General features: G+C 38.7%; 1 protein-coding gene across 2 annotated transcripts; it reads left to right on the top strand.

Moving 5' to 3' along the window:
* The first annotated feature begins 12,757 nt into the window (after positions 1–12,757).
* Positions 12,758–57,554, top strand: tp53i11b (tumor protein p53 inducible protein 11b). 2 transcript variants are annotated; one of them, XR_006106317.1, is made up of 9 exons: positions 12,758–12,857; positions 16,549–16,658; positions 41,957–42,096; positions 49,374–49,432; positions 49,604–49,652; positions 50,530–50,626; positions 53,606–53,707; positions 54,967–56,956; positions 57,044–57,554. XR_006106317.1 is itself a non-coding variant. In XM_042496307.1 (8 exons), exons 3-8 carry the CDS (start codon positions 41,968–41,970, stop codon positions 55,098–55,100), a joined length of 570 nt encoding a protein of 189 aa, XP_042352241.1. In that variant the 5' UTR covers positions 12,758–12,857; positions 16,549–16,658; positions 41,957–41,967; the 3' UTR covers positions 55,101–57,554. The 2 variants fall into 2 exon arrangements, 1 of the variants encoding a protein (XP_042352241.1); XM_042496307.1 differs by having other exon boundaries at positions 54,967–57,554.
* The last annotated feature ends 2,892 nt before the right edge of the window (positions 57,555–60,446 follow it).

The raw sequence follows: 60,446 nt of genomic DNA on the forward strand, positions 1-60,446 counted from the left end.
ATTGCAGGCACACATCTCTTTCACAATGTAAGTCAATGGGGAAAAGTCTTTTTGGGCCCCATGACATCATGTCATGAAGTCAGACGTTGGAATTACATGGTTTGGCCTCTACATCAACACAGTGTCTTGTGTGAAGTGGACAGACGCGTGCGGTTGGAAACATCCACCGAGTGGCGGCACATTAGTTAGTCTTACGTGATGTGGTAGATAGGAGTCAATACTTTGTTGCTTGCTATGATCAGGTAGCTGATTATTTTGGCTATCCAGTCTTTAACACAATTTAAATTTTCTTTAAATTTCATTTTTTAAACTTTGTTTAAAAAAATGACCAATAAATCTACATTACTTCACCTTACTTTACCTTTAAGTCTGGCATAATGCCCTTTCAAAATACTATTACTGGGTCCATCCTCCTATTGTTTACAATGCCAAAGTGCTGTGTTTCCCAGAACTGAGTCAAAGATCACAGATCTGAGTCCAAAAAAAAAGGCAAAAATGTCATTTTATCACTCTATCAAAAGGGACTAGAAGAGAAAACAGCTGCTGCTGATAATGATGCTTCAATAAATTAAGAAAAAAAAGTTTTAGCACTCTCCTATGGTGGCTTGCCTTTAACAGACACACACACAAAAATACAGGGCTTTTGCAGAGCTTCAGACGGTGACTATTTAGTTGCATTTTGCAACCATGGAGCACCACTGTGACTTGCAAAAACTCTTCATATATGAACTGGAGAGCTGTTTGTTTCCAGCTTATAGAGAATAGATCATCATGTTTAACGGCACTGCGGTTAGAGTCTAACGTAATGAGAGGTAGTGGCAGTAGTGTGAGCAGGTGAAGCTTTGTGTTTTCCATCTGCACAGCTCTGATCATGACTAACATTTTGTGATCACGGAGCACCAGTCTGACTTGAAAATCCTTGCAATTTATGAACTGGAGAGTTATTAGTTTGTTTCCAGCTCACAATAGATGAATCTTCATTCCACGGATACAGTTTAACTTTCTGCTAATGCTAGCATCCATATGTTGACCGGAAGCTTCAAGTCCACAGCACACACTTTCAAGAGAAAGAGAAAAATCCCTAAGCCAGAGAAAAGCCAGGTCCTTCGAAATAAAAGCACCATGGGTTCCGCTTTAACTTATTTAATTATAACAGTGCTTTATTTAACTTTACTATAGCAGTACTTTATTTAATTTTACACTTTACTTTATTTAACATTATAACAGCATTTTATTAAACTTTATTGTAACAGTCATTTATGTAACTTAACTTTATGTAGGCAGCTACATTATTTGTAACTGTTGTTCATTTAATACTTTTGTATTTTAGTAGTTTACAGTAGTTTAGATGAGATTTCAAAATATCGAGATATATATTGTGCATTGCAATATATCCTAAAAATATCATGATTAAAGCCATATCACCCATCCCGATTACAAACCTGTTAATCTTTTTACAAACATGTCTTTCTTCAGTGAAACACTTTGGAGAGTTAGCGGTTCTGCCATGGGATACAATAAAGGATAGATTCATAGAAAAAGAAAGTTTACAAGGGTGGGGTGAGTTAGAAGTTAGAAGTCTGTGGCTTTGAGGGCAAAGCAAATCTCTCACAGATGTTCACTGACGGTCTGACACTGGTGTGTCAGGGCTTTAATATGTGTGTAGAAACAACTCCACCACCTTCTCTGTAATTCACTTCCAGGAAAACATTTTCCTTGTATAGATAAATGGGGGCATGGCAGTATGCTGATTGCAAATAGCAGGCACACGCCTGTCAATGCAGAATGATTCCGACTGGCCTGTGCGCACATGTCATGAATCCAACAGTAATTTTGCATGCTCACTTACTTTATGCACAAAGTGAAAACATTTCTATGCACATATTAGTGAGGGAGGCTAATGTGAGGACAAGCTGTTCTATAAAAAGTTGCGATTTTCCAAGCTACTTCACATTAAACATCTCATTAAACACTCCAAGTCTACCAGCAAAACAAAACTGTCCTTATAAAATGTTAAATAGTGCTCATGTCTGTGCATTCTGAGGTGTGTTAGATTGCCTGTCTGCATTGCTCATGAATGGAGGGGAAGAAGCTAGTCAATATCAGCTATGAAATTATTCACCTCTTACACTAAGGGATTTTATTCCTCAACATTAATGATGAAATGTGATAAAAATATTATATGCAGCCATGTGCAGGAAATCAAATATTCATCCTGAAGGGTGAAGAGTGCTGATCTGGAGAGAAATACTGTACAGCCCTGGCTGGATGTAAACCATCTCTGGTATGTATCACATAGATGTGGGTGTTATACGCCCTGATCAATTACACTTACATTTATTGGTTTAAACAGTTTAAATACACTTGGTGTTTACCAAGCGTGGTCCTGTTTTTGCATCCAGTCAGCAGAAGCCACAGTCAACACCTCCTCTAATTCAAACCTGAATTATTTAGAATTAATCTTTTTTTAATGAAGTCATTAGCATTTTGTCTAGCTGAGACCTTTTTGCACCTTATATTAAAGCTTGCATTTTCATATATATATTTGTTTAGTTCTTTTCTAACACCTCTGGCACATCAGTCAGCGTGTGAAACATTCATACATCATATAAAATCTGATTTGGCCCCTTCTGACTCAAGTACTCTGCCTCTGTTGTCAAAACTGTGCAGTAAAATGCCTTCAAATCTGAATTAAGCCTGTGTTTGGGTTAATGATTTTCTCTGGCTTAGAATAAAAAAGAGCCAGATTCTCAAAATAGCTCTTGGCTGAGGCAAAGAGGAAATTTAATTATACTAGAAAGAAAAAAGAGCCATTGTTTCCATTGGAAGAACAGCTTAGGTGCTAAATATTTAGTTGGATCCCACGTAGAGGCACAAAGGGGCCAAAGCCTCGGAGCGCTCCTTTATGTCAAAAGACTATTTCCATTTGCTTAATCTTTATGAATAAACCCATTTATGCAATCTGTATGCAGCCTGGAATTCCAAAGCGTGTTTGCAATGGACAACATCTCGATTGTGTACAACAAAGACAATGCCGTTCTCATCTCTTATTATTTATTTTTGGTGGAAGTTATTCAGTGGAAAGGTAATTCATTTTGCGTACCGATTATTATTGGATTAGTGGGTTCTCTAATTCTCTCCAGGATCAGATAGAGAAAAATAAAGATTAATCTCAAAGTAAAGGCAGAGCCAAGGAAATGATTAACTGGCTGTGCATTTGTCCGGTCTGGTAGAGATCAGGTCAATGAGCCCGCCTGCAGACAGAGTGGAAAGGAGGGAGGGCATGCATTTAAAGAATACTTGACCTTTGCCTCCTTCCACTTTCAAGCAACTGTTGGGCTATAGCTGAGCCTCATGGGAGATTCTCGCTGTTAAATAAACAGCCAAACCACAGCTGACCACTGCTCATCATGCACAATCCACCCTGCTCCAACCTCTCCAACACCCATTTTTGTGCTTCCACATGACAGCAGGGGCGTCCACCAGGACAGTTGTACTCTTGATACAGTAAACGTCATGGATAACAGCTATTTTGGACAATGGGCCTCATTCATCAACCGTTCAAATGAACGATTCAATTGATTTGCTCTTAAGAGCAGAATCTGAGCACGCTCAGTAACACTTTTACACATTTGATTGCTGACATGTTTGTGCAAAGTAAATGGTTATTTTGTCTGCTTAATACTTAATATTCTAGGATATAAAGTACAAGGTTTTCTCATTATTTTACCAAATACTATGGTCTTTTAAAAGAAATAAAAACCAATCTAATAATTGGTAAGTGATCACACTATTTATAGTCCCTAAATTGGCCTATTTCTGCACCCTGTCATTTTTAATGCTGATGCAAGATGTTGCATATCATGCCCCATTGGCTTCCAGCGCCGTGTGGATCTATTTGACGAGGGAAAGCCTGTGCCCCTCCAGTGGTCAGCGTGTCTCTTCTCTGTTTGGTAATATTCTTTTGGCCTCTGGTTTGAAATTGTATCGTTTTTTTCTCTCACTTTAATGAGTTCTTCTCTGGATACAACGTTCACTGAACAAGTGATCCCATGCATCTCTTTTGTGTGTTATTTTATATCGGCTACTGACGCTACTAAATATGACAACTCCTTTGGCGTTTACTTCCTGCAGAAATACCACTCCACTCCAGAACTATTAAAGTTTTTTTGTATGTCTGGCGCAAATACTCTATAAATCAGAATCAGAATCAGAATACTTTATTCATCCCAAGGGAAATTCTGTTCGTAACAGTGCTCCGCTCAACAACAACAAACAGGTAAGAAAAACAAGACAATGCACATAGTGCACATAATGACAGAATAAACTATATACATAGTGCAAAGAGCAGTGCGCAAGAAATAAATAAGACTGTACAATAAGTGGGTCATTTATGAAATAACCTGCCACTGTGCAGTGAGTGTGGAAGGATGACAGTGAATTTACAGAGATGAGTTGTACAGTTTTATTGCCACTGGGAGAAAGGACCTTCTGTGACGCTCAGTTTTTGAGGTGGGTGGTCTGAGTCTGTTGGTCCGTGTGCTCCTGTGCTGGACCAGGAGCTGATGGAGGGGGTGGGTGTTGTTGTCCAGGATGCTCCGTAGTTTGAGAAGCATCCTTCTCTCCATCACTGTCTCCAAGGAGTCCAGTTTCACCCCCACCACATCACCAGCTTTGCTGATGAGTCTGTTGAGTCTGTTTGCATCTGCAGCCCTCAGTCTGCTGCCCCAGCACACCACAGCAAACAGAATCGCACTAGAAATGATGGATGTAGGTACAATAACGTCACCCACTGGTTTGTGGATTCCCATTCTGAAGCCTCTAGCTCAGCATTTCAGATGTCACTATCTTGTTTTTTTTCGAGCCAGAAGTGACTTTATTTTGGGCAAAAGGTTGGCACAGTGGACTAGTGAAAAGGGTGGATCTCACTTGGCTGAGGACATCGGAAGACAGCCTGTCATTCAGAGTGGCCTGCCTTTAATTATGCATAACTTTAGGTTTTAATAAAATGTAAATGCGTGAGTTATACAAAAATTTACCCCCGTACAGTTGAATGAATGTTGAAATTAGCTCTATAGACAAGACCGTTTTTGTACCAGGCTGTAAACATGTTCATTTCTGCTGTACAGTTAGGGATTTTAACATGGGATTCCAAAGGGATCAACTGGCATCTGAGGTTGCTGCTTGGTTTGGAGTTCGGCGCTCCACCCTCTTTACACATTTTTTTTCCTTCTTGACTTAAAGGTCAAACATGTTGGATTCAGTGGCATCTAGCAGTGAAGCTGCAATCTGAAAGTTCTCCCATATGCCAAGCACGTCAAGGAACTACGGTGGCTGACGCAAAAACTCAGCTTGCCCTTTCTAGAGCCAGTGCCTGGTTTGTTCCTCCTAGGCTACTGTAGAACAACAAGGCCAACGCTGTGAAAGGACCTGCTCAGTATGTATCTGATATAAAAGGCTCATTTTAAGGTAGCAAAAACACAACAGTTTTTAGTTTCAGGTGATTATACACTACTGGAAACTTAGTTATGAGTATTATATTCCTTTTCTGTCGCTATATCCCCCTAAATCCTACTCACTGGACTTTTAATTCTCTAAACTGATCATTTCAGTTTCTGTGTGTGCACACAGCCCTACAATCTCATGCTCTTTTATGGGAATTGGTGGGCATTCACCTATGCCACTTAAGATTTGGAGAACTGACATGCACTTTTTTAATTTACAAGGACAATGGGAATCATCTTTATAAGAATACAGGTGTGAGCAACTCTGCATGTTAAGGACACATCATGAGTCTGATGTAGAATTTTCCTCTACCAAATAAAAAAAGAATGTAAAAAATATTATTGTGAATGAGGCCCAATGCTTTATCCCTGTGGTAAAATGCACTCAACCTCTCCTTCATCGGCTCTCTCCATAAACCACCTCTCGTCGTACAGCTGTATATATCAACACACTCTTTCACCTGGCATTACTGGCTGATTATTTCTCTTTACCAGGAAGTCACTGTCCTCTTCGATTTCCTGCAGTCTTCCTGTTGTGATCACTGGTATTGGTTTTCTCAGCCCACTGGCAACAAGCCTAAATAAACCATCCCTTCAAATGAAACAAATGTCACTATCTTTATCCTAAACAGCATATCACTCTTTCTCGAGGCAAGCCGGGATTAACAGGATAAGGTCATATGATTGCCATACATGCCAAGGATATCTAACGCTTTTAAAGCATCCTGGAATCTTAGGACGTGAAGTGAGACAAGGCTCAGCAAGAGAATTTAAGCTGTCTAACATTTTTAGTGGAAGAGGTGGGACGTCAGTAAGCAAGCTGATAATGAGACCTTGGTGTTGCCAAGGTCCTCTGAGATGTTCAGTATGTGGAGTTGATCTGCGGCTTCTCTGGAAGGAAGAGCAATTTGTATTCATTTGGAAAAGGGCGACAAGACAAAAATCATTTGGATCTCATAGTCCGCCTGTCGTTGGTGATGAAAGTGAGTGGCCTTGACCAAGAACACTGATTTTCTTGCATTACAGGAATCTTTTTTACTTTCACTGCAGTAGAGAGAATTGTTGCACTTTGGCATTGCCTAATTGACTTGACATTTTGCACAACAAACCTATGAGAGTACGCAAAATAGGTTTTAATAGTCCTCTCTCTTTATGTGCAATAATCAAACACCCAATTGGCGGCTGCTGGTTGGGGGTGGAAGAAGAGTGTTGTTTGTTTGCTTGACAGGTTTGAGTGTGGGTGAAGACAAAGCACATATGCCTCCCACATACCAGCCCCTTTCTTGGAGCCCACATTTCCTCGTTCATTGCTGAAATCACAGGCAGCACATGTGCATGTTTCTGTGTCTGCAGGCTAAAAATGGGATGTGTTGAAAAATATTATGATAAAAGTGAAAACATCACTGCCTCAACCCCTCATATTTCCACCCAAACCATAATTCATTCCACGAGCTTGTCAGTGCAGGACGTTGATGATATGATTTACATGCGCTCCTACATCTTGACTCTTCAGAACATCACAGCGCTCTGAAATTCAGGGGAAGAACTCATCGCTTGTGACTTGTAGAGGAATGTAGGTTGGCCCCTCTCTGTCAGATAGATGAGACCTGCAGTCCTCAGTATACATTTATAAAGCACTCCCAGGAAACAGGCCATTCATCTTACCTCTTCTCCACAGCACAGGAGTTCCTCATTCTATAGGTTCCCACACAGGACACGTGCTCTCATAGTATAAATAAAGGTTGACTGAATGTCTTCTCCCTCACACGTCTCAGCTTTTCTCACACCAGTCTACCTAACCTCCTACATTCCCTCCCTCTCACCTAATTGCCGGCGCCTGCCACTCACCTCCAACATCCACCCACAGCGATCATGGCTCCCTCTCAAATGTCACTATTTCCCTTGAATGTCTGACATCCTGATAAACCACTTGAGGGTGGGCGTCTTAATCATGCCGGTGGGCAAAAATGCCACTGAATCATGACCATGGGCCAGATTTTATGTGCTGCAATATCCTTTGACAGGTTATTCCAATAACTGACATTATTAATTTATTAAAAGACCCATATGTTGTGCAAAAAAGGTTTAAGCTGTAGTTTTTTTACACAGAGATCCTGCGATATTGCCACAATAAAGACTATTCTGTACGCCTGCTTTGCTCTTTAGACAAACACAAAGAGTGTATGATTTTAGATTATGGATGTATGTAGAGAGCTCAATACAGAGTTGGAAGCGGAGCTACGTTTATTCCTAATTTAATTTTATTTTTTAAGCGTAGTTTAAAAAACGTAGTTTACAAGGTAGATGTATAAGTCGTATTTTAACGTAGTTTTACAAGAATGACTAATAAATCTACCTTGTACCTTGAAAGTTGCTCCGTAGCGCATGAAGCCAAAAACGTTAAACTACCATGAAAAACATTACCCGTATTGGGACGCCATATAGCTCAACTTGTCGATCGGGCACTTCATGTACAGAGGCTGAATCCTCAACGCAGCAGCCGCAGGTTTGACTCCGACCTGTGGCCCTTTGCTGCATGTCATCCCCTCTCTCCCTCCCCCTTTCACACTTAAAAGCATAAACCAAAAAATAATCTTTAGAAAAAAAATTACAGGTATTATCTGCACTGCGTCTGCATTATTGGACCCACTGAGTAAGCAAACTAGACACTTCCGTCGGCCGAGACAGGGACTGCCACTCTATAGCACTAGACTAACTTAAATGGGGATAAAAGGATTTGATGGACTTTACGACACTGAACAGGTAGTCTAAAAGGCTTATGTGTGAATTACTGGATTTCCTTGGTAATGCTTTTTTGTTGTTTTTTGGGGGGCTTTTATTGCCTTTAATGGACAGGACAGTTTAAGCGTGAAAGGGGGAGAGAGAGAAGGGGTGACATGCAAAGGGTCAAGGCCGGAATCGAACCCACCTACGCTGCAGCGAGGATACAACCTCTGTATATGGGGCACCGTTTTATCCACTGAGAGACCCGGCGCCCCGGTAATGCTTGTTTAGCTGTGTTATTAATACTCAAAGTTACTACTGTAACATTGCATTTGCTCAGTGTTCACTTTGTTGAGTCTATTTTGTGTCAGTTGATTATTTCTCCCAAAGCTCCTTGACTTAGGAATATTGATTTACAGCAAATAAAGGTATGTTCTCGTTTTCTGCCCAAATTCTTTTTTTTATTAGTCTTTACATTATGGTTTTCAATGATTGGTTTTCAAAAGCCGAATCAGCTTTTTACTGACCTACATGTGCAGAATAACAATACCAAAGACACAAAGCCAGTAATGCGGAAATGAAATGTTCCTCGGCAGGCTCACAACTGGGTTTGTTGTCTAAAACATTGTCTACTCCTTTATAAAAATCATATTTCATCCAACCACTTCCTTTGTTTATGTCTTTAACCACAGCCACATTCACCAGCCATATGTTTTTGCAGGTTGAAAACATGCATCGGCTAGTCATGCCTGCACTAATGCAACAGTCCTAATAATTATACAACACATCACTGTCTCTCCACTGAACAACTTGATCACAGTCCCCCTCAGTATTCACTCAAGCGAAGAGTCACATCAAAATTCTGACATGCAAACATGATGCTGTCGCTGATGGTCTCAATATGTACATGAAAGAAGCCTCAATCAGAATACAAAATTACGTATTCAGGTAGTTTGTTCTGGTCATGTGTCAGACTAAATCAGAGTCACATAGTGGGGGGGGCGGACATGGTTTGAACCTGTTGTTTGAAGCCTGTGTGATGTTTATCAGAGAAGTGTCTGTGCGTAGATTAAGATACTGTAAGGCTGTTTTCTTTAATGTGTGCTACTATGAGATGTTTATCAGAGAAGTCTCTCTACAGTAAGCTGCCACAAAGCTGTTTTATTCAAAGTGTGCAACTCCATCCTGCATGCTGCCAACCTCCATGTACCTTTCTCCTCCCACACCTTTCATTCTGCTTCTGCCAGTGAATCCTCAGAGGTCCTTCCTCCAACACTAATTCAGCACCTCTGTTCAAAGCTGGGGAGCTTGTTTTATTAGCACCTACAAGAGCATCCCTGATGCTGTTTCAAAGGCAATTAAAGACAAATAACCCTGCCGTTTTCCCACGTGGACTCTGAAGACAAAGTGTAGAAATAGATGGCTGTTAAACTGCAACTGTTGTGCAATATTAAGAAAGGCTTGATGTTGAAATACCGGCAGATATTAGGGAAGCAGGACCAGTGCAAGTGCTCAGAGCAGATAGAGAGATAGAAAGAAAGGCTCACATGCTTGCTGAAAGTGCCTGGTAATATCCTGTAAATGCTGTAAAGGTGCATCATTGGAATGACTTAAATGAGGATCACGAATAACTCCAGGAATCTAAATATACAGGTATGTACAGGAATTAGCCCAGCTACAGCATGTGCAGAACGTTTTGCACCCCAGGGCCATTGTAAGTTTTTGAAAAACACATTCAAGCCATTACCTTTGTGTAGAAGCAACTTGCTCGGTGACTGAATTAAAAAAAGTGCAGAGAATCTCACCGTTTTTCTCAGTTGCTTTGGCACAGTTGTCAAATGAAGATTATGAATCACACACCACTGTGTTAAATTACGAAATCCACAGCTGATTTTCTCACAATGGTATGTGCATTTTTCATTGCTTTCAGACTTTTTCCATCATGGTCACCGTGTAAATCTTTAGAGAAATATTTTTATGTTTCAGAGGTTTCAGTGATGTAGTGTTGATTGATTTATTCAGTCAAATTTTACTGCAAACTGTGCTTGTTGTTGATTTTAGTTTTCAGGTGCAACTCATGAAGAGTCAGTTCTGAAAGGCATTTACACCACAGAAGGTGATGCTACGTTTGTTTTAAGAATATTTTTTTTTACTTTTTGGCCTTTATTTGATGGAAAAGCTGGCGTGTGAAAGGGCAAGAGAGAGGGGATGACATGCAGCAAATGAAGGTGGGCTGGAATTGAACCCGTGGCTGCTGAGGCACAGACAGGTGAGCTGCTGACATATTGTTATACTAAGTTTAACTTTTTTCTGTTTTTTTTTCTGAATTTGAAATAGACATCAGAGAGAAACAACTCAGACAATAACAGACAAACTGCAGTATGTCATGATTTGGTCAGTGAATAAGGTGGACACTAGAGGAGAGGAAAGAGACAACGTACAGTCTAGGAAGATATAAATACAGAGACATTAAGGGGGTTGCATTATGCCAAAATACTCTTTGTAGAGTAAGAAAGAATATAAGTGAGGTAAAAGTATATGTATCACCAAGAAAATATATACCAAAAGTACGTACAAAAATTTTTTAAAAATTCTGCAGAAATATGTGCCCTTTGACTGATTCGTTACTAGATATTTCAATATTAGTTTGTTTATTGTTGAGTCAGTGAGCAGTATTTTGGTTAGCCTTATTATGTTAGTCTTTTTCTGATAGTTTGGTTATTCATTTCAGTGGTTTCCAGCCTGGGGGATTTGTAAAACGAATAATGGGATATGAACAAAGGAATATTTCCTCTTTGTGGGTCTCCAACAATTATTTAAAAATGAGACAATCTAAAAAAGTTTAGAGGGGAAATCACTCATCAGACTGCTCATCTGAGATGTGACAAGGGACACCGAATAGCTCCAGCTTTTTAAAAAATCTGGTTTTAACTGGTTTAACCTTTAGCAATGCATTGTATTTTACAAGTCTTCCACATCAGATAAATGTAGTAAGGTAAAAACGGCACAAAGGAGGGATTCAAAGAGTATAATGTTGTAACAATAAAATTACTGATAGTTTAAAAACATTTTTCTAAAGTCAGAGAAAAATGACTTCTGTACAAAGGAATGTATAATGGTAACAATGTATATGATATAACTACCATATTAAAAAAACAGCTTCAGGGTATAAAATAAAGTGCATTAACATGCGAGGTGCAGAACATCACGACATGGTGGTGTTGATCACACCAACCCTTTGTCCAAACAATAACAACCAACAATGCATTGCTTCTCTGTTCACAGCCTGTGCATACAACTGATTAGCAATTATGAATAACTGCACACTTCCTCAGTGCAGCCTGGCAACCATTAACCACGCGTAACCACAAAACCTAGACAGTAAGCCTACACAGAAAATAAACAAAAAAGCGGGTGCAATAAATAAATAACCTGTGTATTTAACAGCAGAACAAAGAATCATCATAGCAGCCAACACAGAGATGCAAAGCAGCAGCGACAGCCCGCAAACACTGAAGCCAAAACAGACCCTGCGCGAGTTTTGAGCGTTTTGGGCAAACAAAGTTGTACTCACCCCTCTTGGTGTCTTCATGTCCTGGCAGGTGAAGTTCCTCAAAATCTGCGAGTTCATTGCCTGTTCTTAAAGCAGTCCAATCAGCCTCACTGTCCTCCTGAGCGCCTCAAATCCAAAAAGTCCTGATTTGATGAGGGCCAGCAGAGAAGTTCCTAAGCTAATGTAGCAGTATCAGCGGCAAATGCGCCATGTTGTTCTTCTTTTGGCGGGCTACAAACAATGTTGTTGTTGTTATTTTAGCATTTAGTATTGTGGCTAGACCCAGCATGCATCTGTTCACCTGAGCATCATGGGTGTGTTTGATTTGGGTCACCTAGTATGCCCTCCGGATGGTGCTTACAATCCAAGGATGAAAGATACTGTACTTAAAAACAATTTTGAGGTACCTTTACTTTACTTTAGTATTTCCATTTGCTTCTATTTTATAGTCTACATCTACACCACTACACTTCAGGGGAACATAGGCTATTGCACTTTGGATTTTGCTATTTAAATCCTTAAATATGTGGAAAAACACCGTTTTTCTTCAAGTGTAATGTAGGCTCAATTTGAAAGGTGGTGTGGATTTTAGGTACTTCTTCCACCACTGTCAAGTGATAATACACATTATTCTGAAATGGGCCATTCTACATGAGTAGCCTACTCTTACTTCAGCTCCTTGTACTTTGACTTAAGTAAGATTGTGAATGCGAAACATTAACTTGTAACAGAGTATGTCTACACGGGGGTATAGTTACGTTTCCTTAAGTAAAATATTTGAGCACTTCTTCCCTCACCGCCTGTGAATATGGATTTTTTGTTTTGAAACTAGTTTTCACTGTCAACCACATTTACGGTCCACTAATCTATGTATTACGGCATGGAGAATTCAATGTGCGCTTTGGTGTGAGCGCGGGTTATTACGGTAGAGTCCAGCTCTGTTGCACTGTTTGCTGCTCTGTTGAAAGCAGGGAGCGCTGCGATGAGCCTCCATACTATCCAGCCCGCTCAATCACTGTGATAACGGCTAACGATATACTCTGAAGCAAACTCTGGACACCACTCCACTTCCTGCTGTAAGTTGCACATTACCTGTGCTTTTAAACGTGTTTAGTATCGTCCGTCCCGCGAACTACAGTGTTACTTTTAAAATGCTTTAAGCTATGCTTTTGTCTGTCTACGTCTTCTTGGGAGAGTTCACATTAACTGCTAGCGTAAATATAAGTCATTTCGTGCTCGTGAGCGGACAGCCTATCGACTATTTCTTTGAGCGATATCTCTTTTCATCCGGCTGATAAGTTGTTTTGTTGTAGTCAGTGTGAATTTTCTTGAAAGTGTTGGTAACATTTCAAAAGCTGAAGCGAAGTTGAGCGTGGTGGACATTTGTGTCAAATAAAACAAGTTATTTCCCTTCGTGTTAATGGCATGTAATGTTAACGTGAAGTGAACCACTTATTTTCTGTAAAAAATTGACCTCTTCATATACATATACAAATAGACAAATATAAATATATATAAATATATATATATATATATTTAGATAGCTCCATGAACGTACTAACGGCTGAGTTGCTGCTGTACCCCACCCAGTAACTGTGAAGTTATTTAGCAGCCAGGGGTTAATGTCAGCGACTAACCAGTTAAAAGCCTGATTCATTATTCAAAATGACAGAGCTGAGCTTTTTATTTAATTTTTTTTTTTTTTAAAAGCATTTTAGTCACCACGTTCAAAAAACACTTTGAATAAATGTCAAGATTTCAAACGGAGGTAGCAGAGTTGACTGTCTAATAGGTGAAAGTGGATTAACCGGTGTGGTAGGGGAGTGAGTGCCAGAATGTCTGTGTGTTTTAGTGACAGAAATTGCCCAATTATGGCAGCACTTAGCATTATTCCAAGAAAAAAGTCAATGTACCAGCTGTGTTTATCACAAGGAAGAGGGGAAACATACAAGATAGTGTGCTTTAATACTTATATAAAAAATGAAAGGAGTTTGTCAAATGTATGCTTGAAGTTGTAAGGGAGATTAAGTGCAATGATCAGATGAGACTGACTGAAATGGTAATGATATGTGTTGAACTAAGCGGCTGCTCATTCTTGGGAGAGACGGATCAACTCAGTGTGAAAGCTTGCTGAACAACTAACAGTTGAGGTTAGTGTTTGGTGTGTCGAGACTTGTCCCAAGTGCAGTTCAGCAATGCTGCAGCCCTGTCATGTTGTCAGTGTTGTGAACCGAGCTAGAGCTTTGTGTTAAGCAGTCTGCAAAACAGTAAAACACAGCTGAAAAACACTGTCTGCAACACAATACGCTGTCTACAAAACACTATTCAATAGTAAGCTATGGCTATGCTTTTTCTCCTTATTCTTCATTGGATGACTGAAATATAAAACTTATATGGGAGCCTACCTTCCTCTCCAACCTCAACAACTAATTTGTTGAATGTTTAAGAAGGAGTGAAAGACAAAGCACAGTTGTGTTTTTCCTTTAAATTGACTCCCCAGCTGAAGGCTTGCTTTGTGCATTGACATGCCCACGTTTGTATAGCTTCAAACATTTTAACATACAACAAACGCAAACTGAAATGCTGGCTTGAGTCAAACAGAAGCGCGGTGACATGAGGGAAGTGACATGGTGGTTATTACATTCCTTAGCCTATATCTTAAAATGGGAAAAAAAAGTTATGTCAAATAAGGAGACGGATGAGGAATATTATTACCCCTCAGCATGAAGCCTTTTAAATTGCTTACTTGGTTTGTGTTTTTGATGAATCAAGACTTATTCCCATGGCAGCAGTCGCACAGTTTTCTTCTCTAATCGCTTTGTGATTAGGAATCAACATGTCATCCAGGCTCTGTGGGCGGGCGGGGGATTCTAATTGGCCGAGGAAATAGGAAAGATGAAACAGGGCTCCCTTCTCTGTTCTTTATGCCCATGGTGACAAAGTTTTCAGCTTGGTGGAAAATGACTAAAATGAACGTGGAGTGGGCAGCAGTGGATGTCTGTTGAAGATGAATGTGGCTGTGCTGATACAGCCATCAGAAATTTTTCTGGCTGTTCAACAGCGTCTCTGTTCTTTTTAGCCAAAGCAATCAAACCATTAGATATTCTCACTGTGTTAACATAGTGGCACTCTACTTTCTGCATGCAGAAGTGGCTCTGGTAAATGGGTCAGTTATGGCCTGATAATGACCTTTACGACTGTTTTCCTTCTCCATGAATGTGTGTGACTGCAGGATATTGTCACCTCAGCCAACCCTGAAAGACCCTTCCAGTTTGTGGTGCAATTTTTTCTCACTAATGGCTCTCATGTAGAACAACAGTAACGCTCTCTGTGTCACTAAGAGGTGGTACACCTTGTCTAACAACTGTACTCAATACCTGTCTGACCAATGGAAATATGACATTATATTATGACCATCCGACTCAAGTACACACATTCACTGCAAAGTTACTGTTGGTGGAATAGTGCTTTATTTGCCACAAAAACAAGTGAAAAATAATAATTTCTCTTTGCAAGCTTTGAATGCATCCATGTCAGACATAGATAAAGGGTTAACTTGATCTCAGTGGAGCTGGGCTATGAGTTATCCTGAGAGAGTTTAGCAGAAGCACATGTAGATGCGTGTGTAGTTTTTGTGTAGAGGCATTGGGGCAGGCAGCGTCACCGTGTACAGCCCTAGGCAATCCCACAGGTCCTTCACACACTCTTGACATGCTGCATGCTGAATAGCCAAAGCAGATGGTGACCCCTTTTTTGTTTTAACCCCTGAGTGATTAATTACCACCTCTGTTTAAAATACAGTCCACTAATTACACAACAAGCTATAAGTATTATCATTTTAATGGTTATTTCTAGTGTACACGTACAAACATAGCGGCCATTGAAAGTGTGAGGGCAGTATTTAGGCAGCCTGAGGCATTTGTCCCTGACAGATCAGATACAGTAACACAAAGTGATTGCTCTCTAAACAGACACTGTAAATGGAATTTTTTGGAAGAGTTGTGCTTTTTCTACAATCACAGCGCTCAGCATGAAACTCATCTACCGCCATTGTTTTGGTAATTACCGCTTTGGATGCATTCTTAAAATAGCAACCAATATGATTTACCTCAGCATAATGGTGGTTAGCTATATTTAGTTTCATCTCACTGACTTCTGGTTTGTCTCAGGGGACTTCTGCTGTGTGCTATATATTTCTGCCAATGAGGATAGCTTTCTTCCTGGCATCTTTGCTTTTAATTTCCTAATGCCTGGTGTGACAGTGGGTTTGCCATAGGCTTTAATAATGAGACGACAGCAGCTGTGCTCCTGTTTATTTCCAGTGGACAAGATTAGAGAAGCTAAGACCATATGTTGCTTCTCAGATTGTACCATTTTATGGCAGTGGAAGGCTGCTCAACTCGTTGATTACATCTGGGGAGGACCGAAAAGCAATTCCATCGTTGAATGGTGTCAAAACACTGCAAGCAATTTTTGTGTGTATTTCTTGGCAACTCATTTCCCCCAGGCGTTTCCAGCTGTCTGCATAAACTCAGAAAAATCTCATTTTGGATTCATTATCTTTGATAATCGCCTTACTTGATATTGTAATGTTGTATAACATGTGGGGCAATCTTTTGTTTGACTTGCTTGCATCATCTTTTGTTTGCTCAAAAATGTTTCTGTGGCTTTTGTGTGACTACTCTGGTCTTTTAAATCCGTCAAAGGCATTTTATAGAAAAAAGAGACATGTTTTATTTCAAAATGTTATATCTTTTAAATTGACAGGTAAACTTTAGTGGACCCTGCAGGACGTTCTGAAGAGCGGAGTAGTGGAGAAGCAGCAACTGGATTTAGAAGGAAGCTACAAACTCCACATCTAATCGTATCTGTATCCAGTAAGTAAAAGTGTTGTGTCACTTCTCTGATTTAAAATTGTTTAGCGATTGATATGTCTGTGGTAAAAGGCCTGCATTACCCAAAATGAGGACTATACCAGGCTGTGCTGGTCAGCTGCTGTGGAGACGAGTTGTTTGGAGTTTGTATGTATGTATTCATGCTCACAGCGGAGCATTGTGATTGTTTTGGCTGTTTGTGTGTGTGTGTGCTGTGATGGGGATTTTTTTTGTAAATGGTTTCACATTTCCCCCTTGCCATTTGAACAAAGTCACCTTTCAGTTCTCCTCAGCAGTACTCGTACATCAAGTCTAACGTTTTCAACACTTGCATAGTATGTCTAGTAAGCTGACCTCCTGGCAACCTTTTACTGGAAGGGCTCAGCTCTTACAGTATGATGAAAGAAATGGAAATATTTCAGCTGCATGTTAAGAGCTGAGGCAGCTGCTTAATTTCTCCATAGGTTTACCTTATCACCTCGGAGCCGTACCTATGCAAGTTGCTTACCATAATCCTTATCCTACAGGCGTTGCGCCTTTCTCACTTCTCCCACTGATTCTGTTTAAACAGCAGCACTTCATCACTGAACATGTGGTTTCCACTATACCAACAACTGTTGCTAGTGTACTGCATTATTGATTACTCAACACAGAGGGTTCATCTAGAGGCTGCTTCACTGAAGTATTTTCTCTGTGGTTGTTATAGAAAACCATAGATTTTTATAGGTGTAAATCACTAGTTTTATCAGGATAAAATATTATATTTATAATTTGGACAACAATACAATATATGCTGACATCAAAGTCTGCCATAATACGCTTTAGATTTGATTCAGTTTAGGGGCCTGTGATCGATATGTATTGATATCATATGCCCATTCAATACAATCTGTTACAAAAGATCATGATGATCAACAATCTAATTTTATTGATGCAAAGTGTAAACATTGATACACATCATCATATTTAAGATTCAACTTTACTTTGAAATCCATCGCACATCTGGGCCAGCTCTGTTCAAGCACACCACCTTCCTAAACATTCAAACAGTGCAAGCAGTTTAGCACCAGGGGGACAATGGCAAGCGTCCAGGAAAAAGACCATGAAGATATTTACTGACATCATCTCATGTTAATCACAAGCCCCTGAATTGAATCAAATCAAAACTGTATCTAGGCAAATTTTGTGATATTAGCAAATATCTTATCATCCTCCAAAGAACGGATTTAATATTGTATCATGTAGAAACTGGTGATTTACACCCACTGTGACCAGTTAGGTGCAATAAAGTTGACTCCACTGTAATAAATAAAACAACACAAGTTAGCTTTCTGGCATTAATCTTTTAATTTTAGCCTAAAGCATGATCTTATTACCAAAACTTTAGGGCTGTCTGACTTAAAGCCCTTAAGGCCAACTTCTCCCAACAGCTATGAAACATGGATTAACAGCAAGATCATTCAACATAAATATGAAATTCGGCTCAATAATCGCTGTTAAGGTTCACAGACAATACAATTGCTTTTTGTTTTTGTTTTTTGTTTTGTTTTTTTTTTCCTGCTTGCCACCCATTATTAGCTTGAGCATTTTGACATTAAATAAGTTGGTATGCAATTGTAACTGCAAGCTGTGATTATTTTAATTTTCTATTAATATGTTGACCATATTATTTGGTCTAGAAAATGTCACAAAATATTCAAATTTGTGTCAAGCCATTTTTCCCTAGCCTAAGTTTACATATTCACATTGCATCTTTTAGCTGTCAAGCAGTCCAAAACACAAATGTAGTCAATTTTCTGTCATGCAACATGCATTCAGTAGCAGCTGTGTTTGCAGGCAGAATAGATGTCCTTGGTCCAACTGGGCTGACCTTTGTCCAACAATGTCTTTTAAGTGACTTTTCCTGTTGTGATGGTGTATATATACGGATGGGAATTACATTCCTATGATGCAGCTGCAGAATAGTTTTTGTTTTGATTTTTGCACATCTGGTACAATCACGCACTCAGAACCTTCCATGCCAAAATGGAGTATTACAAATATAAGTGTCCAGACTGGTTATCGGTGCTCTCTGAGCCAGTGTTCTTCACAAATAATTGATTATTCTTCCTCTTCCATTTTTCATGCTGATATTATACCTTGTCCAAATTCTTTCACAGTGATTTGTTTTAACTCTCCTGCATTTTAAAAAAGCTAAAGAAACATGAAAGATGACTATTAGTATCAGTGTTTTGTATGTTGTTCTGGATAGAATTAACAGAATTCAGACATGGAAACTCAACAACAAGTGCTCCTGTTTTTTACCAATTCAAACCTGACATGCTGTGAAGCGTGACACATGCTGGTGGCTTGAATACATCCATACCTCCATCACATTCACATTTGTATAGTCCGCATAAACATTTTCGCTTGCAGGCACTAGACTTTCCCTATGCATTTATTGATAGAAGCATAAAAGATTGATTTGATTTAAATTCATTGTAAAAGTTTTTACTCCTCCGAACATTTATTGCACAAATTAAGTGGTAATAAATCACACTTTTGAAATATGAAGCATATTCAATGCAAATGTATGCAAATGCATGATAATAACTGAGCCTCCTGTTGTGCAAAAATGATTGAAACCCAAGGTAAAATATAATTCAGTCGTGACGCCAAACAAGCCCTGGGTGCACACAACACTCACACTTACTCACACATACACACCCATCCACACACATCAGTTATGTCTTGCGGGTGTGTTGTTGAGCCAGATCAACACTCACTTTTGCTTGACACTACAAGAAAAAAAAAATCCTCATCCTGCCCTGATGCAGCACCTTTGATGCCCAACTTCCTTTTCTCAGTACAGGAGCTGCAACAGCAGTAACACAGAGACTTTACAAGACTGGCTTTGTTAAGACAGAGCTGAAATTATCAAAACATCATGCAGTGTCATGCGAGTCATTAACTCGCGTGCAATGTCCAGTGTTATCCACCACTAGCCCCCTGGGCCAGCAGATTGGAGTTTTACTGGCCCCTTGTATATTTTTATCAACCCTGCAACCAGAGAATAAAGATAACTCTTTTTCTCCCCATACTTTTCTTGATTTATTATCTATGATGTCCAACAGTGAAGTTTCCTTTAGCTTTGGTTGTTGTCTTTTAGTTATTGATTTGACATGTTGAGATAAAAAAAAGCTGTACAAAACATACCACAGTAGCTGTTTTGCATGTTTTCATCTCATAAATTAAATTGATGTTCCTTTTAGAGAGAAAAGGTGAAGAGGCTTGTGCTCAGTCACAGATAGTAATAAAAGCCTTGTGTTAACAAATGACAGAATTCTGTACACAGAAACACCAAAAGGCATTTAATTAGAAACAGATAAAGGAAGTGTTGAGTACAAAATAAATATTGATATTTTTTTATGTCTTAAAGACATTACTCACGTCCTAGACTCTGATATGCAGGGCCAGTGTGGCCAGTCAACATGCACGCCGTAAATGTTCATTGGCCATGTGCCATTGGTTATGCCAAACCCTGCTCACATAGCCCACTGAGTCAAAGTACTGTTTGACTCATATTCTGTCTAATGATGCCACAATTACAGCCCTTAATATATGCTCACTTCCTTCATCATAACACATTAACTTTGGAGATTTAACATTAAAAATAAGCTTATTTCTTTACTTTTAAAACTGCACCATTACATTTTGTAAGGATCAAATACTACTGCTTCAAGGAAAAACTCTTCAGTACTCAATGCAGCAATAATTGACGGGGTTTTCCAAAGTGTTTCATTTTGAAAGAGCCACAGTGGCCACATGCGTATATAATGAATTTGAACCGCTATTTAGTAACAACACTGATAACAAGATGAGACAAGTCTGTTTAATTTGTCTTACTCATCTCGCCTAAAATTATTTCAATACAATTTTCAGCCCGTATCGCCCAACCCTAAATCAGAACAGCATGTCATAATGTTGGGAATTAAAGTAAAACTTTTACAGATATTTTTCACTGATTCACTGAAGACATCAGGCTGAAGTTTGCTTACCACCTCTGCAAACAAGAAATTTGGGGATTACATGGTCCATCACATACCATTTTTGTGTTTAAACAAAAACTGTATGGTTTTTCTTACTAATGGAATATACACGCTGCTCTAAAAAAATGTTGAATATTGTAACTTTGCCAAAGTGATGGCATGCCAATGCAGACTGACTGAATATATATATTACGTCTTAAGACCTGGACAATAGGTAAATCTTATAGTTCGCAGATTCTCAGTGGAATCATTTGATGATATGATCATATTGTGTTGTTGTTTTAAAAAAAGTTCTGTTTTAAAAATTAATGATTCTGAGCAAATTGTAATTAAAGCTACTGTACTGATTTATTTAAGTGTTTTGAATCATACATACTGTATGTGAAAAAAATTTTGGTTTATCCAGTGATGTTTTTACATCCATATTGCCCACCATTAATAGTGTTTTGTATTTGTTGATGTGTTATTTGGATGACTGCTGGTTCTGACAGGATTTCTGACATTAATGAGGCAGAGAAATGAATATCATGCTGCTGAAAAGTTTAATTTTCTATTAAATTGATTCAAATCTTGCAGGCTGTTGCCGAGGAAATAAACTGGAGCTAACAGAGCCAGGAGACAAATGCAACCTTTTCCCCCCATTAGATATTTACCTCATCACTCTTGTTCATCAGCCATCCTGTGCAGGCATCGATTTGCCACTGGCTAAGGTTGATTCCCTCATTTGTTTCTGTGTAAACTCAGCTGAGCCCTCATGGCATTTGTGTTGCTCGGTAAAAAACCTGATTAGCAAGCTGCGTGGGTGTATTCACATTTACCAAGAGGTGACTTCGACATATGTGAAGATGTGTTAACAATATAGAGTGTGACAAAAATTGGCAGTATGGCCCTGTGGTAGAAAATCTTTTTTTTAGGACATAATTTGGAAATTTTAAAGTTATTCTACTGGAAATATTCAGACCAAACATGAACACAAACACATTATTCAGCAACAGTTTTTATTCCCTTGCCATGGCCCTCTTTTTTTATTCTTTATCCCCTCTGTGGAAGTGAAAAGCGATCCAATTAGCTTCAGGTCTTCACAGATTGCTGCTGCTGTGGGCTGTTGAGCAAAATCTGCCCCCGGTTTTAGTGACAAGCTGTCTGACCTTTTTCTGGTAGTCTAAATATGGCTTGAATGCGTTTGGGCTAGGAGGGTGATTTTCTCTACATCAGACACATACACTCACGCACACAGAAACCATGCAGGGTTTGGGGGTTGTTTTGAGGAGCTTTTGGAAAAAATACATGCTGCTGCAAGCTTTGGTCCACATTAAAACTAGTGCCCAATGACAAACGAAGACTATAGGCCTGTGTCTACTACTCCTGGTGAGCCATAGGCTGAATTCTACCTCCTGAACAGGTACATATTATTTCCAAAAAGAGATGTAATGCCTTCTCAAAGGAAATGAGAGTAATTATGTTGTTTGTCACCAGATTATTTTGCACAATTCATTGCTGTCCACTGACAAAGGCAGACTGAATGACTTCTGTTTTTAAAGAATGCCTTGTATTTTCTGCAGACAAGAGGAAGGCTGAACTTTAGTTAGGCTGTACATGCAATGTTCCAAGTATCGATTTTCTGTCACAGAGAACCTTTATTATTTGCACTCTGTCTGCAGTGTGGGAGAATGATGGACAAACCAATCATAGAGTCTGAATAGTAACAAGAATGGTATGTGCTTGCGCTGGTACAGATGCAGCTGTGTGTGTTGCACTGTTTGTGGAAGGTGCTCTGATTACTGATGTGGGGGGGATTGATTCGAGTGTTTCTGTCATTGCATCAGAGCTGAGTAACACAGAAACAATGACAGTCTGATGAAATGCTCAAATCAAGTTCTTTGTTTCAGACAGAGAGATAGCTTTAAGTTTGGAGACAAGGATTGTCTCTGACAGAAAAGGACTTATGAGAGAAGACATTCTAACCCTGAGCTATTGTAATTAATTAACTTGAATGTATGTTTCTGCAGAGTGTGTAAAGATTTAGTTGTCTTGGGTCATACTTGACCAATTCTGTTGTGTCAGTTATGTTTTGTCTGGCTGCGTGCTGACTGTCTGAACATGGTCAAAAACGTGTTTACTTATCTAATATTTCCTGATTGACATATTCTTAGTAAAGACTATTTCATTTAGGCAATGTGGTATATTTAACAATAGGCAGGTTTCCATTACCGATTTGCAAATAACTTAAGAGATAACTTTGAAATGTTGACAAACCCAATTGCGAGATTACTGCGTTTCCATTTTTCCACACAGAGGAATTGTGGGTTCAAAACTTTGGGATGATCCACTCAACTTTTGAAGAGTTCTGTGATGCAGTAACACCTCTTCCAGTGCCTGCTTTATCATGAGGGAGCCAGTTTCTATTGACAAGCACATAGCCATAGCATCATGTGACCTATAAAAGTGAAAAAAAAGTGTTTCCTTTGTAGTTTTACAAAATATGGCTTTTTCAAATTGCCTTAAATACCGACTCATGCGAGTGTAAAAAATGTTTTGCAATAAATGGGATGTTTTTGTTTTTTTTTTAATGACGTGTTTCCATTTTGCACTTTATATTCACAATTTCAGTTAGCACAATTTGAGGGTTAACAGAAACCTGCCTAATGATGCACTCATCAGTTTGGTGTATTTTGATAAACAATGAACAAAAGAGTTAAAAAAATGTATTGGGGGTATGTTACAGCAATCTAAATAATAATAATAATAATAATAATAATAATAATAATATTAATCAATGCTCCAATATCACTGATGCAAAGTGAAAACATGGATACGTATTATCGTCTTTAAGATCTGCATATATTTTGGCATTCCCAGGGCACATCTGGGTCACCATTTCTGACCAACATCACCCCTTTTTATAACATTGAGACAGCTCCCGCAACAGCCATGCAGATAATGGCAAGCAGTTGAAAAAAAAGACAATAAGGATATGTACTGAGAATGTGTCATATTAGTTGCAGGCCCTGAAATGAATTGAACAAAAATTGTATCAAAATTGCATCAAAAGTGATATTAGCAAATATAATGAAGTGCAAAAAAATGATATAATAATACACCATGAAGAAATTTGTGAAATTTACACCCCTAATGTTTACATTTCCCAAACTTAGGCATAGGAAAAAGTTTTGGTTCAGTATCGGCACAAATGTTTTCCACTGAAGCTGCAGGTATGATCATGACTGGGCTAGTTTTCTTGGCATATGGAGACAAAAAAACCAATGTCTTATCAGTGCTATAGAAGTGGTTTACACTGTGATATACAAAGTAGACAATCGCAAGAAATTAGCAGCACAACACACCTGCTGCAGCAGCTGAGACGTAAACATGCTGTAGAGCGAGGGCAGTGTGATGGCCTATGTCAACCCTCTGTCTCTAAAGCCATTTAATTTGAGAACAAATCTCTCATATCACAGCTGATTTAGTGGACCCATCCAAAGTCATTACAGGCTTTGATGCTGATAAAGGAAGCATGTGAAGTATAGCACATCCAGGATCATTTCTGTCCCGTGTGTTTTCGATCTTTTCTTCTTCTCTTTTGTAGTGTGAGCTCTGATGATTTGTCACACTGGCCAACCAACAAATTAAATGTCAACATCATCAGTTCTTGTTGCCCTTGAAACAAGTGTCAAAAACTATTGTTTTATTGATACATATTGATTCAGAATATTGCAAACAGTTTCAATACTCATTTTCAGCAGTATTGCCTGTCACAATAATTACATTATCGACTTGTGGTACAATATATGGACATGACGCCCATCGTTTAATGACCTGATTATTGCCCTTTGTGTTTACATGCATATTTGTATATTATATTCACGTAAGAATGTCAGGTACTCTAACTTATATATACATTCAAGTACACATTAACACATGTTAATTACTTTTTAAAAAATCTGTTAACTGTTTATTATGCCAATTGCAATGTCTGAATATTCTTAAGGATAAAATTTTCATTGATTTTTGAAAGGATGTACTTGCATTATTATGCAGTTGTATTATCATTATATCAGTGGCATAAAATGATCTCAAAATGGCAATAATATATTGGTTATCACAATTATTCCTGTGCCAATACATCGTTAAACAAACCAGTTATTGTGTCAGGCCTTGGAACCAGCTGCAGTGTCTCACACTCACTTATTGTTGATGTTTATTGCAGTCATTATGCTGTTTTTTGCAACCATCTAAGGAAAGCAAAGTCATTGTTTTCATGTTACAGCCAGTTTATGTTTATCTTATAACAAAAATTTTAACTTGAATGCTTTCATTGTCAATTTTTTACTCCTGTGTTTGAAAATGGCATTCAATACCTTTTTAGGCATTGTATGAAAGTTAGAAATTCCAGTATCATGACAGAACTTAGAACATACGACTTTAAAATTCAGTCAGTAAAAAGCAAGTTAAAGATCAGAGTTGGAAACTGATATAATCATTAAACAACCAGTGAACAAAATGTCAGTGTTAGTGGATCAATAACACCACTCTAACCTGTAAAACATCTCCCTCTCTTTCTGTGTTTGTATATGTGTCATGGCAGTAATGTTAGAATGTAAACTAAAGGTTTTCTTTCCGAATGCTGAAACTTTGTTATGTATACACATTCACTTATGTAGAGAGTGAGCCCACGATGTTGCCCAATATGCAAGCGTGTGACAACAAGATGGAAGTGGTTGTTCTTGGTCTGGCTTGCTTCAGGCCTAATACGGGAAAAGCGGACCAGCACTGACACACATTAATGTTGATGCTGTTGGCTCATTTGAACTTTATAGGCAATAGAGATGTGGTTATTGCTGTGTGAAACTGTGTCTGTGTCTGTGTCTGTGTCTGTGTGTGTGTGTGTGTGTGTGTGTGTGTGTGTGTGTGTGTGTGTGTGTGTGTGTGTGTGTGTGCGTGCATCCATTACCGCTATTGTGCCTGGAATCATGAACATCTAATTACCTGTATATGACGAGCTCTCTTACACACCTTCAGGAACGGAAGTGGGATGACAGATGATAAAAATGCAAATATATTTTTTTGATATGAACTACACGTTCCTAGATGGCATTATAAAAGACACATGTTGGATATTTTAAGGATCTCTTTTTGACCTTTACCTACCAATTACTTCCACATGAAGAGATCCTTTAGTGACGCAGATTGAGCCCTCAAATGAGCACTCGTCTTCCAGCAGGGCTGCCTAGCAACCAGGTAGTGCTTTAACAACCAAGATGAGCTGTGCAAGGAGGGAAAAAGTGGATGGCTTGAAACAGTCATATTGTGACACTTAGAAATTAATCAGCTGTGGAATTAACTTTGTGATGTGTATTGAGAAAGAGACATTAACTGATTTGGGCTATCAAAAAAAAAAGCAATTGTCCTTGGCAGCACATATTGAAGCATTTTACATATTAAGTATGGCATTACTTTGAAATTCATTAACAGAGGTTAATTCTATTCTATTTCTCTTCACAGTTTGGGGGCTACGGGAGGTGGGCAGCTAGCAAACTGTTTTATTGGCCATAAGACTCTTTCAATGACACATGGAAAGAAAGTAGTTGTCCCCAGCCCTGTTTGTTTCCTCAGGAACACAGAAACATCTGTTTCACTTTTGCAAATTGCAGATTAGGGCTTGGCAATATGACTAAAAGGTACTTGAAATCCTGAACTCAAGTGGGAGAAAAGTTAAATTATTCATTCAGTTCGATTGTTGTGCCAACTTGAATTTTGTTTGAATCAATTAAAGCAGACATTTGTATTTAAATTGCACACAATATGAAGCTGATGTAATTATCGACATTATTACATCAACACAACTCATTAAATAATGTTGCATTTTAAAAGGATCAAGTAAATCAATAAATTAGAATTTTATACTGCAACCATGCGTTTAATTAGGTAAGCAGCAGAAATCCCCTTTAGTCAGGGTTTGTCATATCATATGAAATAGCCAGTTAGTCATTTTAACTTGTTAATTTACCATTAGCATTCGATGAGTCAACCATATAGCTTCTGTCTGTAGCTAACGTAATGTGGCCATTTCAGTGGTGGTGTGACATTATCCATGGTCATAACAATCATACTAAAAATCATGTTATGCGCATATTTGAGTATTAATATATATCATACCCTGAAACTCAGATTCAGTGTCAGAAATGCAGATCAAGTGTATCTTAATCTCTCAAACTAAACCCACTGTACACCCTTGAAGCCCCAAGATTCATGAGAAGGGATTTATCTCTCTAAATTATTCCTGAGAAGGGGAGGAAAATATCTACACAGGCCACCACAGGATTTTAAGTCAGAAAATCTACCTGCTAAACTGGAATTGATCAACCTTCAAATGATTAGTAGTTTTAAAGCCAACATGTAGATCCAGTTTCTAACTTTACTAACCCCAGGGATTTACAATGCATTAATTTGTTGACTGTTAAACTGCAAAGTGCCTGTTTCTGTTTTTATTTTTATTTTCTTCACTGCAGGACAGAAACAATCATTATCCATTGCAATATACTTACCCAACAGCTACTCGGATTTCACACAGCTCTTACCAATATGCACCAGATGATACAAAACAACCCCATAATCATAATAATACTATTAATGTTATTATTCTCCCATGCAATATTTATTTCACAGCACTCCAAAAGGCTCTGCTGTGTCTTTTACTGTGTTCATTTCAAGAAAGTAATCATTATGTTACCCACAAGCAAAGAAAGTACAGCATTCTCCCAATTATCCATAATCTTGTAGTAAAATGTAATTCACCTTAATCCACAAATTTTACTGTGATGGTGTTTTGTGTGCTGGAGCATCTGTGGTTACCCTTGAGATGCTTAAAAAATCCTGTAGAATGCCAGCAGTCTTGAGGGGAAATTAATTGGGTGCACATAGTTTTATCCACTAATAACCATTTGTTGTGCATCATTAAAGCCTGCCTCATTAGATCTTTTAATTAGTCCTGGCTAACAGTTGCTCCGGACTACAAGTTTTTGACAGCTGGTATTTCCTGCTACCTGTGATTCCACTTCACTACGTTTCTGCTGACTTAACTCTGCAGAGACAAGGACATTCTGCACCCTGCGTTACCAGTTTATTAGGTGACAAGTTGCTAAAACAAATGCAATCTAATACAGAAGTCCTGCAATAAATCTTACCTTAACCTGAACAAATTGGTTTGATTTCTTGCAAAACATGGTGTTAAGAAAATGAGCAACCTAACAAGACATTGGTCAAAAACTGGTAAGGCATTAGTTAAAAAAAAAAAAAAAAAAAAAAATTACCTAACATAATCCAGAAAAAAGGAAAGGAAAGAAAATTACCTTCAAAGGTCATGAATATATCACAAATATAGTTTTATAGACATTTTTCCATTTTTTTTATTTCCCCGTTTTTCTAAATATTAATTTTCAAGTCATTTTTTTGTCACCTTTTACTAATTTCTTGCAATTTGTGGGGCATTTCTTACCAAATTATTAACTGCACTGCCCTTTTCTTCGTGTTTTCAAAAGAAATAAACCAATTTGCTCAGGTGTCAAAGGGTTAAACAGCTTGTTTAAGGCATCTGAGTGCAGCAACTAATGTAGATCCAGGTTTCAAATGGTTAATGTAATAATGTACAGCTTTTCAGAAGGGTATTCAGTTCACAGGTTGCAGTTTGTGGTGCTGATGAATTGTAATGTATTATGCTGACTGGTGTATCTATTATTTTGTCCGCTACATTTATATTAATTATAGGTTTAATATATATCTTAATGTATCATGCAATGCAATAGTTCAACAGCACTACAAACTACAGCCTCGAAAATGATCATACAGTTGAATTTTAAGGATCATTAAATTTCAAAGCTCTCTTAAGCTTTGGCACAATTTAAATTCTCTGTTTAAGTTTTGAAGCTTTAGTTTCATTTCAGTAATGAAAAGGAAATGTGTCTCTTCTTTTTAAACAATGCAATAACGATTGCAGCTGCTTTGTGTAACTTTGGTGAAAAATAGTCTCATTCCCAGGCCAGCAAATACAAACACTTTGGGTTTTTAGTCAAACCGAGCCACCAATCCAAAGCGCCAAGATTTTACGACCTGGGGATGAGACTCAACAGTCAACTATCTTTCTCCATGAGATTTCTCATATGAACTCTGAACAGTGTCCAGTCATTCAGGTCAGGACATTGTCCAGAGTTTCTCTTCCACACATGCAGCACACAACAGGAGTGGTCTGTGTCGGAAGTGTCCTCTCTTACTGGATTTTTGTGAGGGGTGGCGCCTGGGTAGAGTGTGCAGTAGGATGGACATGACGCGGATTACACCACAGTCCCGTAGCCGGTTTGTAATTTGGGCATAAATAACCGATCCTCTTGCCGTTTCTTTAATTTGTCTCATTTACGTTTCCATCTTAAAAATAACTCCTCTTCGCCCTCGGATGTTTGTTTTCTAACGATTCAATGCGTGCCTCATGACAGGAATGTCAACAGGTCCACTTGGTGAATTCTTACACATGGGCTCAATCGGACATGACACAGACTCTGCAGTAGAGGACTGGCAGGATAAAATCTGTTTAATGTCCAATTCAACTCATTTGCAGTCTCACATACAACTCCTCCGGGGTAATGTCTAAATAATTTCAGGTTTTCAGCCACGTGTGAAAAAGGCTCTGCACACAGATCATTGATAATCATAGTGACTGTGCAATAATATGCAGCTGCAGAGGTGAGGAAATCAACAAAAACCAGAATTGTTACTCAGTGCATAACAGTAATAATTCTAATTATATAGTAGTACTAATAATTACTGGTTGGCTGTTTCTTAGAGTCTTACAGCACTGCAGAGACAGAGCTTTGAAGATTTGTGTCAGCTTTGTTAGTGTGTACATTTGAAGGCGGGGACCTTGTTCTCATCTTATTTTCTCCATGTGTGATGGATCCCCGCTGAGCTCTGATGGTTTTGCTCCGTGGAGGAGATCATTCACCTCCCAGCTGTGCTTGTGCACCAACTGTCAGCTTTGCTTTACCTCACCACGATTTTGCTGCTTCTGCGTTGGCTTCACAGCCAGACTGCCGTGTCAAGATGGCCCCATAGATAGAAACACCAACCAATCACTGGCAGCCCCCCCACCCCGCTATACCATGCCTCACGTGGGCCCTATGTAACATGGTAAAAATAACTACCCATCTTTCTTAGACACCATTAAATTATACATTGTGCATGAGTTTGAGTACAAATCACTGTCAAGTCAAACTACAGTCCCTCACTATGTTTTTGTAGCACAAACATAAGACGATATTCTTTTTCCTGGAAATTACATTATGAAAAAATTGGGGGTTGTATTACTTTTTAGGACTAGCAGTAACGTATTCACAAAATTAAAATGGAGCAAGTAGCTATTACAAAGTGGATCTGTTACCTAAGAGTGTTAAGTGTTTCTCACAGAATTAGTGTGTATTATCTGTTTGTTTGTTTTTTTTCTGCTAAATACGTTTGTGTCCCCTCTCTAAATTCTGATATTCTGTGGGTCTGTGAACACAGCACAGTTCCTCAGCAGCAGTTTGAGATTCCCGGGATTGATAATTGATCAGTCAATTCATTTAGAGCTGATCTGATGAGATCAATGGATGAGAGAAGCAGCTGCTGTGAGTGAATGCAAACTTGAAGACCCAGCAGAAAGACCATTTAAGTTTCACTTTCGATGCTCCATCTGTGCCCAGAGTGTCCTCTGCATTCAGAGACTGTGGAGAATCGAAAAACCTAACAGTGTAAATATTTCAATAGTGCTCCTAAGATTCGGTCCAGCTCCAAAAACGGCAGATGTTTTGATTGTGGCTGCTTGCCACAAATTAAAGTGTGGAAAACCTTGGTGATTGGTAGATTTAATGTTATTAGGCTGGTGAGTTTCTTTGATTCCATAAATAGTTTTTCTAAAACGTTTCAGAATATGATTAACACAGCAGTGCTCAAATGATGCAAAAATAATGCAATACAGTCCTTCTGTTTTTATTCTTCTTGTAAGTGATTCATGAAAGAGAAGTTGTAGTGCAAGGAGGAGGAGGGATGCAGGGGCTGCATCCACTGAGACACAGCTGAACCCCTCTTATGTGAACTCAGTCATTATCCACAATCCCTGCAGCTGAGTTCATAGGACACTGCTTGAAATTGTTATTCATAAATGCACATTCTTGAGCGATGTCTTCAGTTCTTATAATTTTTAAATCTTTTTTTTTCCGACAGATATGCGTCGTTAAAAACCTTACCCTAACAGATATACTACTAACATCTCGTTACAGGGGCGATAACTACTGGGATATTCGGCTTTGTAGGTTATTGTGACTCCCAAAAGATCTTTAGAAAAACACTCGAGGAACACTCCTTACATAATCATGTTGGAGTAAGTCAGCCAACAGGAGGGTAATTTCCCTCACTGCAGTGCAAAGTAATAACTGAATATTAGGCAGGGAAACTCCAAATCCCAGGAATCATTAGGACTGGTTAATTCCAGGGTAACTCTCCCCAGATGATTAACAGCATTAATCTTTAGGACTCAGCACAGTAATCCATTATTATTGAGTAACTGAGGAAAAGTTCTCTCCTCAGACTGACTGCATGCACAGATCATCTCTGTGTTGTGTAGAGGACAGTTTCCAGGGTTGCATTGGTGGCCTGTTCTGACTCAAGATAGGAATTCACTGCCTTCTTCATTGTCCTTTGTTTATCACCAGCTGTCATAAGCACTGCTTTCTCCGCTCATCTGTTTTCGCTGCCCTTTTGCCACAACTGAACCTCATTTGTTATTTCCACCACATCAGAGCCAGCATTTGTTAGGCATGGAAACCATTACTTTAGATGATTTGAAGAAAATCTTCGTCATAACGCCTCCAGATGGCTGGATACATCTGCACATCACTCTCTCCACTGACACAATATAATGTACAGATCGCTGTTACCTTGTGCCTACCCTCGACTGAGACGTGCTAATGTCACGGTCAACTGAATGTGTCAAATGTGTGATCACTCAGGCCACATGAAGAGGAACGGCACAATTTAGGATTTGTCATGTGTCAGTAGTTTTGGGACTCCTCGCATAACGTGGTGATAGGGTTTTTGTCTCCTGTGTTTTTTCTGATCCGACAGTTTATCTAGCAGACACAGGAGGTTGCCACAATATTTTCAACACCTGCGCAATCTAATGTTTTTTACAGAATAATTGCAGTAAAACTTACAGTGCTAGGAATGACTTGGATATCAACAGGTTTTTGGATATGTGCAAATATCAAGAAGAATCAAGACCGGGGGTGAAGAAATGAAAGAGGGAGGCTGTGTTCTCAACAACTCCTCCACCATTGGAATACTTTGGACAAAATGGCTTCTCTTTTTAAGAATAAGGGCAAAAACAAACTATTTTGTGCATGGAAATGTCATTTCTGTCATTTTGTCAGTGGGGTGTTGATTCAACTCTGATCAAATTTCAGGCTACATTTTCTGATGCTGTTTTCTAAATCCTGTTACCTTATCCACTTTGGCTGGTAGAAAAATTTAGAAGAACATATTTCTACAAATCACTTGCTGAGACAAATAAACAGTATACCGTGCATACAGCCATTCACCAATAGAAGGGGTGTAAGGATATAACAGTCAGGGTGTGGACACCTTGTGATCCTTACAGTGTTTTAATCTACTCCTCTTTAGCAGTGCTTGGTGGGCTGTAGCTGTAATGAGCTTGTTGGAGCAATAATGAGGTCCATTCCCCCCTTGCAGACTTAATTGACAGTTTATGCACACCAACACACAATAGGAGCTTTCCATTAGAGCTTCGTCACACCTTTTGCTGTTTAGTTAATATGTCTAGAGTTATTATGGAATTGTTTCAATGACAAATCCATGACAAAGTTTTATTGAATGAATGAACTGCTTAAAAAAAACCCTTGACATGAACATTGCTTAGTGCTCATTTCATCTAATCAATCATTGTGGGGAATTAACACACCTCATTGCAGTTCTGATAAAGCACAGCAATAAAACAACAACAATAAGGCTATAATTAGCTGAATAGTAAGGACTGGAGTGCAGAGGCATAGCATAACTCATGATAACAACATTCTGTAAGCAGTTGGCTGTACAGTTATGGTTTTTGACCAAACACATTGAAAAAGAAAAGAAAATGAGTGAAGGTTTAAGACAAGCAACATTGTAGGCTCCCCGGGGCTTTTCCACAGATTGGGACAAACCTCAAATGCCCAACACATTGCCAAGGTAAACAACGCCTTTCCCTCATGTTGTTCCCATTTCATCAAAACACTCTGGACACCTTTGGTTCTGATCACAGTCGCCCGTGATGCTGCATGCTGAAAATACCTATCCAAAAGCAGATCTTGTAAACATTTCCTGTAGGTAGTGGGAGTGGATCAGTTTGTCGCTGTCGAGTATGTGAGGTTGTTGTGGAATGAGCACTCACAGACTTCAAAGTGGAGTCCTATGGTTACCAAGGTTCACTTGCTTTAGGGCGTCAGACATTCATGTTTGCCTGCACCAAGGAAAACTGGTGCCTCAGTCTGAAGTGATTGGATGTGGTCACACATAATTAGAGATACAATCATGAGAAAACGCAACTACAAATTCTTATCATAATGATATTTCCGCTACTTTCCCCACCAGCAAACTAACACAGCTGTTGCTGATGTTGCTGTGCTGATGCATTTTAGTCGCCACATAGCTCTGATGCAGTGGTAAAGTTAAGATATGAAAGGACCAGACGTCTACAAGCGGCCACTAAAATGACCGTTCGTACATAATGTATTCACCATGGGAGCAAACTTTAATGTCTTTTGTTTGTCTCTGTCTGTGAACCAGCGTGGGTTGAGCGCTCCCAGTGAACGGCCCAGCTCCAAAACTATAAATCGATTTGTGGCGGCAAATGTTTTAATCGCGGCGGGCGGCAAAAAATAAATGATTGCGCAGGAAAATGTTATGTTGTATTTGTGAAGATACCTTTGTTTTTCTCGCATGCCTCCATGGTGAACGAAGAGTCCAAAAATGGAGAAAATTTCTGAAGAATTGAAGTTATACCACCAAAAGCATCAAGCATTTGTTTACAAACTTGCACACAACTTGTGCAGTATGATCCAAGTATCACTTGTGCAGTCTGTTGCTCAATACTGCAAAACACATTGCCCTTTCTGACAAGAAATTGAACAAAAAGTGAAACTTGTTTATGCTAGTAATTTTACCTAAGTAAATACGGGAGTTGCTGGTATATTGCTTTCTTTATCTGTAGTTTTTGTTTGTTTGGTTGGTTTTTTTGAGTGTGTGACTTTGGTGAATCAAAAGTAATCCTTTAAAAGACACAAGAATTCAAAATTTGACATGCTGGTAAGGAAACATCAGAATAATTCAACCTTTCAGCAGCCTGAATATATTGTTAATACTAAATATAATGGTGAAATGTTGCTAAAAAGAAGTTCTCCACATTTCCAGATTCCTCTTCTCGATCCTGATTTTACTGCGTCAGCTTAGTTTTTAAAGCAGTAAAACAACACAAAGAAGCAACTCTTGACCCTTGAATTCAATAGTAGTCAAGTGTGCCTAATCTCTTCCCATCACATCACAGGACACTGGCTCTTCCTGTGGTCAGCTTAAAGTTGCACTGTGCTGAAGCTCCACTATTCCTCAGGGCAATGATAAATCCAAAGCATTAACACAAAGTAACCACGAGAGGTGAGAAATTCACTCGGGTTAGTAAATTATTCTAAGAGGGCTCAAGAGACAGACATTTCATTGAAGATGAACTGCTCAGACTTGTTTAGAGTCTGTTGGGTAGAGGTGTTGTTTTGTGCATTATCTCCTGGCACTATATGATGCTGCTAGATATCCCAAACATGGCAGTGAGGGGATTTAGAGGCTACTGGGCGACTGCGTCTCATGTTATTTATGGAAAACAGGAGGAGATGAGCAGGCTGTGGAGTCTGCTTTCTTATTTTGAGTAACACATTTGTTCACAGTTGCTCCTCCACACCCACACACTCCTTTGTTCATCTGATACAATTAGTTTCTACCAAAAGTCTTTCTTGTCACTTAGCAGAGATCTCACGGGGAGCTCGCACAGTTCCCACAATATCTTCTTTCTGCTGAGCAGCTTTTCATTTTCACAGCACATGTTCTGTCACAACAGCCTTACGAAGGAACAGAGAAAACTGTTCGTTACTCATACTGTCGCTGGCACTTTTCTTCACTTCAGGTGGATTAACCTGGCCTCCTCCCCACACACACCGATTAATTGAAATGGTCTTCCGTGATAAGGCTCTGTCTTCTCTCCTTGTTTATCCCACTGGGAGGTAAATGCATTGATATTCTGCAAAGACATGCTCGATCACAGAAAGTGAAAGAAACTTTATCTCTTCAGGATGCATCAATAGCTTGCATTCCCGCATACATCACACCATCCTCTTGAGGCTGCCTTGAGGGTATGATATGCATTTCATCCTCACACACGCAGTTCCTTTGAGAAATCTGCTGGTATGCCTTTTTACTTTGTTGATAGTCTCTTTAACCACTGTCATATTGCTGAAATGTGTCGAGTGGGTGTGCTTTATTTTAGTCTGGGTATTTTTAATTTACCATGTCTTGAAATTCTTTCAACTGGCATACATTTAAAATGGGAAACAGGATTTCTGGAATAAAAATAGGTTTCCCTCATTAACAATTAACAAACAACTCCAGGAATATCTTATGTCTTCTAGAAAATTATCCCTTTTATTATATGGGGCTTATTATTGACTATTTGAGTTCTAGTTTTGCCAAGATAAAAAAAAAAAAACGGTTCTGGAGGAAATTCTGGATGTTGACAAAGTTTTAAATGCAAGCTACTTTCATATAAGCGCATCTTAAGTAATGATTTCACCTGCCATTATTCTGGTCTCATCAGTAATGACAATTTGTTGTTGTTGTTTTTTGTTTTAAATTAATGCATCTTAGTGTAATGGTTCCACTGAGGCAGAAACTGTAAAATTAGCACTATTGAACATGGCATTGAAACACTAATGTATTTGCTATTTATTTGTTTTGTTCACATTAAAAATAATATATTTATTCCTACAGTAAATATATTTCATTCATTGAAGTCTAACTAAAAGGCAGTATACATGTAACACATAGATGTATAAAAATAAGGGATAACGTTACAGGACTGTAAACAACTAGCTATCAACGAGGTCGCAGGTAATAAAAACATCATATTTTCTTATCTAACTTGAATTACAAAAGAAAAGAATTGGTGAATTAAGGGTTCAGTTCAACCAAAGCGGAGTTGGTAATTGTCGAAACTGTGGATGAACTAACAAGTTTGTATCAAGGGGAATTGATACAATACATGCAATACTTTGTGTGGCAATTTTGTATCCTTACACAGACACCAAGTATCATATTTTTATTATAAAAGTTATTAACATCAAAAACACAAACTAAACTTCTGGTGGCCTATTAGAATAATAAAATCAATAACTTTTCAGTCCATTAGATAATTGCAGCAGTAAAAAGCATTGAAGTGAGAAACTTTATCTTTAAAATTTTATCTTGTAATACAGTATATGTTACTGCCACATTCAGCAATGTTTAAAATTGCAATAATATTGTATAGTGAAAAAAGTATAGCAATAATACCGTAACGCTAATTAGAAGAAAGAAAAAAAAAACTTTAGGATAACATGGTGAGTGGAGGGACCACCTTTCACCTGGATGAACAGGAATCCGCGCTCTGTAGTATCTTAACAAAGTGATGTAGAGCAGTTAATTTTAGTTAGTTTTTCAGGTTAAATAAATAATAAATATAATTGCTAGAGAACTGCAGGAACAGTTGTGCTCTCCCTGGAAAAATATAACTCAGGTATCAGTGTAGATATAACAGGACTTGTCAATAGGACTCTGAGACATTTAAAGTTGTACTTAAATAACAACCAGAACACCCTTGAGACAGCTCCAAGTCCTTTGCACACACATCTTCTCAACCTTTCAATACATCTTCTGTAAATGCTAAAATTCTACTCTAGGTTGCTGATAAATGGATTGCTGTCTGCACTTCATCTGCACTTGAATGCAGATTCTCTTTATTCATCCTGTCCAGCTCACTCAATAATTAATTGTTTTACACACCCCGTACCTTGTTCTCATCTTCTCATCAGTTTGACGCTGCTCTTATCATCCAGATGAGATGTGGTTTTTGTTCACCACTTGAGATAATATGTAAACTGCCATCTTGAAGGAGCAAGGTACAACATAAGTTAGTTCCTCTTCTGCTGACAAGATGCCCCTCATTAGGAAAGCGTGTCTTTTCTCCAGTTGACTGGACAAAGATCAAAGTCTCCATTTAGCCTAAAATGTCACCCATGACAGCGAGGAGAATGACAGCAGCGTCAATGATGGCTCTCAGCAGAGACCTCATCATCAAAGGTGGTTTCAATCATGAAAGGTGCTAACAATAATTAAGCAGCCATTGGTCCATTGACAGTTGCTAGGCAACTGCATCAGCATTACTCTGGCAAGTCAAGGAGCATTGGTAAGCAGGTTTTCAGACATGCAGTGGCATTTTAGCATGTGTGGAGAAATGTGTGATTTACCAAAGCATGCAGTGAGGTGTGTAATGTATATGGCTTTATTGTAGATTTTGTAGTGGTGAAAAGCATCAACCTTCAGGGGGCCACAATGCCATGCGTCATTTGCAGCAATGCACGTTTACTTCACACCAAAGGCAAAGGATGAAAGGATGATTTGCTCGTTTATGTCTCTGTAAATGGGGAGGTTGTAGAATACAATTGGTCACTTTTATGCACAAAATGAGGGAGAATTTGAAGATAAGGTAAGATTTTTCCTAATAATTTTAGGGCATTTTTATTTTTATTTTAACAATCATACATACTTAATAGCTCTTTAAAAACAAAACAAAACAGTGTTTTCTTCTCCCTAGTGCTTGGCCATTGTTGTCATAACTTTATAGTTGTATTAACGGCATACCTTTAATGCAGGAGGAGGCTGTTTAGCAGAGAGCGAAAACTCTCCAGATAAAGCTTGTGTTCAGGTCTGCCCCTTATCCAGTAAGATTTATTTTAAGTTAACATCTTGAATAATAATCTGAGATAAAGACCTTAAGTTTTTCTTATACTCCTTAAAATGTTGGGAACCAATGTAATGTCTCTTCACAATCATTCTGAGAGTGCACAAATTCATGAAGTATGTGAGCATCCAACTTTACATTTAGCAAAAAAAGAAAGACATGTTCTTTGTCAATTTAGCTACAAAATTTTAAAACAGCATACTGTATATATGGTTAAAATATGCAACTTATTTGGAAAATTGAAAAAAAAAAAATGCAATCTTATTTATTTTCAGCAAGTTTCAGCCCTTGCACATGCTGTTGTCAGATTCCCTGTCCCAGTTGTGAAAATAGGTTTGCTTATTAGTGCCAAATTTATCCTCCTCCTGTCTACTTTCCTTCTGTGGGGCCTCTTTCTTGCTGATAGTTGCAGAAAAGGGAAAGTCTAGTGCCTCATACACTGTGTGGGAGTCCAAGTGGAATGTTTGACAACAGAAGCCTGAACACATGCTGTGTAACCTTCAGTGACCGCTGCAAGCCTATGTAGGCATGCCAATACAAGAGAGTGCTGTTAAGCCTTGCCATATGTATCACAGACAGAAATGTACTCAGATTAACACACATTCTTGTTCAAGCCAAAGGCATCATTAGGAGGAAGTGGAGGGTGAGGAGAACAAAGTTTTAGGAGAACCTTACAATCTCAGGCTGTCCCAGTACAATAAGGCTGCAGCATGTGTTTAATTATATTTAACTTAATCCTTACAAAATATTAAACTGAATGAATGAGAAGTAGTTATCACAGTTGAGACACTTGAACCAGCAAATGCATGTATCTTCTACCGGGTAATTGACAATAATGATTAATCATTTGGAAACATTTTGATTAGTTCAGCTTAAGGTTAATATATCTACAAATTGTTTCAGCCAAAATGCCAACACAACATTCAAAAAAACTGTACATCCTCAGAAAATAAAATATATTGTGAGTCAACACCTCTCTGGCTGAGGTATGACTGAAATGGTATACATCCCATAAAATTAGCCGCTGTGTTATTGCATGTAAGAGCATCAGCTCAATTTTTTATTTTTATTTTTGCAATCAACTCTCTAATACCACCTCACTGTTTGCCCTCTGTGAAGTGGATTTGTTTATATTTACTTAATGCCTACCATCTGCCTCTAACTCTTACAGTGTACTTTCTAATCGCTGGAAAACTGAGCACTTCCTGTTGTTTCCTTGAAGCACTGATTGTTTGTTTTTTTTTCCCTTACCTGCATAAAAAGGTCTCTGTTCACAGAAGCGTGAAGAGAGAGTAGTTAAATAATTCCTCTTTTTTTACTGCTATGGAGAATTGCCCTGTTGATTAGTCATCAATTTTTAGACAGGCCGTCTCGTTGCGTGCACGTGCACATTTGTTGTGTCTTTTCGCCCCCAGTTGAACCATGGTGGAGGTTACACTATTGACTCAATGAGAGTCTCTTTTGATTTGACTGTTGCTTGTCCCCATTGAATGTAGAGGCACTATTCATTAAAACTGATCAATAGGACCACAGCAGTGCATCCTGCTGTCACAGTTAGCAGCCAACATGTGCAGAAAATACAACAAATCGCACATTAACATTTGTCATTTAGTTGTTTCTAGTTTTATGCATTGAGGAAATGACTGAATGTGTAGCAGAAATTTTAACTGTTGATAATAATGGGCTGTATTAATTAACCCTGAAAAGTCTAAGTTATTAATACTTGAAGACCATTTGTACTAAAACAGGTGGAACCAATGACAGTTCAAAAAGTGTAGCAAACTATAAACAGTACTTTTTTAAAAAAAACAAAAAAAAAACCAAAACACTTTTCTTATTACATGAAAAACAAACAAAGCTGTCTGGCTGTGCAGCAGTTTAGCTTTGGTCTGTTATAATCACAGCAGTATTTAAGGATAAAAATAAGTCATGCTGAGAGCTTAAGCTAGAAAATGTGCCAAAAGTAAGACAGTAGATTGTTGGAATAAGGCCAGTGATTATTTATTAGGGCTGCACACTGATATGAGAAAAATACACAGATAAGCCAGAATATTAAAACCACAGACAGATGAAGTAAATAACTTTGATCATGTTTTCAAAAGTGTTCTGCTGAAAATCCTTCAAATTCCAGATCCCAATCTGTCGAGCATCTGTGAGATGTGCCAGTACCCCACCTCATAACCCACAGGACTTAAAGGATCTGCCACCATTGCCCTCTGTGACAAGGTGCATTGTCATGCTGCAGCCTACAGAGGAACGAAAGGAGTAGTTGCCAAGATAAGAACTGGGCATAATGAGGACATTCAAGGCCAGAGCAACTTTTGGCATTAGGCTGCGAAAAGCTACATCTTGCTGTATGAGGCTAATGGGGAGATTCAAGGCCAGAAGTATCTGTTTGGTATGAGGCCTTAAGTAGCTCCATCTCATTGTATGTGAGCAACAGGAGAGGTGAAAAGTTTAACAGCACACACACAGCAGAGGTGAAAAGTTTAACGACACATACACACCCTTTTAAAGTGGCTGAATATGATTTTTACATAAGTAAATAGAATCTTGATTTTGTGTTTATCTACTGAGTGGTCTATTATGCTGTAGTTTGTAATCTATGCGTGAAACAAAGTAAACATTTAACCAGTTTGTAACCTGTGTATGGTGATTTTTTTAAAAATATAGTGCTGACGCTCTCGAAAATAATGGTGGTATGTGAAAGCTGGGGTTGAGGTGTGGAGTGTACAGAGAGCCCTGCTGGACTGCCGGACACCATTAGAGTCAAAGCCAAAAGATGAGAGCATAAGAAAGGTGGGGACTCTTGGGAAGGAGGAGAGACCCCAGCAGTCCCCAAAAGAAAGAGTATAAAAGTGACTGTATCAAAAGTATTATTTAGTCTTATCCCGGGATTGACTGGAGTTTGTTGTCCTGTCAAAGACTGCAATAAACCCTTTTTGGATCTGATTTTGCTCCTCTTCAGTGTTCATTGACTGACACATCTGTACCAACCTGAAGAAAGCTTGCAAGAACTAGATAAATTAGTTTCAAGTTAAAGTTAATTATAGAGAGATCATCAGAGGTGTCAACTTTTTACCACAACAGTACTTGTCCTTAAACAGTGTTTTGGTTGGTGGAGTGTGTCAGGTGGCATCCACTTGAATGTTGGGACTAAAGGTTTCCCAGCAGAACATTGCATTGAAACAAGATGATCAAAGTTATTCACTTATATAAACACAATAACCTAATAAACAGATTCCAAAGTGTGCTCATTTCAGCCTTTCTGCTGCTTTCAGTTTACTGCTAAAATACAACAAATGCCTCATTGAATTGAAAAATTAAAAGGAAATTATTTCCAGCCTTCTTTTATTGAACATATTGAACTGAACACAGAAGATACCCCCCAAAAAATTAAAGGTAGTTCCATTTTAAAGTGCAGTTTTCTACTAACACTCTCTTTGAACTAACTCAAAAAATCCCCCGATGCAATATCTGTCATTCTCACATGATGTGTTTATTGCACAAGTTGTCATCACAATAAAAACCAGTATATATCATGCAGCCCCCAATATTCATTTCCAATGAGAAATAGATGTACCTGTAGCAATGATTAGGGCATAATCCTGTGTAGGCAATACAAACCTCTGTCCAATCTCTCACTTTCATTGGAACTTGTTCAACTTAATTTACACCTGTGTGTGTGTGTGTGTGTGTGTGTGTGTGCGTGCGCGTGTGCGTGAACAGCAGTAGCCTTTGTCAATATCAAATCCATTGGCTCTTTGAGCAGGCACCTGCATCTGTTAGTCTCCCAGCAGACCTAGCGGACATCTGGCTCTGCCTCCAATCTGACTTAAGAGGAAGGTTTTATGGGTTGCCAGACCCATGTTATGTAATTGTGTTGCATAAGTGAAGTCCTCAAAGGGATTATTGGTAGATTGGTAGATGCTTCTTCCTGCCTGTGCTGTAGAGAGGTGTCCTCTTCAGAGCAAGGGGTAATAACAGAGAAGAAGCTCCATTGATGCAATGGTGTTTCTTATATAATTTCCTTTTTGCCCATCTTCTCTCCTGGTCTTTCTCTATTTCATTTCCTCCGCCAATACTCCAGTACCACCACACAGACACTGCTCGCCTTCCAAACTAACTGTGTACCTCTTGTTCCGCTTCTTTGTCAGGTGTGTGCACCATGGCATCTAAACCACACCCTCCTCTGATGAAGAAGCACAGTCAGACAGACTTGATAAGTCGTCTGAAGAGCCGGAAGATCCTTGGAGTCGGTGGCGAGGATGATGATGGCGAAGTACATCGCTCAAAGGTCAGATTGAGTCACGCAATATATTTATTTATTTTTTATTCTATATAGTCAGTGATGCAGACAACAAAGGGAAATAGTCAGTGCATTTGCACGACAAACAACATAGTTAAAAATGTGAGCGCGTGTTCATCAGTCGAATGGATAATATTGCAGCAATGCAAAAATGGCATTCAACCCTTAAATGCATTCATTAACACTGAGAAGAGCTATGGATTCCTTTTAAAAGCCACAATGGCCTGCTAATTGGCTCATCACTCTCATTGTGTCCCGTTGTGTGCATTTGCTCCTCACGCTTCAATGAATCTAGATCACGTAATCCCATGAGCTCTCGCCGCTCCACTGAGATGTGACCGGCTCCCATGAGAGACTCCCTGCCTTTTGCATCTCATGCATTATATCCCCGCCTCATGTATGCACACACTGATATAGACTGTGCACAGTGATGTGTATACCAAAACACAACAGCACACATGGTTCATGCCAGGAGACGCCTCTGTATATCAATGCACGCTGAGCTTCACAGTTGCAGACAGACAATAATGTCTTGTTTTGTTTCAGTGGGCTCAGATATCAAGATCCTAATTATTATTTTTTATCAGATTTCATTAAAATGAGCATAGTCAGAGCTGACTGTTCCCTACTGAAATATTGATCGAGCAAGTGGGAGAAGGGAACAGAAGGAAGCAGGCATACGGTGGTGGCTGATAGCTTGTGATGAGATGTCGCCCCCCCTTTCTCAGCCCTTCTGAGTGTTTGTTTTCTCTCCCAATGTTTTAGCGAGGAGCCTAACCCAGACATCTGCCCCTCAGATCCTTTTCACAGAGCGCTATGATAGGGCAAGAGAAACACTTAATACCTTAACATCCATGCCAACAAAGCTTATTTTAGCTGAAAAAGATTAATGAGGACAGATACTAATAATTGAGTGGTGATTCAGCAACAGTCAAGGCAAAGTACAGTAACACAGTACTTTGACTAATGTGGTCTATTGTGCTACGTGCTGTTTGAGTAGTAGGTTTCCCTATTTAAATGTGGCATTGACCTTAAGTTAGAAATTAAATTGTTGCTCTTACAATGAACTGCATTGTGCTGATACTCTTTTTTTATTCTAGTTATCCTTGCCACAAGTGTTTGTGGTAAAGAAACCCATGGGATCGAACAGTTAGCTGCGTAGAGTTGGTTCAGAGGGGAAACATTTGACTTTATCTTTATCCCAGTGGTCCCTGTAAACAAAGGAAGGAAGTGCTCCTGTAGTCCACTGACTGTCCCTTCCTGCCTCTTTTACTGCTTACAGATAAGAAAAATTGTTCCTTTTACTTCAACTTCAGTGAGAGAGAGGCTTTGGATTTCTGCTGATATATGTAGTGACGTTGCTAGCTACGCATCCTGCGTCTCTGACACATCAAAATCTGGAAGGACACAGTAAACTCTCTATCAACATGTCCAGGACATACACCCTATTTTTTATCCCTGATAATGCTGCATTGTGAGCAAACATTCAATGTTAGAATTATAAATGAACAAAGGAAACCTTACTGTCAAAATAATCAGAATAATTCACCGCTGGTCTCAACTGTCTATCTTGCACAGATGATCCCATGTTCATAGTCTCAATCATGTCAAGAGAGCCTTAATTAGAGCTTAGATTGGGCCCATAAAATCAGGTCTGACCCTATATGAACCCGTACAGTTTCTGTCCAAGCCCGACCCACAGCAGTAGTTGTGGGCCCACACCGCTTTAAAAACCTGAATTTGTACTGTAAATATAGACCTATAGTATATTAGATTTAAATATATTAGAAAATAGATATTTTTAATATTAAAATGTGTATATAATCTAAGGGCTGGCATGTTTCCTCACACCACTTCTTCTCTTCTTTCTGTTATTCTGTCATCTCATGCATGACAGGTTCAGCAAAGCAGGCAGCTGCCCTCGGTGCGTCTTGTATGCATGGCCATGCAGCACATAGATTATGATCCCAGCTCTCCACTGCATGTTATTTATATCTTACATCAACTGCAGGGGAGGGGGAAGCAGAAACTGCCAACCAATTGGCCTTGCAGTCCCCCTATTTCTTTCCCTGGTTTTCCTTCCCTTTCTCGCCTACACTCTCTCTCTCTCTCTCTCTCTCTCTCTCTCTCTCTCTCTCTCTCTTTCTCTCTCCCTCCCCTGGTTCTCCATGTTTTGTCGCTTTCCCTCTCTCTCCACCCTCTTTCTCTCTCTTTCCGTCTTGATTCAGTCCATTAAAACTCCTGCTAAAGTACCATGTAAGCACGAGATCATTCACAACAGTTCCATAAAAAAATGAATAAACGTTAATTTGGGGAGAATCCCACCCAATTCAAGCCTGAGGGAATAGGGAGAAATTATAACCAGGTGGGTCGGACTGGGCCCATTCGGGTTCGTGCAGAAAATCAAAGCCCTAGACTAAATGCTTTTCCTGCAACTAGAGCAGTGCTCATGACAGATTTCACAGATTTCAATCATTGCTGAAAACATGATATTGATAAATCAGTTCTCTGATCGATGCTGTGCTCATTTATGTTGATGATGACCCAATCATGCTTTACAATCCAGGGGATGCAATGTGTTGAAATAATATTTTTGCTATAAACAGCCATTTTCTTACCGTGCATCTTGCCCAAAACGAGATCCCCTTTTGCTCATAGTCTCAATGATTGAACGGAAAACATAAAACCTAAACCTAAGAGAGAGTAAGCACATTTCTCAAAATGTTTAAACATTAACTTCATACAGTAGCATATTTAAATTTTGGTGATTAAATAAAGTGTTATACTTACATTCTGAAAAAATATTCAAGCATTATCACACAAGAGGGAGTGCTGTTGTACTGAATATCAGCATGGCTGTGATTCTGTCGTAGGCATGAGGCCGCAGATCACGATCTCGAATGTGATGTTGCTTTTATATAACAGTTTTACAATAGTTTAAAGTGGAAATATGGTCAAATTTATGGTGGAACCTTTGTTACGACAACCGGTAATGTGGGCTAACGGTTAAAGTACATAACGCTTTAAAACATGTTGAAAAATGTATATCGAAATATAAATAAAGCTTTTCTTAAAAAGTATATATATATGTTGATATTCTGATTTGGTGAAATGAGTGGGAGACTAGAACTGGAAGCATTTGTGTTATGTTTTTAAATAAAGCTGCTTCATAATATTTGGGATTTTTTTTGTTTTATTTTCAGATTCATCGTCAACATGCATGAATATTAATATAATTCATAATTCAACAATTTTAACCATATGACATGATATTAACACTTCAGTTGTCAAAAAACATAATTTCCCTGCGACCCACTCACTCCATGAACAAACCTATCAACATCACTGCATATATGAGTGGAACTGTGCCAGGAAATCTTGCCCTTCTTGGTGTCGCTGTCCGTTTCTTTAACCAACTGTAACACTTCTTAACTGCTTAGGTTATGACGCACCAATCAAGCTTGAGCCCAGGCCTTCACAGATAAGACAAATCATAATGGTTTGTGTATATTTTGTATCCCAGAGCATTACCAGACATCTGAAAGACATCTGAAATAGTGATTATTATCTTCTTAATGTGGCTGCACCAAGTGACAACATCCATCAAATAAGACACAGTTTTTTAGTCTGGTGAATAAGAGATTCTACTTCCTCTACTGCTTCTGAATATTTTTCATGCTCTCTGGTGACAAGTCACCCTTTGTTTACTGAGCTGACTAAGTGACTGATGACAAGGCCAGGCCATACTAGCTGTGATAAAGCATTTCTCCACAAACAGCATTGTGTATTTCTTCCTTTTCCTGTTTCTCGGTCTCGCTCTCTCTCTCTCCCCTTAACTCCTTTCCGCTCTCTTCCAGCCCAAGCCAACCCTGTGCCATCAGTTGACGCTCATTTCCCTTTGAGTATTTCTCATGCCAGTCATGAATATTTATGTGTTCCTGTCAAAAACAGCCCACTGAAACCATGGCACAGGAAGGATGTGCACCTGGTCACATGATCACAGCTGGATCAGAGCCAGTGGATTCATGTTCAGGCGCTTCAGCCTGCAGTGCAGTCTTAAACTCTTTATCTCTATAGTTTTAGGAGTTTAACTTCAGGGCTGTTTTTATCTGAATGGCTCTGCAATGATATAAAAACAGCTGCAGCCACTGGCAAGAGGAAACGTTTAAGAAACTAAAAATTAAAAAAAATTAAGAAACAGAGATTTCTTTTTTTCTCCATCTCAATTACAATCTCATACTTTCCTCTCTTCTATTTTTGCCATCATAAAATGCTAGTTCTATGAAGCTACTAAAGAGACCATTTGTATAAGTCTGTCTGTACAAAACAATAACATGATCAGTCATATTTGTGTTACAAGTAACATATGCACATTTTAGGAGTCTCATTTTATTTCAGACCTTCATCTCTAACATTAATGAGGATATTTCTCATGGCAAGATTTAATGGATTGTCTGCTGTTCAAGGAATACAGTTGTTTTGTTTTTTCCAGATGCAGTGCTCAGTAACATTTATAATACATGATGGGGGATGATAGAAGGAAAAAACCCTTGAAAACCCTTGATTAATCTTTCCAGTATATGTCATGAACGCTTTTGTTTCATTCACTTTGACATTTCACAGGGGCATCAAGCGGAAAACTACTTTCCAATTGATAGTGAGTTCCCTCTAAACACTGCTAGCCAGAAAATAATTAATCTTCTCTGCTTTAGTGGTTTTCATGGTTCAGTGTATTTTAAGTTTCGATGATGCCCTGTCTCACTGCAACCCAGCAGTTTTTGAGGGAAGAGATGTTTTTAATGATGAAGGAATTCATTGATGTTTGTGTTAAGTGATAAGACCTGAAGGCTTTGGATGAAGGACTTCAGATTCACAGACAAACAACAGTTATAATTTCTCTGTGGGTTTACTGTCTGTTCAGGCAGAAAACTGTGTTTATTTTTTCTCTTGCCCTGTCTGTGATTTATCCGAGGCATTTGTTTACCTCCATGTCCTTACATATTTTCTGTTTAAAAAAAAAAAATCTGAATTTATCTGCAATATTTCAGAGCTGATATCTTGACATTTTCCCATGAATTTAAGTATATAATACATAGATACATATAGATTGTCGCTTTCCTTTTTAGATGATTTACTGCAGCAATGCAGTATACACATTGTTTATTGCATGCAGCCTTAGCACAAGGATTTTTCGCTGTTTCTAGAGTTCGTGCTCATTTGCATTCAGTGTGCGATTCTCCTCATTATCAGTTAATCTACAGGTTGCTTTCCCACCAGTCTTTGCAATTTGTTTAGTCTACATAATGTCTATCATCATTTCCCGGAGACCAAAGACATGTCTTCGAATTGTATGTTTTGACAGACCAACAGTCTGAAATGCAAAAATATTCCATCAAAATTTTAGAAGCTGGAGCCAACAAGTGTTTGTCATTGAATGTAAAAGACTTGAATTATTAAGTTAATATCAGATGTATCATCAATACATTTTCTCCGTATATATTTAATTTGATTGAATTGACTTCAGTCAGATAACTCCCATTTGAGATGTTTATTACCACAGCAGAACATAGTTTGGTTCTAGACTCCAACCTCTTCACTCCCCCAGATATGTTTACATATTCCCCACTGCCAGAAGGAGTGCTGGGAGATTTTTGCAACTTGAAGTATTTCAGGGCAGGGAGATCCAGGCATTGGTTAGATCGAGAGAAGGTTACCATAGTTCATTTACACATGCTACCCACATTGTTATGATACGAAGCTGATTGGAAATCAGCAAAGCATCCCTTAGAATAGACCGTCAAATAGGTAGCTTGTGTTTTGTGGATGATAAGAAGTGTAAGGTTTGTCACATATGCATGAATCAGTGCAGCTCGAGTTGATTGCCTAAAGCTTGCAGCCATCTTTCCATTTATTGTTTCATCAGCACATCCTATTGGCCCTGAGACAGCAGCACATTAGTATAAATAGCTCACCCACAAAATCATCATTTGTACATCAATTATTCACCCCAGGTTACCATGAATTTGTGAAAACTACTTAGTTTTCCTTGCATGCCTCCACAGTGAACAAAAAATCCAATGAAAGAGAAAATTATTGATGAATTTTTGTCATAGGGGGCCGAATTTAACAAAAGCAAAACTATATTAAAACATAACTTTCAGTTTTGTGCACAGATGAAAAGCGCCTGTGCAAGCGTGTTTGTATGAACTATGCTCATTGGAATGCACAAGCAGAATTGAAATACTTGTTTGCTAAACTAGGTGCACCACCTGTATGTGGAAGCACACGACCAAAAACACGACTAAATAAATGAGACACTGATTGAACTGCACGGGTTGCGGGACAATTTGTAAATGGATATTTTGATATGGTGTTGCTTGTTAAATGCAGCCCCCATGACTTCAATTCAGTCTCAGTGTTTGTATTCTTATTCACGAAAGCATGTGAAAAGAAAGTCTTCTGCACAAATTCAAAATAACACAGGGTGCATTATTGATATTCAAATCAGCATTTGTAGGTGAAGTGTTCCTTTAAGATGCAGGTATCATCAGACTAAAGAGAAATGTAGCCACTGAGTCTGATGGAGCACAGTTTAAAAAACAAGTTGCCAGATAATTGTCTTCTAGCATCTGATAAGAGATGTTTATCTTAACAGATATTGCTAAGGAAACACTTGTGTGTGCCTTCTCAATACTGCTGTCTGATGAACTTCATTCTGAATGACATTTCATGAAATATTAACTGTTTTTCTTTTCAACAGGACTTAACAATTGCTTTCAATTTGTCAAAATATTCTCCCACTAACTGCTTCAGGCTCTCAGGATTATATATTGCATGGTACTCATGTTGCTAGGATTAAGTTAATTTATAGCAATGAAAAAAAGGCATAGACTTGGTGGTTGGTTAATCATCCAGAATTCACTTGCAAGATGTTGTTATGACATACCCTCTTAATCTGCAGGGGGTGATTAAGGAGGTGAAAACATTCACAGCTTCTAATTAACATCTTATTGAGTCTTTCATGACGCTCAGTCTCTCTCCTTTTCTCCCTACCGCTTTGTTTAATGTGTTTCTTTGCAGTAGCTTGCTGCAGATGTGCTGGCAACATGAAATGCAGGTGCATGGAGAGCACTTTATTCTCTGTCATGTGGTACTTTGTTTAGGGATGTCATAATATATATCTGTTAAGGTGACATGATTGCTTTTACATTTCCTTTCTCATCGCTCATTTCCTTTTTCTTTTGTCTTGCCTTGTTTGTTAACAGATCAGTCAGATGCTCGGAAATGAGATGAAGTTCGCAGTACGAGAGCCCATTGGGCTGAGGTGAGATTTCAACTGCTCAGACCAGCTCACAGTTATACAACAGATTGTGGAAAGTCATCTCTGTGTCACTTCCACTATACCGCACATCTTGTAAACTCTGAGAAAACAAATGCACAATCAGTAGTGTTTACAGGAAGTATACAGTACTTAGTGTAATGCCTCTCCTCCTAGGGTGTGGATACTCATCTCTGCAGTGGGTTTCACAGTTATGGCCTTGATGGTAAGTGTTGCTTACAGTCATCATCAAAGTAAAGAGGATATAAAGAGGATGTTTCACACTCATTTTTCAATTTTAATAGAGGGCCCTAGGGATGAGGTTTTTCTGTAGGCGGACCCAGAAGTTTGACCCTGGTTCCCTCGTCAAAAAGCCTTTGGGATTTTTACATTGGATTTTGGATTATTGCAGAAAATAAGTTCTGTGGCAAACCAACTTTCATAATACTTGAACATTTTATTCTACAAGATAATTTTTTACAAATGAACACCATTTTTAGGATTTTAAAAGCCTAAATGCAGTTGCCAGAAGTAAAAAGGTAACTTTAGGCTGTAAACAAACTACCCCATGGTTGCGTAGGGTAGTTTGCCTCACCTACCACAGTGCATGGCATAGCGTGGCATGGCATGGAAGTAACTTAAGGTTGTGTTAAACACAGACCTTATTTCAAGCAGCTAACCAAAAACCCATTTAAAAAAAAAAACACTGACTTTGAGACGAGGGCACTAGTGGTGCTGAAATGCAAACATTTCCTGGGTTTTAGGAATCATTCAATACGTTCTCTATAGTCTACTAGTATATAAGACAGTTAAGTAGAGAAAGAAATCATTTTCATAATAGAAAAAATAAAACTCTGCAAGCTCAGCAGTGAGTGAGTGTAGATTCTTTCCCAGCTTATCACTGAGGGGCATCTGGAGAATCAGCTCAATTTGTGTCAACTGTAGAAGCTAAATGCTCAATATCCACAGTGTTCAGGGCATACGCAGTGTTTCTTACTCACTAACAGGAAGACCTTGTCATTGCTGCTGCATTTTCGGAGGACAGAGTGCTGTTGTGTTGACGAAATGACAGAGTTGTGTTGTGCTTTTGTTTTCCCACACAGGCCCTGCTGTTTCCCAACCAGCTATATGAGGTCGTTTTTGAGGAAGAGCTCTCCACGACCAGTATCTCCATTCGCCTTTATGGAGGAGCACTGCTTAGTAAGTCTTGTTTCCCTCTTATTCATGCTTCTTCATACGTAGCTGCAGTACAGTGAATGTACTGCAACATGTGGGAGTTCATTCAGCAGCATTTTTGTATTGATTTATTTATGTACATGCACAGTAATGTACACTGCTCAAATGCACGTGGTCCCCTCTGTTAATGCCTTCTGTTGCATTCATTACAGATCACACACGCACATTCAGATGACGAACAAAAAGCTCTGTTCTTGCTGCAAAATCGTCCCTTTAGGCTACATAATTTGATTCAGCTCTGTGTATCTACAGTTCACTATGAGGACTTGACAGCAGTACAGAGACTAATTCTCCAAAATTCTCACAGCAAAAGCTCCAATCTCTGTTTCTATGGCGCCATATATCAGATCTAAATCCAGCAGGAACACAATGAGGGATGGCACTACAGTGTATTTACTGTATGTGTGTGTGCTGGTTGGAGGCAATGTATTACTCTATATTCAAATTTTGCAGCTCTCTCACTCAGTCACGCATTAAATTGAGTTTTTTTTTGTTGCTCTTCTGTGACACATCACAGGAGACAATCAGAGCTCATAAATATGCCAGGTAATTATGGCATTTGCGATTATATTAATGGCCTTCTGAAACATGTCGATGAGTCAGTCACTCAGTAGGTGATTAAAGGTTTTGTGAAAGGCACAATGTGACTGTGACAGAGAGGCAGGTGACACACAGGTTGCTCCTCAATGGGAAAGGAAGCATGGGAATAAAGGGTGAGAGCAAAGGCTTGCAGGTATTCATCTCAATGTCACTTTAAGCTAAATCAGGCCATAATATATGTCTATACAAGGTCCTGATGCTGACGCTCTGACATAAGAGTGCAACATATTTCATCCGTGTAATGTGTTCCCTCCTACTTAGTCTCTTGTTGCCAAACCTATCTCCACAACACTGTATGTGTCAGCTAGAGAAATGTCTGAAGCACACATTATCATTGTGCTGTAGGGGGAAAACACTCTGGGTTGTTTGTATTTTTTAAAAACCAAATGCAATTATATCAGGCGGCACTAAGCCCAGGATGCAGCGACAGTGCACTTGCAAAATTGAGTTTGGTCTTGTTTTGGTTGGAATATATGCACAAAGAGAGGTGAGCACTGTCATAAACATGGCTAATTCTTTGCTAAAATGTAAAAAAAAAAAAAAACAGTAACAAAGGTATGTCGACAGCGATTCAGCATTTACTGATAAAAAAGACATAGACATAATTTGATGATCAGTGCAGTGGAGTAAAGCCTGACTATACACAAGCTCTAAGGGAGCTGATTGGATCTGTTAAAACCACAGACAAGTTGCTAGCTGTATTTGGCTCTATACACTATAAAAACAATATCACAGGAGCTCATGTGAAATGCAATGAATCAGTACACTGGTGAAGTCAACGTTGCTGGCGTATCCCACTGACAGGGTAAAAAAATGACAAATCAACTCCAAATGCCCGTGTCAGAAAACTGATCAGCGTCAGACAAGAGGGTCCTCCAAGACAGCATCTGGGCTTTTACAAAGTGGAAAAAAAATCAAGGCAGACATGCCATAAACCTTCTTTGCATACGATCGCAATACATTGGTGTGCTACTATACTGACTATACTGCACAAATGCATTTGATTTAAATTGTTTACAGCTGCTTTAAGCTAACGTTTGGCTATAAACAAACTACAGTACGGTTGTGTTGCCATCACTACGAGGCTGTAAATCTGTTTGGCACGGCTTGACGAGATGATGTTTTGTAGTCTCAGTTAGTCACTTGTTAGCAACCACCTTTTTTAAGACACAAAAAGCTTCGGAGTTCGCAAGTGGGGTATTTACTGACATACTTTATGTTGTAGAACAAAACATGAAAGTCTTTTTAAGCTTGTGTTTACCACAGACCTTTTTCAGGTATTTAACCAAAAATCCATTCAAAAAATCCATTGACTCTGAGACAAGTAAACCAGGGAAATGCTAACTCATATCTGGGTTTAAGGACTCATTACTGGTGTTTTCTATTCATCAAAACATGCCATTTCAGTTTGAAAGGTTAATAGCTAGGATATTGTTGTTGTTTCCCATAGCAAAGGGGATTTTGACAATAGTTACATGCAAATAGGGGAGGGGGGGGGGGGGCATACCGGCCTAAATCGCCGGCAGGTTCATAGCCACACTCTACATCCAGTGAGTCAGACTACATCCTCCTTCCTCACAAGACATTTGTTGGAACACTTGAAAAAATGCATACTGAGCTCTTATCTTGTACTCACATCTTGATAAATCAGTGTAACATCTGAACAAATCAAAAATAACCCTCTGGATGATTATTGCATTTCCTGAGGAGAGATAAAACATTAAACATATGGCACTGCGGAGGACGATATGAAAGGACCGGCTCTACAATCTCATAAAGCCAGCAAAAGAGGGGCTTCTGTATTCTAAATGTCAGCGGGGCTGTGGGGATTAGCAAAGAAACAGGTTGACGTCTAACAAGACAAGGAGCAGTAAAGGGGGCGAAGGATGGGGTCTCATCTGCCACACAGATGGAACCTGGCAGGGAGAGGATACAGTCCATCAAGCCCTCCTACCTTTCTGCCCACCCGTGCTCGCTTCCATCGCTTCACTTGTTTGTGTGTGTATGTGCGGGTATGTGGGTGGGTGGGTGGTTGGGAGTGAAATATAGGAAAATAAACTGGAAGAATGGCAGGGAATGAAATGATTGAGCACAGGCTTTTATCAGAATCAATGAGTCACAGCATTCAACGGAATCAATAGGCCAATTATCATCATGTGCACATTGCATCGCAGATTACAGTTCGAGCGCAGCTGAAAAGTAAAGCGTTCTCATAGAAGTTTAGTTAGTGGACTCGCTCTTGGACGAGTTGGAGTCCATATTTCTAACCTGCCTCTTTTTTGCTGTTTTCATTCCCAATTGCCTCTGAACTTGTATATTCCCTCTTATCACATCATTTTCCAGGTCTGTCGCTCATCATGTGGAATGGTCTCTACACAGCAGAGAAGATCGTCATCCAGTGGACTCTGCTCAGTGAAGCCTGCTACTTTGCTGTCCAGTTTCTAGGTGATACACTTCTCCAAGACATTATTTCGCACTTGTATTTGTCTCCTATTGGGTTTTTGGGTTTCTCTTTGAATCACTTTCTCACTTTGAGAGTGGCAGTGTTGAGACAAACCTAGACAGAATTCGTTTGACCTTTGACTATTGTAATGTATATGTTGACACTGCCCTCTTGTGTTCAAAGTGAGGAGTCACAGCCTTGCATTACTTTTAAGGGCAAGTTTACATGTTAGTCTGTATTTAAAATACTCACATGCTCATATGTAGATTAACACAGTTTTAAGTCCCCAAAAATTTTCCTTGTGTCCATACTGGACCCAATACTGGACACCCACTCCTAAAGCAATTCAGTAGAAGTGATGGGGGACAAATTCCACAGTCCTGTTTCTGTGGGGGAAAAAAAATCTTAAGGTCAGCTGAAACTAATGTAAGGCTTTTAGTCAAGCTGGTTTATTCCAAAGTTACAGTGATATTGCACAAAAACCCTCTTTGTAATACTGACCCTCTGCCCTAGCTCTGCACGTTCAGGAAAACACAAAAAGTAAATTTTATATCAAGACTAACTTTGAATTACACCTGCTTGAGCTGTCTAAAGGCTGAATTATGTCTATGCCTTTGCTGTAACCTATGCAAATGTCTATACTGCTGTAAGCATTTACACTTGTGTCGCTCTGCAATTACACCTCCAAAATGCTAACAAGGTGTAATGTAATTGGAGGTGTGCTTTCTATAATCACTGTGTTGTGTTTCTGTGAGGGCTTTAAAGTTTCATTGACTGAAAACACACATAAAACATGCCTTAAACACAAGTGCAGAATTCAGCTCCCCACAAATACAACATGCTCACATTATTAGCATTAGCATATGACATTTCATACTTCATATATTAGCCTAGTGGCTAGCAGACTTTCCTTTATTCATTTGAAGCCAGGACAAGTCACACACAACACTTAAATATGACACTATTTTATGGGGATTTTATTGTGTTCACAATTTATTGTTTGTATATGTGAAATAGACTAGGGTAAAAGTAAAAAAATAAAATAAAAAAAATACACGATTTCAGTGACAGATAACATTTCCAGTCTACACGACTGATATGTGAGTATTGTTTTAAGACAGATTTGGAAAAAAATGTGAACTTCTCCTCCTGTTGGATCCACTTTCCAGAGGTTAATCATGTTTAAAAATATGTGGATAATGTGCCTTGTGTTTACAATACAAATCATATTTCAATACTAAATGTTGCTCTTTGATTTCAGTGACATCCATCACCTTAATGGAGATCGGCATCCTGCCCAATGCTGCCATGCTTCTGCTCCTCAGTCGCGTGCTCTTCCTGGTGGTCACCATGGCTTACTACTACCACCTGGGCCGTAAGCCGAAGAAGATCTGAGCTGACCGTGTGATATTTCCAGGGAGGGGACAGCAGAGCACAGATCACAAACAAGGGGTCAGAAGGTTTGGAATATGATTTGATTGGGGCATGGAGCATTACTTTTGCCAGTGGATGCCCCCTGCCCCTGTCCATGGGACCTAGCCTATTGTAACCCCCAGTATTCAACAGATGAGCACAGTCTCACATTCCAGACTCTACAACAAGAACGAGAAACCTCATAGTGAAGGTGAATTGCTCTTATGCCGGACTGTGAGGTCAAGCCCCTCTTGACACACATTCCTCCTTTGTGCAGTTCTGAGTACGGTTATAAGAGGAGCTAGCCGTTTGTAGTGCATTGTGTTCCTTGTGTCACATAGATTTAATTTGTACAGTACATATGACTGTGTTAATGTACAGCCACATGGTTTCTATATTCAGTATTTAGTGTTATCTAAAGTTGCATCTTGACACTGCTTTTTAATCCCACCAAAGGACCAAGAGTTGTTTCCTGTTTGATGCTGTCAATGTTGACTCACACTGTATGTACGCTAAAGTGAAGCCTCAATATCTGTGCTTTTGCATTCTTCTCTGACAGCGCTCCACTGAACACACCAAATGGAGAAACTGTTCTTAGTGCAAGATTCAGGTATAGTCAGATAAGCTAAATGCTGGATGATTGACAGTGAACCTTTTCTTATACTGCTGATGGCTTTCTTGGTCAGCACACTGGGGAAACTCCCAAAGGTCAGTTTTTACTCTCAGTCATGCCCATCCACCATGTCCAGATACCCAAAAAGAAATGCTGAATCTAAACATTTTTCAGGGACAAAGTGATTTTTTTTTTATTCCTCGAGGTGTCAGTCAAGAAGTTCTACCAAAGTGAATAGGAATAATTTTGTACGGAACTACTGAGATGAATACATGTAATGTCAAGAAATGAGAACTGCCTCATAGAAGAGCAGCAGCGTCTCCTTGTTGTGTGTATGTGCGCTGGTGGGCAGGACTTTAGCTGGAGTGATCTTATAGTAAAGCTGGCGTCACAAGCCGAGCATGTCGGTGTGCAAAGCCAACAAGCCTGAGCTGGTTCCTCTTTAGTGATGTAGCACAGTTTTTACATACACCTTACCTTAGCCTTAAAATTCACTTAACAGTCATTAACACTGCATCCGTCTTCTTGTACATATGTAAATAAAAGTATTTACTATTACGTGGTGTTCTTGTGAACCGAACAGGGAACTTGTTCAGTATTAGTTAAATGACTTTCAAAGATTGATCTTTCTCTCGGTGTGTCTTATTTTGTACCTATTTAATTGTGTTTTTGACGTCATGCATGCAATATAATCCACCAAAAGAAATAGAAGTGTGTAGCAAGCTGCCACCAACTAGAACGCAAAGTTGATAAAGATTTTAATGGCGGTGAATTGATGCATTAGTCGAATATAGCAAAGAAAAAAAGCCTTAAAAAGGAATTTTGACTTACAAGGCAGTTAAACTATATGTGCTTTAAAACAGATACAACACATAATAGTTCACCCAATCAAATACTTTTTCTACCTCCCAGTACTTTGCACGCCCTCAGGTACGCGACATCCTAACTCTGTTTTAGAGCTCTGCCAATAATATTATCATCAGATGATCTCTGCAACTCAAAAAAGCCAGTCAAGAAAAGATACTTTAAAAATAGCTGACTCATTTTTGTATGTTTATTTTGAGTCGAACAAGAAACTGCAGGTCTCTTCCAAAGGTGGTCCATCCATATTGTTACAAATGACCACGTTCAGTCCTGCCCTTGAAGGGAGTGGTCCTGAGGTCGGAGTGATTGTGGGTTTGCAGTTGAGAGTCCAGCACTGAAGGCAGATGTGCTTGTTACTTGGGTGAGTTTTCAGTTCAGATAGAGAAAACATGAAACATGGGTGAGGTCTACCGTACTCCTGAAAAGTTGTAATTATCCTTTTTTCCAGTGTTTAATTAGATGCAGCTCTCCCGAGTGACATTGTGTGCCCCAACCTACTGCTCCGTCCTGACTAGCGTGGTAATTATGGAGTTCAAGAAAAACGTCGCTCCATTTCCGTCGATACTTCAGGCCTCAAATCATCAGCCCTGTGACTTGTTCAAAGGCCTGTGCAGCAGGTTATTTTAGGAGAGATTCGGGGGGACGGGCAGAAGAAGGCAGGCAAAGAAACAGCTCTTTCATCCTCCTGGTTCTCTGACGTAAATTAGTCCAAAAATGACATTAGTAAGATATGTCCTTGACATTTTAGAGGAATGGTAAATTGAGCTATTCATTCCCTCGGATGTAGATCTAACATATATTGTACTGTTGTGAATAGCATACCAGGTCGAACAGTTTCAAGTTGTAGCATTGTGTTTTTATGTATATATGTGCTATATTGTACCTCAAAAATGAATTGTTGTGGATTTCCACTATTTAGTTTGAAATAAAGGACACTACTGTTTATTTTGAAGACTTCAGAAGTGATATAATCATCTTTATTCCTCATCCATTGTGATGGAAATATGTATTGTTATGACAAGCTATTATTTTCATTATCTATTATGAAATCCCTGAAGTTCAATGTTTCGTAAATTCGCTTCTTTTTTCCGAACAGCAGTCTAAAACTCAAAGATATTGAGTTTAATGTCGCTATATTATAAAAGAAAGAAACAAGTCCTCACATTTGAGAAGCTGGGAGCTGGTATTCTTTGACATTTTTTCTTGAAAATTGACCAAAATTATTCACTGATCATTAAAATAAATACCAAACAGTCCTCTCTTGATCAACTAATAAATTGATAAACCGTTTTAGCTTAAATGCTACATACAGCGGGCTACAACTTCAAATTTGATTAAAGCTGTGCATACTTCAATAAATGCAGCCTAACATGTCATTCATCATTAAAATATGGAAAAGTGGAACGGTTGGAGCTGCTTATCATTTTGCTTTTTTTTCCCCCATTAAAGGCTTTTTGGAGGATTTTTCCTTATCTGCTATGAGGGTCCAAGGACAGAGGGATGTTGTATGCTGGAAAGCCCTCTGAGACAAATGATTTGTAATATTGGACTTTATAGATAACATTGGAATTGAAATTGAAATGAAACTATTATCTGTACAGCCCTGTGTGGCGACTTTGACTTGACCTGACAAATCTATAACGCACTTTGGGTTGCCTTTGGGTTTGAAATGTGCCATAGATAATTTTGTCTTGCTAAATGTGAAAATAAGATCTGTTGATACCCAAGTGTTTCAAAATGTTTAAAAGTATGTGTGTTTTCTCCTTCTGACCAAACGTTGGCATTTCTTTGTGGCATACAAAGAGCTGACTGTAAACAGGCAAGAGGCCGTCTGTCGCAATCTGCAGTAAAAAGCCCAGTTGAGATCCATACAAGCTATACATGTCTAAAGACTCTTCCTAAATCCCAAATAATATGGGCATATTACAGATAGTGCTGTATTTGGAAAAGGCCTATGCAAAATATCCAAACAGAAGTATGTTTGCATGCCCCATATATAAATCAGAATATTGTCATATATGGAATATTAGTGTACGTGTAAACACATTCACCGTAAGGATGTGGTGATTTCTGACGTAAACTGTATCACTTTCTGAGCAGCTACATTGAACCTCAACTGTCTGTTGGAATGATAATGTATTCATTTTATTTTAAAGGTAACCACTTCAAACATACTGAAATACCAGAAATATCTACACACCAGAGGTCGACCTCTATTGGTTTTTCAAGGCCAGTAATGATACTGATTGTTAGTAGTTAATGAGACCGATCACCAATATTTGGAACCAATATGCATTTATTTACAATAAAAATTAAAATATTTTTGTCAATATTTAGAATTTGAAATATAACAAACTCCAGCACAAACTTTGTTTAAATGCCTTTGGTAAAAGTTAAAACATGAAACATTCAACATCACATACAGCAATCAGTAATCAGTCAGTTTACTTTTTTCCAAGTGCCTAGGTTCCTTCCTGTTTTTATATCATATGCAGCAAGTTCCCAGCAACTTTTTTTATAAAACCAATCAAAAATTTTTATTAAAGAATGACTAAATAAAAAAAGCTCCCTGAGATTTTACAAAGTTAAGGTTCCTCCCATACTGACACTTTCTTTGCACATTTTAATAATTAATTCTGTTGGCAATCATTAAATTAATTACAGATTATCTGTATCATTTAAATAGTGATACCGATAATCTGCAAAATGCCAAATATAGGCCCCAATAATTGGCCAGGCTGATATTTTATTGACCTCTACTATACACATTCATGAGTCTTCAGGAAAGTGTTCCACTCAGTCAAAACTTTCAGTGTAACTCCACTCATGTTCTCTCTATGAAATGAGCCTGAGCATTGAGTGCCTTAAACATATTTTATTACTGATTCAAAGCAGCAAGGGTGGGACTTTCATTTATAGGCACAGATAAACCATATCATTAACTTGATAGCCAGCGGCCTAGAGTGGCCTCAAACAAGATACCTTCCCACTACACTGAAGAGCCTTCAGCAGAATTTCCTATTTAATTCAGCAAAACACGTCGAACCACAAAACGGAGCCAACAACTTTGTTCTGACAGGTTTCAACAAAGAAAAGTGAAGAGCCGTTGTGTAAGCTCACCCTTTTGTTTAATGTTTTCTGTTTGGGAGGTTTTAAACATGTCATAACATGACCATCCTCACGTCTGCATAAAGATCCTCTCTGTGAGTTTAAATGAATCTACCTGGTGTCTCCTGCTACATATTCCTGCATAACCTTTCCCATCCCCAGTGCTCTCGCAGAGGGTGAAAAGAGGGCTTGTGTGGCACAGGAAATGTGTGTGTGGTTAGGGTTGTTTATGGGCAAAAAGCTTCCATGTGCCCCTGTGTATGCATTCTCCCCATACTTTCCGCTTAATATATTGAGTCCTGGTTTATTTCTTAAGGCATTTTGGTAAACAGTCATCTAAAATGGCTTACAATGGATCATTTAAAAGGCAGTCTAGGACATTTTTGCTTTGCTTATGATCAACATACATGTAAATAGAACTGGTTTATCATCTTCTGATATAATTTGTATCATGTTATGGTAAAAACTGACAAGCAATGAAAAGTAATCATCCTGTAGAATTACCCTTTTCATACAAATGTACAATATATTACGTTATTGGATAATAATAATTTGTTAATTATTGTGTACACATTGTGTGTATTGTGTAGCTGGTTAGGGTGGTGCTAATTTTAACTCCTTTAAAGTTTATATAATTTAATTTACCTACCTGGTAGCTTGTGAATTTCCCTCCGAGGATCAATAAAGTATAGACTAATTAATTTGTTGATTATATTTGGTATTAAATTTACCATGCAAAGTAA

Source organism: Plectropomus leopardus, chromosome 11 (assembly GCF_008729295.1).
Source record: "Plectropomus leopardus isolate mb chromosome 11, YSFRI_Pleo_2.0, whole genome shotgun sequence".
Taxonomy (NCBI): domain Eukaryota; kingdom Metazoa; phylum Chordata; class Actinopteri; order Perciformes; family Serranidae; genus Plectropomus; species Plectropomus leopardus.

Bases quoted from the DNA above. Each gene is read 5' to 3' on its own strand.
- tp53i11b (XM_042496307.1), top strand. From the start codon at position 41,968: ATGGCATCTAAACCACACCCTCCTCTGATGAAGAAGCACAGTCAGACA. The intron at 49,653-50,529 runs GTAAGTGTTGCT...TTTCCCACACAG, and splicing joins TCACAGTTATGGCCTTGATG to GCCCTGCTGTTTCCCAACCA. The intron at 50,627-53,605 runs GTAAGTCTTGTT...ATCATTTTCCAG, and splicing joins TTATGGAGGAGCACTGCTTA to GTCTGTCGCTCATCATGTGG.